The sequence below is a fragment of the Grus americana genome, chromosome 11 (assembly GCF_028858705.1).
Source record: "Grus americana isolate bGruAme1 chromosome 11, bGruAme1.mat, whole genome shotgun sequence".
NCBI classification, from domain to species: Eukaryota; Metazoa; Chordata; class Aves; order Gruiformes; family Gruidae; genus Grus; species Grus americana.
This window is the reverse complement of record NC_072862.1, coordinates 5,099,093-5,170,111: the sequence shown is the minus strand read 5'-3', so window position 1 is coordinate 5,170,111 and position 71,019 is coordinate 5,099,093. Positions and strand designations below refer to the sequence as shown.

At 45.7% G+C, this 71,019-nt stretch overlaps 3 protein-coding genes across 4 annotated transcripts; 1 reads left to right on the top strand and 2 right to left on the bottom strand.

The window, feature by feature from the left end:
* Positions 1 to 12,741: 12,741 nt before the first annotated feature.
* Positions 12,742 to 34,129, bottom strand: EIF4E3 (eukaryotic translation initiation factor 4E family member 3). 2 transcript variants are annotated; one of them, XM_054838534.1, is made up of 8 exons: positions 33,976 to 34,035; positions 32,065 to 32,124; positions 25,204 to 25,276; positions 22,604 to 22,698; positions 20,537 to 20,597; positions 17,153 to 17,219; positions 14,731 to 14,886; positions 12,742 to 14,214 (listed from the first exon to the last, which is right to left on the bottom strand). In XM_054838534.1, the coding sequence occupies exons 4-8, from the start codon at positions 22,627 to 22,629 to the stop codon at positions 14,168 to 14,170; spliced, it is 357 nt and encodes a 118-aa protein (XP_054694509.1). In that variant the 5' UTR covers positions 22,630 to 22,698; positions 25,204 to 25,276; positions 32,065 to 32,124; positions 33,976 to 34,035; the 3' UTR covers positions 12,742 to 14,167. The 2 variants fall into 2 exon arrangements, with proteins under 2 accessions (XP_054694509.1, XP_054694508.1); XM_054838533.1 differs by lacking the exon at positions 32,065 to 32,124 and having other exon boundaries at positions 33,976 to 34,129.
* A 14,691-nt stretch (positions 34,130 to 48,820) lies between these two features.
* GPR27 (G protein-coupled receptor 27) lies at positions 48,821 to 51,428 on the top strand. Its single transcript, XM_054838531.1, has one exon. It carries the CDS (start codon positions 49,256 to 49,258, stop codon positions 50,396 to 50,398), a length of 1,143 nt encoding a protein of 380 aa, XP_054694506.1. The 5' UTR covers positions 48,821 to 49,255; the 3' UTR covers positions 50,399 to 51,428.
* Positions 51,429 to 62,594: 11,166 nt separating this feature from the next.
* Positions 62,595 to 70,812, bottom strand: PROK2 (prokineticin 2). The gene is made up of 3 exons (XM_054838353.1): positions 70,650 to 70,812; positions 66,786 to 66,911; positions 62,595 to 63,429 (listed from the first exon to the last, which is right to left on the bottom strand). The coding sequence occupies exons 1-3, from the start codon at positions 70,740 to 70,742 to the stop codon at positions 63,304 to 63,306; spliced, it is 345 nt and encodes a 114-aa protein (XP_054694328.1). The 5' UTR covers positions 70,743 to 70,812; the 3' UTR covers positions 62,595 to 63,303.
* Between the last annotated feature and the right edge of the window lie 207 nt (positions 70,813 to 71,019).

Here is a 71,019-nt window from a genome sequence, read left to right as displayed (position 1 = left end):
ACTTTGGGATGCATCACACCAACCGAAGCCGGCTGTACCGCTGGCACGGCATGTAGGCAGAGACCTTGGCATCTCTTGGGCTTCCTACACACTCCTAAAAGGACCAGACAGCACGTGCACGGCCGGCCCTGTGGTGCTGGAGTCACTGGACTTGCTTTGAGCTTGCTGTGGAAGAGCTCATGCATGCTTAGTGGGCGAGGTCAGCGTCGCTGGACTTCTGGCAACTCCCAACAGACTGCCAGACATTGGGAAATCTGAGACAAACACACAAAAGCCTCCAAATCTGCCTGTACACAATGTTCAGGTGGAAAATGTCTGGGGAAACCTGCATATATGGTAACCCTCCGCTCTGCAGCCTGCTTTGCTTTATCCACAACTGAAATGCAACCACTTCTGGGATGGGCTCGGAAACTTGCGGTGCCAGGAGCTGGGCTGGGCTGTCGTGGGAGACAGTAGCCATGTAAGCTGCACGTTATGGACCGGCCAAATGCTGCTTTTGTGATACAAACCTCAGCAGCCCCCACGCTGTGCATGTCTGGCCATGCTGCTGGAGCAAAGCGAGCACAAGAGCACAGCAATGCCCGGCATTAGTACCGTACCAGTCACTGCTAGTTAGAAATGCTCCCGTCGAGTCCTGCTTCAGAGCTCGGGCTTGTCTGGGGCTTGGGTTTTTTGGAGAGAGCATCCCTGAAGAAGCTGCACAGCACATCCAGGACAAGCAGCACCTGAGACATCCCTCTGCATCACAGCTGGGTGTGATGGGATGCCCCAAGGCTTGGGGTTTTGTGGAGTCACAATTAGGACCTTTATCCCTGAACCCACTCCACGGTCAGGGTCGCTAAGGTATTTAGGCACAAGAATCTCATTGAACAATTAAATCCCATTGATTTCACTGGATCTCCGCTCACAGGGAGCAGTATCTACCCAAAAGAGCTTGCAGGTGAGGAGCAGGAATGTCAGGTAGTAAGGATTATTAAAGACCAACAGCACATACAGCAGATGATTATTAAAAACCAACAGCAGATACATGTCCTCTAGGAGAAAAGCCATTTTATCTGCCTGTTCCTAGTAAGTACAGGAAGATGTTTCATGGTCACCATAAGTATTAGGATTGAATAATGTTTGGCTATATTAATCTGAAGTGCACAGCAGGGAATAAGGTAATTTTTCCATCCTTCTGATTATATGTGAAAATTTTATATGAGCTTTTTGTGGATTTGATTGCAGCAACTTGGGATGTTTCCCAATTTGCTCCTCTCCCAGGACAGTTTTTCTGGATCAGCTGCTAGCGAGCCCTGGTGGAACACATGGTATTAAATATTTGTTGCTTTAACATTTTAAACAACCTAGAGAGAGGAGGTCACACTCTCCTGGCACGTGGCCTGTGTGCAGTGCCTTCGTTGTCTCGGAGGCCCTCCTTTAATATCTGCTGCAGCCGACCAGCAAGGAGATGGTCCTACAGCACCGTGCTGGCTTACAGGGACACGCGTGCAAATGTAAATCCATGCCCTCCTTCCCTGGTACTCTCCTGTTGACACCACCTTTCAGTTTGGTTAAGGCAATGACGTGTTTGTTAAGAACGGCCTCACTCACCCTCTAAATGGCAGCGCATGTAAGTCACTTCGTTACTGAAAGTCTGTATTTCTTTATTGGAGGGGAAGCTGCAGAGTACTTGAAAATAATGTTGGCTGCTGTGAACTGTGGTGCCCGATCAATGAGGGACATGACAGTCAATTACCCTTCCGCTTTCTGATTGTCCCCAGCAATCAGCCCGGATCAATAGCTTCAATCTCAATTGACAGCAGATATCAAATCTGAAATAATATGTTTCATTGTTTTGGAAGTACTATCATATTGTGTACAGGTGGCCACCGCATTTATTTAACCATTCATTTCACTTCCATCTGGTCCAATCTGGCCGGGCGATGTGCTGCCCAAATGGCTCGCACGCATCCTTTCGGCACGAGCGCCTGGCCACGATCAGTTCAGGCTGAGCGGAGGGGAGCAGCAGGACTGCATCCCATTGCCCTGGGGCATCTTTAGTACGGAATTAGCTACCTGAGAGAGGCTGTGCTGGAAAATAAGGAAATTTAAACAAAAAAAGGTTCAGACCACTGCAGCAGGGCAAAAGCAGGAAAATCAGGAGGGAAACTCAGTTGCTGAAGCGAGGAAGGTAAGTCATAAGGTGCTGCTCCGTGGCAGCGCTGTGACCAGGAGATGGGCTGCAGCGGGGCTACCGTAGCCCTTGGTGTTGTCCCAGGCAGGTGCCTTCTCCGTCCCCCTTGCCAACCCTCGTGTCCCCCAGGTACCGTTCAAGCAGTGCTCTCGCTGTGCGCTCACAGAGTGCTCGGCTTCACAGGAGAGAGGGCGGCAGAGGAGCGGGAGGTCGCGCCTGCCTTTGTTTCAGGAGACTTAGCAAAGCTTCCAAATATTTGAAGAAGCACCGTGCCAGCAGCTCTTTCAAAGTTTCCTTTAAAGATGCCAGTTCGCACAGGCTTTTGTAATTGAGAAGGATCATTTACATTTGTAATGGTTTAAACAAAAAAACATACACACCGATGGTGCGATGAGCCAGGGCCCTGCTGTGGTGGCGGCGGGGACGGGACTGACAGGGATGGAAACGGTCTGGAGCAGGGGAGAGCTTCTCTGAACTCCTGCCCTCCCATCCAAAAACCCTGTGGGCTTTGATTTTGGTGTCCCTCACGCATCCCTGCAACCACGGGCTCCATGACATCTGCCTGCCATTGGCACCTATGGATGCCTGGGCCCCCCACCATGGCACACACATTCTCTTGCTGGCCCTTCAACAGTTGTCCTTTGTACGGTGGTATAAGCTTCTCCATGGGATGGCTATGGTGGCCAGAAATCCCCATGCCAACTTCTGGGGTGTTGCTGCCAGGTACATGCAGGCAGCTCAGCTGCGAAGCCAAAGGTCCCTTGCGTGCAGCAACGGCTCCAACCCCACGACTTGCCACCACGGTGCCGCCAGCTCCCGCAGGCTTCACTGCAGGTAACCAGCTTCTTTAAAGCACCATGTCCTGGGGTCAGGCAGCCAAGGCTTTTGGCTTCCCCTTAAAAAGACTTGGGGAGAGGCGGTGAAAATAGGAAGAGTACCTGCTGCATCCCTGGAGTCATGAAGAAACGTCTGGAAAGCATGAACTCAGGAGCTCAGGATGTAGACAGCAAAAAACCCACTGTCTGAAAACAATTTACTATTGGGGTTGGCTGTAACAGGTCTGAGCTGTAGGTCCCCTCACACTCAGGTGACACCCTCAGCTTCCTGCAGCATCAGGTAGCCCCACCAGACATCTCAGGATGTGCTGCATGAGCAAACACCATGAGCCCAGGCCAGGACCATGGCTGGCTGCTCGTATGGAAAGGAGGGGAGAAATATTCAGTTAATCCGTTCACCAGAGGGGCTGAGCATGGTACGGCTGGGTGATGCTGCTCACAGCCGTGCAAGTAGGAGGTACTCCCTAGGCACCCTTGCCTTCTCCCACCCTGCTCGTTACAATCCCTAAATAAAAATATCCAAGGCAAGCAACCTCCCAGGGAAATTTAGATGCCCCAGGATGTTTCTTCAGCCCTTGCAACTGCAGCTCCTGTCCTTGCAGCATCCTGCCCTGCTCTTATCAGGGCGCTGGACACAGGCTACCATTTTTAGAGGACAACCTAATGAAATAGATCTTGATTAGCTGGCTGTGAGTTAGTTCGTTTCAGTGTTCACATGCAACGGAGGCAGGAGCAGAGTCGAAAGATAATGGAGATAAAGCATTAGCCCTACGATCACAGCATGGCGAGGAGCCAAGGAGCTCCCTTTTTGTTAATACACAATACTTGTTATAAGATTGAATATCCATTTGGGGGCAGAATTCACCTACTTTCCTTTGCACACTCCCCTCTGAAAGCATTGTAATGCTTTACTTATTGGCATTTTATTTTGATGAATAGGCTGCAATTGGTGCAAAAATATCCTGAATGGCATTAGGAGACTCAGCCATGTGACCGTTGGCCCATTTGCACTAAGTACCATCAGTCAAAGTTCGCATTACTTATAGGATGCTTAAGCCAGCGTATTTTCCTAACAGGCACAGTCCTCCGAGGGTAGTGCTAAGCGTGCTGGGGGCTTCTTTGAAGTAGCATAAAGGGTAATTATTCCCCAAAGTCCTATTTGAAAAACACCCTTAAAAACTGAGCTTTGTGCCTTTGGAGAAAAAAACCCAACCCAACGCTCCTGTCTATGCAATGGCTGGCTGCTCATCAGAGCAGTACCTGCAGGGCTGGGCTTGGAGCGGTGTGGGAAGGAGAAATGTCCTTTCTCTGCTCCTTGTCCAGACTGAAATGCAGGTATTGGAGGGTAAAAAAAAAGGAAGAACAAGGAGGAAGCTTGGAAAAATGTGGATCAAGTACAAGAGGCAGTTTTTATTTGTTGTATTGTATGCAATGGGCAGAGGTAACACAGGTCACAGTACCTGGGAAAAGCAGACCTCAATCAGCAGTTGCAGCAATGAAGTCTCTAAGCTCAGGTGGATTTCTGCAACCTGTTACAGCCATGAAATAGCGTCTCCGCTGACAAGCTGGCCCCAGTACTGGGTTACCCCTTACCAAAACCCTTTTCCTAGTGGGAGCCCAGGAAAATGCAGGTCCCCAAGGTAGTCTGCACAAGTATCCCTTGGCAGGTGTTTCAGGGTGTGCATCACCACACCGTGCGAGATGGAGGGATCTGCCCAGCACCCTGGAGCAGGCAACAGCCGGGGGGATCCTGAAGCTGTAATCACATTAAAAAAAAGCTCATGCAACACGGCCGGCTGCCCCCCCAACACTGCCCACGCCCTGGCACCGCTGCCACCGGGAGCACCGGTGCTGAGCGAGCACCCAGGCAGCACAGCAGTTTATCAACACCACCGGCTAACGATGGTGGTTTAACACAACAGCAGGGAAAAATCCTGCTGCAGGCCCCAGTCACCAAACCCTCCTTGTGCTGTGGGGCAGGAAAAGGGCATCACCACCCCAAGCCCACTCACGAGTAAGGGTTTCTTCCAGAATTGCTCCTCACCTTGTCAGGGCTGTAGGGAAGCTGTGGAGATGCAGCCTACACTTACTCTCTAACTGCAGAAATGCATTTGATGTGCTGATGTTTACTTTCCAAGAGTTGGACTCAGCCAAGGCTCTGTCTGAGCCCCAAAAAAGCATATTTCTAGATGGGGAGATGAGAGGGAAAAGCAGCTGTTCAGTTCAGCTCAAGACAGGGAAGAAACCACATGCAGAGGCCTCCTCCATGGTTTAGTATTTCTAATTACAATTAATTAGAAATTATAGCACGCTCCACCCCATGCTTTCTGTCTGGCTTTGGGCAAAACGGTTGGCAAAAGGTTTTTTTCAAGAGCATTTCAAGTACAGTGTCAGAGACATCACCAACGCGACGGAGCTTTGCTAGCGACGTGTTACGTGGCACTTTGTGATGAGGACACTGTTTAGCCCTGGTGTGGACACAACGCTCTTCTCCCTTACGCTACCAGGAAGGTGCCCTGTCCCATCCCCAAGGAGGAATACCAGGGCAGCACAGCCAGCCCCCTCCTTGGCTGCAAACCTGCCCAGCCACAGGAGCTTCTCCCCTGCTCCTACAGCTTGTTTTGAGCTTGCTTTGTGCTCAAAGAAAGGGAGCAACACACAAGTCTAGCAGAAAGTTATACCTTGACTATTTTTAACGCAGAGTTATGCTCAGAAACCCCCCCCTGAAATCAAAGACTTTCTGAATTTTCCAGCAACAGTTAAAGAAAATCCATTTCCTTACTGCTGTTCATAATTTAGATAGCCTCCCCCCCTCTTATTTGCACTGTTTATACATGAATTCCTACAGCATTATGCGCTTTGTGTAAGCAGGAAAAGTCCAGTCCAGACACGGCTCCGTGACAGCTCCCCCTGACTAATAGCAGAATTATCCTTACATAAGTCCTTTCTCTTCCTTGGCATTTTTTTTCCCACCAGGAAGGGTGCTCCCCTGCACACCCCGCCGGGATGAAAGCGGCTCAGCCCGGGCGCTACAGCAGAGCGCAGAGCCGCTCCATGCTTTATGTTGCAGTGCCATCTTATGGCAGCTCTGGTGCCAGCCTCTCTCAGGAGATGCATTTTCTTTCAACTCTTTGCAGGTATTTTCTTGTTCAGCTATTAAGGTTTTAAATTTATAAATCCTCAAAAAAAAAAAAAATTCCAAAGATTAAACACGTTTTTAATTACCGAAACCTCTATGTCCAAAACTTAAAAGCCTTCAAAGGAAGCTCCAGGATGGAACGCAAGCAGCAGAGGTAATTTATTTTCTTAGAAGATGATCAGCTTTCCGGTCCAGACTGCTGCTATATAAATGGTAACACTATACAAACATGTGTCTTCCATATTACAGACCATCTCTAATGGCTCCTTTATTTCAGTAGAAAGAAAAAAAAGAAGATAAAAACCTTGCTTAAATCTGGAAGCCATTGCAGGCTTCGAACAGTAAAACTATTGCAAATGTTGAACTTCCACTCCCACCTCCTCACAAGTCTGAGAAGTTTCCAGCAGTCAAAGCCGGGGGGGTACCAAACACCAAGAGCAGCCCCTGCTCCACCTGGCACCCTTGGGTGTGCAGCGGGAGCACCTCTGTCCAGGCAGCCAGGGATGGTTCCTTTGCAGAGGAGGAGAAGCAGAATGAGCACACAGCAAAATTAGATGCTGCTCCCTGTCTTGTGGCATGCTGGCAAGCTGAATAGGTGTGTTGGGAAAGCCACAGTTTCAAAAGACCTTTTCTTCAAGGCTTCAGCTCATCCTGCACTCACAGGAGGATCAGAGGGAAGCCTAATCCCAAAGATTAAGGTCTGGATGTGAGCAGCGGAGGGAAGCTTTCTGCTCCTTAGAGCAGCAGCACACACAGCACCGGCTTGGAGGGGATTCTGCTTTAGCAGGCAAAACCCAGGAAAATCAGATGTTCTTGCCCACCAGCTCAGGACTCTGTTTGCAAAGGTCAGTGCCAGGATGGGAGATGAGCTGACAGCAGCACAGAGTGTCTGCTGCCCCCCACCCCAGAGCCAGGGCAACAGGTCCCTCCTCAAAAAAACCTGGGGTCTATGTCTGATAAAAACAATTAGGGAAAATAACCACAGAGGAAGACGTGCAGCACCCTGCCCTTGGGGCTCCCCACCTGTGTCCTTGCTGTCCTTGCTGCAGAGGAAGGGATCAGACCCCAGGGTCGCATCCATGCCCCTGGTTTGGGTTTGACCCTCTCCAGACTGTGGGTCCGGTAGGAATTGGATCACCAAAAAAAGCTGAGAGGCTTCCTGGAAGCACAGCAGTGTGGCATGGTTGTCAGCAGAGGGTTTGTTGCTCCCCTGTTTTATGTGAAGAAGATGCTGCAAGTGGCAGGGGAAGAGCAGGGGCCAAGTTGCTCCCCGCAGACCTCGGGCTGACTCCAGAAACACACGGAGGAGGGAGACAAGGGTGCTCAGGGGGACGAAGGCTGTGAGAAGCTACAAGGAGTGAAAGAGGACCAGGAAGGATGGAGGCAAGGGCAACAAGGATGCTCATATCACTTTTTGTCATTGGCTTGACTCCAGAGGGACAAACATCACCCTGCTTGCCTCCAAAAACACGGAGAGGGGGCTGCCCCGGGGCCATCCGGTTGGGTGGCCCACTGGGAGAAACTCCAGAGGGAGCCACCCAGTAACCCCCTGCCACGCAGACACAGCAAGAGGGTGGGGGATCAGAGACACAGAGCCAGAAGAGTGGTGCAGCTGTGGCTGTAGGGTGTGGGGAGTGACTAACAAGCTAGTTGGGAAATACTGAAAGCAAAACAAAACAAGTCTCCCAAAAATAATCCCAAAGGAAAAAAAAAACCTAGCAAACTTTCTGTGCAGACCATGCCTGCACACACATTGCAGGATCATTTTTCATTTTACCTGGCAAGTCACCCTCTCCTTTTACAGGCAAATATCATGTTTAAAGGTTGCTAAGAGCCAGCAGTGCTAATGCATTTGGGTCAGGATTTTCCTACTCCAAAACCACTGTTTTGTGACCAAAAGACACTATGGAAAAAAATCCCTTCTACCTTAGATTGCATTTATGGTGTGATCCACCCCATGCCTTGATGGCTACAGAGCGGGGAGGCAGGGGAAGGCAGCAGGAGGCAGGGATACAGGGTGCCAGGCTAGATGCTTCCCAGGTACGATGGGAGGCCGTGTGATTGCCAGCCCAGAGAGAGCACAGCATTGCACAGGTTTACACGCACCATCCATCACTTGCTGATCATGTTGTTTTCTCTTTGCACACTTGTATGGAAATTTAACTACAAAATGTTCCTGTGAACTGCTCCCTGATGTGCAAATATAGCTTTAAATGACTTCTCTAGGAAAGAATCCTCACTATTTTATACAAATTGTCTTGCATGTTTATTACACAGAATCATGATCCAAAAAGAAGGGGATTCAACCCATGCCTATTCATAACACTGCTCTCCCTTACACATTACGAGCTGGAACATAGTCCAGGCCCCCTTGCATGATGAATGATACCTACTTTGCTCTTCGCTTCCAGCCTGCTCCGATTTGCTTATTTATGGAGCCTCAGTGCACTGATGGAAACCCCTCCGTCTCCCCGTTTCTCCATGGGCCAGAGCACATTGTGGGCACTGGACTTGCAACAAGCAGCTTGGAGGGGGAGCAGTAAGACCAGAAACTCTGCTCCGGGCCGCACCACGGTGCAAAGACAACCCGGGATTGCTGGCTCCAGAACTGCTGCGCTTCCCACTGACACTCTTCCCAACAGCGGGTAGTTTCTCCACCACATTTAAAGCCCTTTCTCCCACCCGTGTCTCAGAGCAGAGCACCAGGCTGGACACGGGGCCACGCAGGTGCACAGACACCCACCTGCCCGCCCCAGGGATGCTGCACCTGGGAGGTGCAAGCAGGACATCTCCTGCTGTATTTAGCTCGGCTGGCTCGGCCAGCCCATTCCGCTGCCTGCTCGCAGACCTGGGGAGAGTGGAAGGAAACAACGTACCGGCCAGCTGAACCAGACCCCGGGAGGTCAAGCACTGCAGCACGGCTTCTCGGAGATGACACGTGCACCTGAGGCAAGTCCACTTGTCTCCTGGCACGGGAGCATCTCGCAGAGACCTGCGCTAACGCCGCAGCCGCAGACTCCGGCTCCTGACTCCAGACTCCCTCCCAGCGGTGATGATTTTGCAGCCTGGGTGGGAGGAAGGTGCTGGGGTGGGTAGTCCTGGTGCAGAGCACAGCCCCCCCTTCTCCAGCAGCAAGGTACGTACGGCTTCGGAAATAATCCAGTCTTCATTAACTTGTCAAATTAGGAAATTGAGAGCTGTCAAAGTGTAGCAAAGATTGGAGGTGGCTTTTATAGCAAGCCATGGGATCTCCCACTGTTTGTCTAATCTAATTTCCTCGTTGTCCTAAGAGAATCATTACAAGAGAGGAAAGAGAGGGAGAAGTGAGAGATGAAGACGTGAATGGTTTCCAGCTGAAAGCACCTCCCTTTTGTGTGCGGGTGCAGGCGAGAGGGTTTGTATCAGCTGCTCAGGATCAGTAATTTTCCTCTGTCACAGTCATGTTTGTGTTTTAAGACAACTCTTAAGCTTCATCTCCTCTGGTCAATCCCGCCATAGAAAAAATACAAAAAGTGATTTCTTTCGTACTCTCATCAACTGGCAAAGGCAGAGCATTGACTGAGCCCCTTCTGACCCGTGGAGCTTTTGTGTTCCTCGCTCTGAAGTATTTAGTTAATTATTACCAAGGAGAGCGTGCCAACCTGTCCTGAACCTGCCACGCTAAAATAAAAGTGCATAGAAGACCGAGCAAAGCCCATAGCATGAAGCGGCTTTAAATCGAAGACGCTTTGATGCGCTCCTCCACAGCAATGCAGCAGCATTGCTAAGGCACATCACACCACCTAAAAGCACCTTTGCCTCTGCTTGCTCCTGCTCCCCCCCATGCTCTTTTTCAACACCACTCTCCAAAACAAAACTCCACAAGCATCTCCACGGTACAAATAAACCATGGACCAAAATAATTCACTCTGGTATGTCTCTCATTTCCAGGTCCACTTTGCAAAGGCAATTAAAAAACCCCAACAGTACCAAGTGAGAGCCCAGCAGAGAGAAGCCTTAATGTGCAACCACAGCCCGTTTCAGTGCGTGCGAATGGTGCGAGTGCCTGGTGGGGAAACCCCACGTGCTTCGTGTGATCTTTCCAACACAGGTAGCTCAGAGGGGAGGGAGATGCTGCTGTGTGCGGAGTAACCGTGGTGGAAACCCTCCTCCCTTCAGAGGAGGCACGACCGGGTTGTGCAAAGGCACGCGTGGCTGAGCCGGCAGCCCCAGCACCACCGCTGCAGCAGGAGGGCAAAGGATTTCTTCTCTGGGTGGCAAACACTCCTGTCCTCCAGCATTGGCTTTTAAGAAGGCAGCACCAGGGAGTCTTCTGAAAAAGCAAGAAGTGAAGCAGAACATCTCAAGCCTCTGCAGCTGAGATGAACCCCTAGAGCAACCAGCTGCTGCAACAGCAGAGAGAGAACAACCTGTCCAATGACAGCAGCAAAACCAAATAAGTTAAGAGTTGATACCATCTTTGGTGGAGAGTGAAAGGTTAAAACTGTATCAGCAACTGGTTGGGGATAGGCTTTTGAGGCAAAGTCCATTCCCTGCCTGCTAATTGTTATGTTTTCCAAAGATTTCATCAACTAAGTTGTGTTCAACAAACTGCTATTTAATTACCAGAGTAGAATCCCATTAATTAGCTATTCCCAGAAGACAGTCCTTCATCCCTGTTAAGTGAAATTCCCAGCTAATCCCTCCTACAGCAGCTGTCTCACAGCCTGGGGAGCCACAGAGAGCTATTAGAGATGCCCCCAAAGTTGGGAGGAATGATCAGAGCTCAGCCCGTGCCTGCTGCCAGCGGCCGTCTTCAGCCCTGGGAAGGCACAAACCAGCACAAGAAGCTCAATACTCAGAAGTAAAAAACTATTCCTCTTACCATTTCTCAGCTGTCTCTCCTGACTCCCTTTGTCCCAGCTGCTTCAGCCACAGCCCAGTGACTCCTCTCCCCCTAGGGATGGTGCTGCTGCTCCATCCTCGTGCTGCATCTGCAAAGTCCATGCAAGAGGCCAGCAGCTCTCCTCCAGCCAGCTCACCACCATCCTCCACTTACCACCACACAGCATCAAAGTCTTCCCCAGGAAGATGCTGTGAGCACTTTTACAAGGTGCTGTGAACATTTCTGAAGCCAACCCAAGATCTCCCTCTACTTCTCATCTCACCTGGCTTCCCAGGAGAGAGGCTAAAATGATCCCCACGTGCCAGTAACTCTGCACCGGCAGACCTGGGTGGCAGGACAGGTGTATCAAGGATATGAAATTCCTACAAAATTCGTAAAACCAGCCAGGCTAAAGACGACAAGTGCTGAAGCTCCATGAAAGGCTCGAGTATGACCTGCCCCAAGGGCAGTATCCCAGTGTGGGCAAGAACTGGCCAGGGCTCTTGACCTCCCTGAGGGGGAAGCAGGTTTCTTTAATTTTCCTAATACAGCAATCTGGAGTTTCTTTGCTGTCCATCACCATGGAAGTTAAATGTTTTAATTTTATGTTGAAATGCCAGCAGAAATTCATTTTAATACGAAGTTGTAGACTCTTTGATATCTATCTACACAATTTAGATAATTTTTAAGTAGGGAGGGGGGGTGAAATTCAATCAAGTTCAATAAAACAGATTTCCAGGTGAAAATAATATATATTTAAAAGACTAAAAAAATTAACTGTTCAACATCATTCGGTATAAATGCATCTGTGCTACAAAGATCAGTAAGGATGAAAGGATAGTTCAAAAATTCTACAAAGTCTTTAAATTAAGGGTAGCAAAATTCCAATATGCAATTTGTCACGTTCCTGTAAACTTGCATTACCCATTTTGATTCAAGCACAGTTTTGGATTGTGGCATACGATATGCTGAATTTTAGTCAGAAGATATCTGTCAACCCAGATTCTAATAATAACAATTATCATCAGAATTAAGCCATACAGACAAATCCCTAATTGTATAGACTAGAGATTGAGAATAATGAAAACCTGACAACAGTTCATAATGTGGACTTTGGTTATCGACATGCAGCTTTCCTATCCTATAGCTAGGATAAAGTCTCTTTCAACCTCTATCCATTGTTCAAACAGAGAGATCTTTTATATTCAAGTGCCAAGCAAGGCAACTACATAAAAATAATTTCCTTCAATAGGATGAATAAAGTAATACCTTCAATTGGCATGTTCCAGTGACATTACCAGATCGGCCGCTTCTGCCAGCGGATCCAACTTCTATTCTTCAAGCCTTAGATCTAAGTCACAGTGGTAAAAATTGATGTAAGCAAGGCTATCTGGGGTGCTTCATATACTGCCACTGCAATGTGAATTGAAAAATGTCATATAATCAAACTGGCAATAGTCTCTATGCTTTTTTATTTTGAAACCTCAATCTAACTGCAACTCAGAAAACCTCAAGTATTAACTGAATACATACAAGAGACACTACTACTAAACTTCAGAGCTCCTTTCTGACTTAATAACATGCAAAAAAAAGTTTAAAAATATTTTTAATCTATGAAGAAAACAGATAGCTTCAAAGAAAAGAAATTTTACTGAAAAATACACAAGGTTAAAAAAAGCAGGAACAGTAACATTTCATCTCAGAAAGCAATTACAGAAGCAAGACATTTGGATTTTAGAAAATTTGTTTAATTAATAATGCTCATTAACTGCACAGTTTTCATTCATAAATACAGATGAAGTCATAAAAAACTCTAATGTGCGATTCTTATTTTTAAATTTATTTTATTTTCATGGCTGCCTCTTAATATACGAAAGATGTGGAAATCAGTGCAACTTGAACAGTTGCCAAAGAAAAACCTCTTAACAATGAAGTAATGCTCAGTGGACCATACATTCATCTCTACCTTGCAACTTCTTCTTATAAAAGAAACTTTACGAATCTTTGGTAGTATATTAAAACAAACCAACACCTCAAAGAGCTAATATAGACAAATAATTAAAGATTAACACATTATGTATTCATGCTCATGCTGCAACACAAAATTGATTTCTTTTGTTTGTTTGTTTTGCTGTTTTACAAGGTCACTTAGGAAGTCATGATGGCTTGAAACTACATACGATGGGACCTCTTCCTTTGCCCTCAAGTCAACAGCAGTTCCGATACTGACCTTGGTGGGTGTAGGCGGGGGCCTGAAATACTCACAGAAATGTGAGGGGTGGATCCAGTTAGACTAATGCATTAGAAGTGATTCATGACACTTTTTCATGAATGTACAGAAAAATATCATAAGAAAGCATACAATATAAAAACATTTAAAAAAATCCATCCCCTCTTATTTAAGAGAGGTGTGGAGTTTGCAGGATTTCCTACTGAAGGACGTCTCATTCTAGTCTGAACAGGGGCTCTTGAAATCACTACAATTAAAACACTCGTTAACATCATCCCACAGAGGGTTAGTCCCAATATAAATACGTTCTCTTTAGTCGTTCGTTTAGTGAACGCTTTACTATTTACTTTTACAGCATGTGCGCCGTTGTCAGTGCAAGACCAGATTACATTGAATATTAGAATAAATGCAGTGCAATTTCTTTCTCTCTTGGGACAAAACCAGTGAGTAAATCTTAACGTGATAGGAATGTTTTAAAATGAAGATTGAAAACACGTTTCACCAAGCCAGTATTCCTCTATGTACAGCACATCTAGGAAAAGCAGCATACCATCTCTGTGCACGTTTGCGTTTAACTAAGTACAGTACAGAAGAAATGAAAGCCTTCTATCTTAATGAAACAGGAATAAATACAAACTGATTGAAAAAAAAAAACCCACAAGTGGCCAAAATATCTTTTTAAAGAAACAGTGAAAAATTTAAAAAAAAAAAAAAAAGCAAAAAACAACCACAAAAGAAACCCAACAACCAAACCAGAAGTAATGAATTGCATATTTAGCGGTCAAGGCACTTGGTTTTCCTCCTTTTCCCGGTTTGAAACCCAAACAGGCCACTGTATGTAATGATTCTACAGGGCTTCCACCATCCCTCTACTCGTCCGGACCACCTCAAAACACCAAATAACAATGAATGAACTTGGCTCTTAATGTTTTCCCCGTCGGCCTTCAAAAGCATGATGCTCTCTGTGTGCTAAGGAAGAGAGAAGAAAAGAAAGAATAAAAGAAGATGTAAACTTTGCTGAGGAGCGAAAAAGATTAAAAGAGAAAACAATATATAAGTAGTCAAGGAAAATACAACATGCCAATGAATGATATTTGGGAATACACTATTCTGATAATATATTTATATAGAGCCTAAGAGAAGAGATCCCTTAAAATCCTGACTGTAAAAAGTTCCTCTAAATGAATACTTAAATTGAACAGCAAGTAGTTTTAAGAGTTATCAAGAGATTTGTCTCACTCATTTTACAAACTGGGCATATTAAACAGGAAACCAAATATATTCTACAAATAAACTAAAAATATCTTATTTTTTGAATGGTAACTTTTACACTGAAAGGACAAAACCACATTTTTGAAGTAATAGTTTTAATGCAATGAGAGATGCTACACTTCCAAATGGTTAATGATGAATCAGGCAGGCTATTCCCTACCAGCAGCTTGTTTCCTCTAACGAAGACGGAAGTTAACAGTACACAATACTTACATTTATAGAACACCGCTTTAAAAGATGTGTGTGGCAGAAGTTTATGTATCTTTTCTAAAACTTTTGCTTCACTTGCTAAAGAGGCATTCACATTCCAGACTTGCACAACATCTTCACGGTCACGAACGCTGACGCTAACCCCTATTACTTCATCATCTGCACAGAAGAGGAAGCGTCATTAAAGAATACCTTAAAAGTGAGACATGTCTAATTTGATACTTATGTATTATGAAACAGCGCCCAAAAGCTGAACAAACTGAAGAAATGAAGACGAGCAATCTCCAGCGAGAATACCAAGGTTCAAACCAGACAAAATAGTTACCAGAAAGGAACAAACACTGTATTTATAGAAGCTATTGGAAATATTACCTCACGGTGGTTTTAATAAAGGGACATAGGATTATTCATCTTTGCTATTAGCCCTTATCCTTGATTAGGAGGGAATCACAAGACTCCCTTCAGTAAGGTTAATGATATAAACTACTAAAGGCAATTTACCTACAGTAATGGCTATAAGCAAAAATGGGGGAGTGAAGGTGAAACAACTAAAACCCCGGGAGCAGCACCTGGAGGAGATCAAACACCAGCTTTTCCACACTTAACTCTTGTTTTCCTTTACATTTTGTCAAGGCAGCAACAGGGGAGGAAAAAAAAAAAAAAAGGGTAAAAAAAAAAAAGACAATAAAGCCAGGGTCAGGCTGCTGCTGCCAGTGTTGGTAAGTCCACGCTTCGCTGACGAAGCCGGTTTTGGTGTGAAATTCTCAGGATGCAGCTTCGTGGAGCGCCCAGCCTACGGCCATGCTGCGGCTGGGAGCGCTGGCTGCCTCCAGCGGTGACCTCCACGACGCAGCCGCACCGTGCATCCTAAGGAAGGGGTCGGTAACGATAACGCAAAGGTGGTGTCAAGAGCACAGGGCCAAGGGGAAAAACTGCCTCTGCAGACAGCAGATTGTCATGCATTTGCTTAAAGCGACCCCGAGACCACGCTATCAGTATGAAGGGCAGGAACACTCCCGTCTTGACACCAACTCGATTACGCATATTAAGGATTTTGAAAAACAACTGTTCGAAATATCTCTCGCAGCTCAAAGATTTGAGGTTTGTATTCTGTATCTTCCAATTCTGAAAACTGACAAGGCAATGAGAGAAATATGTTATTTGAGAAACTCATTCAACAAAACTTTTCTAGAAAAAATAAAGCCACCAAGGTGAACGTACCAGCAGCAGCCTACTGCAGTACGCCTGCCCTACCGTGTTAGCTAGGTGGAAGAGAAACTGCTTGAAAGGTTTTTGCTGAACTGCTCTGCGAACCTGAGAAACTCAATTCTTTTCTCTGGAATGATAAAGCAGTGAAGGAACACTCCTAAAGCGATATTCCCATCACTGCAACAGCCAGTTTGATCAGATATTCATGCTTAGGAGAGAAGGAAATATGGTCAAAAGAAGTGATGGAAAAGTGTCATGTTAAACTGAAAAGTTAAGATTAATAACCAGTTCCCAGAACACCTTCCCTCTACGCCAATGGATCAGCAGGTTCATTATTCACTTCACCCAGAAGCAAGAAATAGTTCTGTAACTGAACCTTAACACATTAAACGGCCACAGACTCCTACTCGCTTTTCATGACTAAGAAGCAGCATTTGATGATCTATCCTAAGCCAGCGAGCGTTCACAGCCCCTTCCCGGAGTCCATTTCCAAATGACACGTGCAAGCTTGCAAGCCTAGAGAAGATATTTATTCTGAAAGCAACTTTGTTAAATTATTACCTCTGACCAAAATCACGTGCGAGCTTCTGGATGATTAATGCCTGTTTTCCAGTAAACCAGCAAGGTATTTTAAGAATATTTATGTAATTTCAATTGACCTAAGCAGTATTTTTAAGCAATAATGAAAATACTGCTTCTGGATAGAGTGCTACCCTGGGATTTAGGAGAGCCAGGTTTGTATTATGGCCCTGCTACGGGCTTTTAATGGCACCACAGGCAAACCACGCAGCTTCCCTCGGCTTCAGGTCTGCACTAGAGCTTCCCCTGACAACTCCTAGCCCTGTTAGGAGAACCAAGAGAGACCTTGGGGGCTAACAGCGGCATCTATCGAATTTATTGCTTCCAACACTGGTGGTACGAGCAATCTAATACGAAATTCTAATTCGGGGTTCCAGAGTCCTGGCATTGTAGAATTAACGTTAATGATTTGAATGCTGGCTAACAGATAGACATTCAACAACTAGAAACCCTGCTGGCTTCCCAGGGATGCAAGCTGCTGAGCTTGAGTCTTGTGCTAAGACAGCCAGAATACCTTGTCTTCACAATGGGTATGAATATCATTTCCAGCCCTGTGCCCCATTTTAAGCAGCGCTTCCATGTTCTCTATTCAAACTCAGTGTTTCTCATGCTAGCCTCAATCATTTTTAAAAGTTACCTGCTGCACAACAGTCTGTAAACTGCTCTCCAATAGTTGCTAACAGCAGCTCTTTCCAAACTGCAGCCTAAGGAGGGGGAAAAAAGGTTACAGTTGCATTATTCTTTTTTAATTTAAAAGTTAGGTTTGCTAGCTCACTTTTGAGTGCATTCTCTTCCTGAAGTTGTCTAGACCAAAAAAAAAAAAACCCCACATTTATTGTAAGTACACGCTGTGTTATATAATTAATTTCTTCAATACAGTTGGAGCAAAAATTTAGGCCCTGAAAATACATACCGTTACACAGAATTGTTCTAAAAAGTATTTTAAATATTTAACAATAGGTTTACCTTCGCTATATCCATGTCCATGACTCATCCCAAATGCACTAGTTAATGTAAAGCACGAAAGTAAATTTGTCCCAACAATGTCCCATGATAAAAGACCATAAGGCTCCACTTGTGATCATTTGTTTCTACAGAAAAGAATTACTAACCACTTTAAGTACCTGAAAACCCTACCAGTAAGTTAAATTGATGTAAATTTAAACATCTCTAATTTGCCTTGACTATGAAATAAGTCCATCTTTCAACAAATTCAAATGCTCACTAGAGAATTAAAACGGGGGGAGCTATCCGCCACTTTTCTTTGGCAGATTACACTTTTGGCTAATAACACTGTGGTTTGCTTTTGACACTTGTTATCACCTAAGCCCATACAAAACTTCAAATGCGTCAGGACCAAAGCAGTGCTCCAAGGTATGGGTTTACAGGGACAGAATATTTTATTTATTTATTGAAAGAACCCATTAGCATTGTTATTTGTCTATATCACCGTAATGACTTTCTCATATACTACTTGATAGGACAAGGGATAATGGTTTGAAACTAAGAGGGGAGCTTCAGGCTAGATATAAGGAAGAACTTTTATCTGATGAGGGGGGTGAAACACTGGCACAGGTTCCCCAGAGGCCGTAGATGCCCCATCCCTGGAAACATTCAAGGTCAGGTTGGACAGGGCTCTGAGAAACCTGATGTAGTTGAAGATGTCCCTGCTCATTGCAGGGAGAGTGGATTAGGTGACCTTTAAAGGTCCCTTCCAACCCAAACCATTCTGTGATTCTATGATACTTTTAAGGAATGTCTTTTCCGCTATATGAAGTTATCTTGACTTTCCGTACTATGAAAAACCTCAACATATCAAACGCACCAGGTTAAAGCAAAAAGCAAGCAGCCACAAAGATGGCAAACCAACTGTTTTAATGGTGGTTTCTGAGTACTCCTAAGCCATCTTCTAGAATAACAAGAGATTTCTGTGACTCATTATCTCGTAATCCAACCCATCATACAAAGCTGTGCTATGGGAAGGGCCATCTGATGCTCCCGAGGCAGGTTGAAGACGTCAGCATGACATCCTCTGACGCGGTGCCTTTCGCCCGCCAGCAGAACAGCTCACACCTCGATGGCGGGACTGACCAGGCACACTCATTCCCAGGCACAGCGCTCACTACTGTGAGTTGTCCCAATGGTCACAAGGGTAGGAAGCACTTCACCCAGTAGTAAGCAGTCGCAGGATCAGGCTTATGAGGGTTTAAAAAGTATTAGTTTTCATATTAAAAGTTGGCATACAGAAGCGTCACCGTACACGTGCAACAACGTTTAAGTGTCAGTATTTTGTCAGCCAGTTTTTCATACCACTTGAAAGATTTATATCTTTCGAAAAAACTACATTTTCCTCCTTCTACACCCTCACCAAGAGCTGCTATAGCGTATCATCTTTTTTGAGTTAGGTCTGTACAAGATGGCTCATCTTAGCCAAGGAGATGCTGTGTGCATGTGACAAAGAATGAATAAAAAAAAAAAAGAGAGAAACAGGCATAAAGGTATTATTTATGCTATTGACAGAGGCACTAAAAGTTGACTGAAGTTAACCTTCAATTAAACCTTTCAGAAGTGACCTGGGACATGTAGTACATAGCTTGAGAGATCCAGAAGTACCTTCATCTAAAAAAGAGTCTGTCATTCAGCCTCTGAAAAACAGGGCCTCTGAGGTCCCTAAATTCACCACCTAGTAACGCAGGCCCCCCAATCCATTTGTCACTTCTGACAAGCTTCACACCTTGGATTATAAGGGGAAAAAGAAAAATTCAGTCTTTTGTGATCCCTTGGGACTGCAGGGGAGGAAAGCTGCAATTCACATATGGGGAAAAAGCCCAAAGGCAAAAATCAATTAACTTTTGCCTGAAATTTCAAGTATCATCTTTCAGCATTTAATGCCTTCTGCAAGGCTGTCACATTTTTCTGACACTTCACTTCTTGTGTTTAAAGGCCTGATCCAGAACACACTTAACACACAAACACCACGCGTGAAGAGGTCAAATCTCCTCACCTTGACAGTTCATGGGAGAAGTTACTCACATACGTTTGATTAGGGGTGCAAAGAAAAAACCAATTGTTTCAGCAGGCCTAGAAAAACAACATGTCTGAACAGATTTTCTCTTTCACATTTTTAAATTAAAAAAAAAAAAAAAAAAAATAGAGAAAATCCTAAGCAGCACTACAGCTTCATGAGATGCACACAAGGTGATCTGACAACTCACTGTTGCCAAAGGGGATTATCCCACTCTTCTCCTTTACACCCTATATCCATCAAAAACCTCTCCTGGTCATACACTCAAATTAAAAATAAAATAAATAGGAAACTACTTCTGAGATCAGAGTGCATTAAGCTGGCTCACAATACAGTCCAATGAGCACTGAAGCTAGTGCAAGCGGTATCAGGAAAGAACGAGCAAGGTATTGCCCCTTCCAGCGGGAGCAAGCCACGCGAAGGGATTAGCTATCGGTGGAAACAACGCCTTGGTCCATGTTTGGCTACAGAAAGTCACAGCGCTACTCACAGCCACGCATAGGCGCAAACAAGGAATGCCAAGCAGAAATAGTCCTCCTGAGATTAGGAACATCTCAGTGAAACTCTGAAAGTTGTGCTGGACTGTGTGGACTTTTGAAGAGCATTACTGTGGTTCAGGCTACAGTTTAGCACATAATATTATCAGGAAAAGATTTTTATATTTTTCTCTGCATGCCTGTAAGCAGTCTTGATAACACAGGTGATTATGAAATAACTGTGTTTCCAAATGGAAATGGAGTATAACACTGCAGCCTTCATCTGCTTGATAATACAGCAACAAGGGTTATCAAGAGCGAGTGAGATGGAATTACCTAAAAAGAAACTTCCGCTCATTGTCTTAAAAAAAAAAAAAAAAGGTTACGGACATTAAAATAATGTTTGGTTGTTGTGTTGGGTGATTTCAGAACTGAAAAGCTTTACAACAGCTTTATTAGATGGAGTTTAAAGAACACCCCTTACTGAACAATGTCTAAGTACAAGGTCAATATAACGTACCGTACTTTCTTTAGGAACCTTCATTTTCCATATACCTCCTTTGGCATTGCTTTCTTCTTCCCTGGTTATGGGAAATAGATCAGTAAAATAAACATTCAAATCTAGATAAACCTATGTTTGGGGTTTAATTTTCCCAGAAAAATACCATTTGAAAGGCAATTACTAATTCCAGGTAGCATGACTCAAGCTACGACTTCTGACATCAGAGATAATTCTTTCATTGTTCATATGAAGTGTATCTCTCAACACCTAATCCTTTTCTTAAGTTTTGTGTGTTGGAAAATACCTACATTTTCCTTGACTACAGACCATCTCCGAAGTGGTTGCACACTATATGGGAACAAGCCACAAAGGAATTTTATGTTTTACTATGGTAACCTTTTATTTTGGAAAAAAACTCTGGCTTCTTTTTTTTTTTTCTCTCCACAGAAGCAGCTTATTACTCTCAAGTTTATCCAGTTTAACAAAAGAACTGTGAACACTTCATTTCAGTTTTCTGACAGCTAGAAATTAATTGCCCTTATTAAAAGAAAGGCTGAAGCTGCCCAGGGTCAGGGCAGATATAACCATTAAATTGCCTCATAATGACAAATGCACAATGTACAAACCTGTGAGCTTCAAGTTTATTCTGTCACAATTCTTTTTATAAGATTTTAAATTAGGGTTCTAGTTTCCTGTTAAAAGACTGTAATAGCAAAGTTTAAGAAATAACCTAAAATTCATCTTTGGAATATCTAAGTCCAGTATAAGATTTATAGAGATTCCCCAGGGTCAATGTTCTCCAGACAAACACTGGGGAAAGGAGGGGGGGAAACTTTGGAAGGACATCTTCAAAAGTCTGCAGTCCTCAATTCTTACTTCAGAATTTGGGTTTCCTCCTAAAAAAACCAACGCTGCAATTAGCCGGCGTGCTGTAACTGTCATCTGAGAAAAGCTTCTTGGCTGTAATTACCGAAAAGTTAGTGGGTTACTGATGAGATCAACCTCTTGCAATCCCTTTCCAAAAATACAGCATCTACGTTTACTTACAGTCTTAACACCAACGTAGTATTTTCAGACAAGAACTTTGCATTTCACACCTTTAATAGTCACTTGCCAAATCAAAGCTAAAAATAGAAAAAAACCAAACCCCAAAACGTTCTCACTCATCCTTAAAGAGATGAAGATCTGCACACAATGGCCCAGTTGTTTTACACAGACACCAACATTTCTTTCAAATCCAATTCAGCTATCCTGACCAGACACAGTATTTTTAGAACAATAATGTAGACCTTCGGATGCATTTCACTTGAGAAAGTTATTTACTTCTTCAGTAGATCAGGACAGAAACCCCCTGTCGTAAGTCACCACCCAGTTAGACATACTACAATCAAGTTAAAGAAGAACCCTAATCCAATCACAATCTATGCAAACGATGCCAAAGAGATCAAAACTCTTCAGAAAGTGCTTTGGCTATCCAATTAAGATGTGACAGAACTGCACCAGGAAGAAGGCATGCAAAATTCAATTTCTGAAAGGGAAACCTCAATAATTTACACTTTATTCCATTACTATCCTACAATCAAGTAGGAATTTGTGCAATGAATCACTTCATAATGCCTTAAGTTAGTTTTAATCCAAGGTATATATGCATTTATATGCTTTTGTACAGGTGGAGAACAGTTAAGGACCATCAGTCATTTGCATCATTATTACACTAGCTTCAGTGGAAACAAAGAGATTTGCAAGTTAAAAGTAATGCGAATAGAAGTAACATATTCTGTGTATTCTTGAATTGACATTCAGAGACAATTTATTAATTTCTATTTCATAATTTAATTTCCTTCTTACATTTATGTTCAGAGGTGGACAATTAAGTTACAGTCTGTGTTTTTAATAAAGACTCTTCAGTACAAGTCACTTTTAAGCTTAACAAGATCCTTCGGATACTTCTTTCGTAGGTCTCTGAAGTTCAGGCGTTTGCAGACAACAGAAACAAGACACTCCTGTCCCACGCCTGCCTCCTTTCACCACTTCAAGGTTTTTTCACTGCCCATTCCCAGAAACGTCTAATGATAACATACGTACCAAAGCGGCCGCCTTTCTCCGCGCATTAAATGGTAACTACATCTCAGAGGCAGATTTGTCACAGGAGGAATGTTGTTGTAGACACTCCAGAAATCCTTAAAAAGAAGAAACGCTAGCTGCATTAACACAAAAGAGTAAGTTTCATGCAGATTTACTTCCTTGTTCATTGTCTCTAAAACAATTACATGTCCTGCTCCTAGAGAACTGGCACCTTCCACAATATAATAAAATGCTCTGAAAAGAACTTGTTGAAGTTTCACTTCTACTTTTCTTTTTATTTTAGATGACAGTTCTGCATAAGGTGAAGGTAGAAAGAAGGGAAGCAGTTGAATTGTGGATTACTTTAGAATCCAAGTCCTTAGGAATATAGAGAAAAAAAAAAATCATCAAAATGAGTTATACTAAGTATATCAGAACAAACCAGTACATAAAACTGTCTTAGCATAATAAAAATCTGTGCTTATATCAAATATCCACCTTGTTTCACTTAAGACTAGTCTAAAACTTCATTATGATTATCTTGAGTTACAAAACCACCACAAACAATAATTCTGTTGAACTAAATGCCTAACCAGCAATCCAACTACTTTGTCTAAATGACAGTGAAGAGTTTCAACCAGATGCAAAGAACTTGAGATGCACATATTAACACAGGGATGGGGGAGAAATTAGAAGATCCAAGTTACCAGGAACCATCAGATTACTTCCCAGCATTTCTGCTGGTAAAAGCAGCAGTTCTCATGCATGTCTGGGGTGGACAAAGGCACCCAAAAGCAGTGGTGAGCAACAGGGAGGGATCATTGAAAGATCCCAATCCCCTTTCTTCTTTATCCAACAGCTGGGAATAAGAAAGGATTTTTAAAGACTTCTGTTGCATCAACAGACAGTGATGCAATATTAAGCATTAGTACAACTCATTAAGTATTATCTAATACTTATTCATTAGCATAACTTTAGAAACAAGGATTGCAACATTATGTGATAAAATGTTGTGGCCGTTGGCAATTCTCCCTACCAGCCATTACCCAGTCACAAGAAGAGAGAGACGACTATTAAAAATATAAAAAATTGGTGTGAAACACCCATTTCAACTTTCATCTTACTCTTACCTGACCATGTGCCAAAAGCCTAAAGCTACCTACAGAAGTAGAAGGAGAGGAGCTACGCCAGCCGTTGGCTGCGACAATATTGGAGAGCTCTTGTGTCCCGAGCCAGGGACTTTGTTTGGAAGGCTTGGGTTTTCCAACATCCTTCAGGCAGTGCAGACTGGCATTTCTCATTGACTAGCTACTGCCCATGAAGGTCAGTGATGAAGTTAATGAAGATTTTGGGTTTGCCCCCCCAAGGAAGATCATATTTTGCCTATGATAGCACAGTAAGACACATTATGGGCCACGCTGCTGGCTTCTGATAACCTCATCCAGATCATGAGTCTTCCCAGAGGGCCTGTAGGACTTTTTTGTATTTTAAACCCCAACCTGATGAGAAGAAAACCTCAAGTTTTTCAGCCAATAAAACCTAATCGTTTAAATAATGAAGGTTAGATTCAGAGTGGGAAGACAGGTAACACCAGATACTGTGTGCACCAGTCCGTGGGCTTAACCTGTCCTTTTCTCAACAGGAACCATTGCAGCAGTTCTGAAACAAATCCACTTCCGTTGTCAACTTTAAATTCAGAGCATCACTTCATTGCGTGACTGATGGGGACATTCTGCTGACAGGGAGAGGTGAGAAGGAACCTCTCCCAGGGGTCTGCAGCACACCTCCATCCTTTCTGCCCAAGTACTTTACTTCCACTGATAACCTCATCTCCAGAGATATCCAAAAGCCAATTTGTTTCAAAGGCCAATTAGCTGGGAAGAAACATCTCATGCAATGTAACAAGTTGTGCAGAGGTTAATGAGAAAGGCTTATTTAAAACTTCAGTGGATCACTACGGCTGGGTTCCTTCAAAGAGGAGGTTTTGGCATTACCCTAGAATTTCAGAGATTTAGTGAACAAGAGTCAGCTTAGCGTTAAGGAGAGACAAATACCAATCCATTATACTTCACGCTAACTGTGGTATTAAAACAGAAATGCAATTTTACCCACAAGAGATGCCCACTGCTCGACACTGGCAGGGGATACAGAGACATATACAAGTATTGCATGATTTAAAAGCACTTTAATTCAAGTTAGTTTGCTAGAATTTTTTAAAAATTCACGCTCAAGGAGAAAAAGAAAAAACCCACAAGCTGTAACTTTTAGTCTTTGTGTAATGATTTTCTGTATTAAGAAAATAAAGAAAAGACAGGAAAAATATTTAAAATACATCAAGTATAACAATCCAATGGAGGCAGAAGTAGAAACTCAGGAAAGTTTAAGAAGAGGGGGCTTGTCCAATCAATCCAATATACTTTCTCCTTTCCTGGTCTGGAAAGCCAAGTTAAATTCAAACAACGATGAAGTAATACCACACACAACCAGCAACACTCACATTTCATGCCACAGGTAAGCAAAGCTGCAACTGTGACTCATTCATATGAGGAAAAATGAAATTTAAGGTACGAAGTTACGTTAATAACATGTGGCAACTCCTATAGCAAAGCTATACACCTTACCTGTACTGTTTGCACTGTATAAATCTTCTTCAAATTTGATGCGCATTCAGCTGCTGTCGTCCCAGGAAGTGACCTTGAAAACAAAGTAGAGATTAATAAAAATATTTATTTTATCAAGGAAGTAGAAGGGAGATGGATGGGGAAGTGAATCATATGAGTGTGAAATTGAAATATTCACATGTCAAAGCTGCATAATAAGCTCCAATTACAATTACCATGAATCATTTAAAGATGGGAATTCAGAGAATCACAGGATTGTTCAGGTTGGAAAGGACCTTAAAGATCTCCTAGATCCAACCCCTCTGCCATGGGCAGGGACACCCTCCGCCAGCCCAGGTTGCTCAAAGCCCCATCCAGCCTGGATCTGAACACTTCATGTGCTTTTATACTTTTGTGTAAGTTGAGATGTTTTGTAAAATATTTCGATTAAATAGGTGAATTAGGAGTTTTAAACCAAGAATAACAGCGCTCCTTCTAATGGCCACCCCACACCCTTCTGCTGTCAGGCATCAAAAAAAAATTTCTGCAGTTCCAACGGGAAGGGCTGTCAGTGTGGGACCGCGAGCTCCGATCCTGCGCTTCTTTTTCACTGTATTTATATAACCCAGAACCCACTTTGAGCGTTTTAACATACTCTCAAGTATTTCATACCTTTTTTTTTTTTTTTTAGGAGGAAAAAAAAAAAAAAAAAGCATCCACAGAGTTTACCTAGCGAACTCTAACTACGTCCTCAGCAGCCGCCGCCGCCCGGAGCACACACCACTAGGTGGCAGAGGCGCACAGCGCAGGCAGCGGGGCAGGCAGCGGGGCAGGCAGCGGGGCAGGCAGCGGGGCAGGCAGCGGGGCAGGCAGCGGGGCAGGCAGCGGGGCAGGCAGCGGGGCAGGCAGCGGGGCAGGCAGCGGGGCAGGCAGCGGGGCAGGCAGCGGGGCAGGCAGCGGGGCAGGGTTCACAGGCCCTGGTCACGCTTAAGCCTGTGTCAGGCTCCTCAGTATCCCGCAGCGGATGGGGGACGCGTGTGTGAGCGGATGAGGAGACCAAGTCCCAAAGGACGGCTCGCTCTTCTGGTGCTGTGAGCCATATAACCCAACACGTGCAGGAAACCTCTGGAGACTTCAGGCAGCTCTTCCACCACCAGCATTTATTTCTTCAAGGCATGTCTACTGCCAGCACCTCCCATAAAGCCGAGAGGTCCTCGGGTTGGTTTCATCGCCAGAGTTCAGGGTTACACTGATGTACGCCGGGCACAGTTTAGCTTTTCTAGCTCACCCTCATACTGACTATTCCCAATCCCCACCTGGAGCTGCTCTTTAGGCACACACAGCGCCAACTGCACCCCGTCATCTCAAAGGTTTTTTCCAACCTAAATGATTCTATAATTCTGTTTATACCCTTCATCACAACTCTTCAGTGGATGCGATGCGGGACAGCGCATCCACATCCTCAGGCATCACCGGCTCCCCTCACTGTGCTGATGGCACATTATAGCACCCATCTTACAATTCCCAGCACACGCCCCCACAGGCAGTTTGGGGGGAAATGAGGTCAAAATTGCTAAGGCACACTCAGTTTGTTAGAACTGGAGACATTCACCCCCCTTCAGAAGCTGAAGTAGTATTTCTAAAGAAAAATGAAGATCAAAGACAAAGCAATCTCCCATTGCATCTCAGAAAAGGAAACAAAAATGTGTGGAATGACTAAAACTGGAAACAGAAGCAACAGAGAAGATTTAAGGAAACAGAAGGAAAAAAAGAAAAAAACCCAAAGAAAAAAAACCACAACAGTTGTTGCTCAGGTACCTGCTGAAGAAAGGATAAGGGCAAACCAGATCTCTGTAACCTTCCCATCAATGTGGCTGTATGCCCTGATACATCTCATCAGCATGAAACATGGCCAGGAAAACACTGGAGTAACTCGCAGTTGTTACAAATATGAGTCAGGCTCTGGGGCACAAACTAATATTCATGTAAAGGAAGAAATTTAATATGCAAAACTACTGAAACAGCATTACATCTTCAAAACTTTAATAATAGCTACAATGGTTTTTGAAGGCTTCTATCAAAACATACGCAAAACCAGCGGAGAAATCCCTCCCTCCCAACTTTTTCAGTATAGAACAGAAAAACTAACTTCTATTTTACTATTTGCCTGTTAATCACTAGACATAAAACTGTATTGCAATGGTGGAACTGATGAGAAAAGAGTGTTACATGTCCAAATTTCAAAAATCACTTTAACTAGAGGCTATAAAACCAAGCAAATAAAACCCCGAGAAATCGCTGTGGTACGGGTTCTAGTCCTGTGGCTCACGAACTATGAAACTTGAAAACAACAACAAACAAGAGTTTCATCAACCTGCTCAAAAGGAATTATCATAGTAAGGGGGGGTTGGGGGGGTGGCTTTGGGGTTTTTTCCACTCTACACTCAGCATTAAGGAAGGAAAAGAGAAATTCACAGTATTTAACAGAAAGAGTCAGTCAGAGGGCTTTTGAATGCACCAAAAAATAAAAGTAGTAAGTTAAGACAGACAGAAAACTTAGCAGGTGATTTAACTGTGTTTGTCAGAAGGGAGTAGTGGATTTGCAACAAACTACCACTTGTTTTTAGCTTGTTGCTGACAGAAGTAGCACCTCTCTACTAAGCTTTGCCTGAGATCACTTTGCCTGTTGGTGTCTCCCACCACTGTCCAAGATATTACTTCTCTCAGGCACTACTTCTGCCAGTTTGCTAACTTAACCAGTACATATGGGGTTAACTTTGTTGTACAACGTATAGTATCATCGCTCTCTATACTCACACTGATACTGCCACGGAGATGCTGCGATAGTAAGGCATATTCAAATAAAAGATTAAAATCTGTTCTCGAATGATAGCCTTCAAAGGTTATCTAGATAATCATGGTAGCCATTTAGCAAATTCAATGCCACTTAGAAGAGCAGCTAAGAAAGAAAGACAGAATATTCCACTCCAAGGTCATGAAATGGTTCATTTTGATAGTTTCTCTGGAAAACGTTATTTGCAACTATGTGACCAGCCAGCAGAAAACACCAACCAACCAGCAAATTATCTGTTTTAAAGTTAAGGTGAGTGACCATTTATTTCTAGTAGCCTGCCTGGCAAGTGCTCCGTGCCCACAAGATTACATGGCATTGTTTTAGCCTTTCACCCAGCTCTGGAAAGTATCAGTGATTTATGGGTATGAGCATGGACCCCCAGACTTTTTTTTGAAAAAAGAAAAAAAAGGTACCGCAAATGATAAAATGATGACATATATAAATTTAAAAGTTTCAGGATCATTTGCTGCAGAAATTACATCTGCACAAATTTGCTTTAATGGATGAGTATAAGGCAAAGACAGTATTTTAAATCACAGACAGAGGAAAAAGCCAAGAATTTCCTGCAAAATTACAGATTGCTGACAAATCTGAACCACAGCGTTCTGTGATAGCCACCCATAAACTCAGCAGATCAGCACAGGTGACAACTGAGTCATTTTTGTGCCTTGAAACCCACAAAACTGTGATTTTTAATTTTTAACTGAGTATACAGAATAAGTTTAGATTAGAGAAATGGCAGATGACTTCCAAATGAATTAACCTGTAGAAATTTCTATTTCTGTAACTCTTCCAACAAACACACTATAAGCTAGGAGTAGTAAGATGGTTGTGTACTTTACTAAAATCCTTTCTTGTGTACTTTGCTAAAATCCTCAATACACGTGCTACTACAGAACAGGAACCCCACAAATACCGACCCTTAACATGAAGCTATTACAAGATTCCTCCCTTTTGGACAATTTTACTATCATCAACAATAAAATTAATCCAATATGCCATACTGAACTGTCAATTATTGCCATGGTGAACAATTCATTTCCAAGTAACTCAACAGACACTGCAAATCCCCGCGAGCAGGCTAACGGGAGAGAACACGGGGTCACAGCACCAGCCAGGCACCGACAGTTCTTCTGGGGCTGGGCACCGTTGCTCTGTCACCACATCACCTGCAAACACACATCCGGGCTCCCCACGGAGAGTCTGCACATGAAAACAGTCACCCGTTCTCCTGCTCAGCCTGTATTGCACCCTGTGATGCAACTTTTCCACATCTTCAGAACATTTAAGGGAGAAATTTTAGCGCAATATGAGGAATAACCGAGTTGCCTCACCGCGCAGCACCTCAGCGTAAACCGCATGGGCACCAGTTAAAAGTGGAACATGGAAACAGGAATAACCTACGCGAACTGAATCCCAATGCCAGCTCGTTTTGCTACTCCGTCTTTATTCCAGTATGAATAAAGAACAAAGGATACAAAGATAAATTCCATTGTTTTATCCATGAATAAACCTCCAGGTGGTTGTGCTTATGTTAATGTCTGATGCTGAACTGTAGCTCTTCTGTTTCCCCACAAAGAATTAAGGATAGAAGTTTTTTTCATATGTGCTCACACTGGCCTTTGTTCCCCAGTGGGAATCTAATTGTGGCTTTAGTGGGAGCTTTAAAAGCTGCTGAGCACTTTAGAAAATACCACTGTAAGTGCTCAGCCACAACTGCTTTTGGTATAAATAAGCAAAATATTTACTTACAAAGCATAAACTCAAAAACATGCTGTGGCAGCTAAATAAATCTGGTAATCCATTCTGAATACAAAGACTGATTTCAAGCCAAAGCCTGTCAAAACGCATTTACCAGGTTGAATGTTCTTATAATATTAACCATCATTTTTCATTGTAAGCCACCTACACAGAAGCTTTAATAGATGAAATAGATGATCCTAGATAAATAAGATTTTGCTATAGGGTAAAAAAGGAAATTAAGTTTAATTTCAAATATCTGATGTGTTCAGTTATGAAGATTCACAGTTATCATGAAAATGGTTCAGTTATCAGAATTTATCTACTAAACTTTATTTACATAGAATTCTTCAGCATACATGCAGGGAGAAAAATCAGCACGTAAGCATATGTTTACATAAGAGTGTTTTCACTTTCCTGGAGTAGACTAATAACACCACATTACATTTGACAATGTTTATAAACATATTCTTCCTCTCAGAAAGATACAGAAGAATTAAACTATTCTTGCAACGGAAACAAAATTACCTAAAAAGCACTCTTGGAAGTCAGGCAAGAGACAAGGCAGGCAGGCCATGATCCTGCAACACGCGCTGCTGCACGCTCAGACTTCCCTGGAAGCGAGCGCATCTTTGACAAGGTTTATCTAGAAATGAGACTTCTCTACCAGGCTTTTGTGTGATCTGTGCTCAATTTCCGATAGCGCTGATTTGTACAGAAGGGCGCTGGTATTTTTCTCGCTGTTGACTGAAAGCGGTCTGTCAGCAACGCTGGCAGCTCGGCTGCAGTTAGACCTTCAAAAGATGTCTTTTTGCAAGGACATGCTACATCTTCATTATTGCACGTGCACACGTTGGACCGAAAACTGTTACCACTGACAAAGCCTCAGGCTTCTCATTGTGAGGCTGAAAAATCCGACAGCTACTAGTACTAGTGTGTTCCCTCAGTTATTTAGGTCGGGAAAGGCTTACTTGGTGTAGCATTAAGCATAAGATGGCATGCAATACCCAGGCTAAACAACAGTCATGATCTGCAAGGTTTACAAAGTAGGATATTTGCACCTTGTCCACATGCACATCAAAAAGGATAATCAGCTTCCCAGCTTTGTATTTACACAAAGATTGCACCCAGATCCACAACCCCAAATCCCATTAAGGGATGGTTTCAAGTGCCTAACATGGCTTGTTATCCAGGACATCCCAGCCATTGATGGCCATCTCACCTGACTTCTCCTTTTATACAATCCCGGTGTTAAATGCACTGCACAACATGAATATAGCAACCAGATTTGTAATCCTTGGTTTTAATTTGCTATATTCAGTGATACATATTGACCCTTTGTTGCAAAAAAAGGAAAGACTACATAGTGTAACAAAAACTAGACAGGCACTCTTTCCTTTCAAAGCCAGAGGCCACTATAAGCAGAACCCCACAGCCTCACCAAGATCAGCACAAGTGCTAAGAGCCACCAGCATGAATCAGCTTCCCAAGGTGGCACCAAAGGCATCTGCAAGACCTGCTGAAATTCCCCACGCCCCGTAATGTCACTGCATGCGAAAGTACTATGAATGAGACACGTAGGTATGAACTGGGAAACCTGCAGAACAGACAAACAAACCAGCAGATCTAAACTCCTGGTTTCAAAACTTTTAGTGCATGACCTTAAAACATTTTAACAGTTAAAAAGGAAATCTTGTCTCTCTTAAGCGAAAAACACCTGACAGCTTCTCTGAAACTGCTGACCTGCGAGCATTTGAAGATCATAGATGGGATCTTATCTGTCAGAGTGGTGAATAATATTCTCCCAAGCACTTTCATCATGCTCACTTTCCCATAGCACACAGAGGGTAAGATAGCAGAGAGCGATATCAGATGGTTACTATTTTAGACACACATACCAAGAAAGGCTTAGCACTTACGGGAAATGCAGATGCCCTGTGACACGTGTGAGATAATGGCAATGAACCAGAACACGGTCACAGGATCCCAGCCTCCAGATGTTCGGCCTGTGCCAAGGCATTCACAGAAACGAGTGCTGATGTAGATAAAACAAAGGCATTTACTTCTAAAGCAGGAGATGTACCGAGTGACACCATGATAAAAGCAAGGTCGTGAACCCCAAGGGAATCACTTGGTAGCATATCACTAGTTGCTATAGAAAGTACTGCTTTGCTGACGGATATTTATTTTAACAGTGTGACTTAATGAAAAGATACATTTTGGAGATGTTAAAGTGTATGTCATGGATCTCTCTCACAGTAGTTTAATAGAAAAAGATAACTACATACCCATCTCAACATCTGTTTTATCCATCTCAACATCTATTTATCCTTAAGCATCACTTCTTCCTGCTTTTCAGTCCAAGTACGGAGTCAAATGTAGTAGCAGTAAAAAAAAAAATCAATACCATCTCATGAGGAAACATCACTGCTCCACACTAGGTGTTACTAAAGTAAGTTAAAAAAGTGACCACAGTTATCTTCCATGGAAAGTCCATCCCATACAAGCCTAAGCAATGATCCCTCCATCAAATCCGCGTGGGTGTACCAATAAATGTGACAGCCACTTCTGTGGGGCTGTGTAGGGAGACACGAACCTCTGTACACTGCAGTAAATTAAGTTCACAGTTGCATCTCTTGTGTGCTTTTTAATGCCTTCAGTGGTTTTTAAATGTATGAAGCATGCCTTGTTTGCTGTTATTCCCTGTCATTATTCTATTGCTGCTGCTGGTAAACAAAACAGTGTTTTGAGTATATGTGGTCCCACTTTCTCCCCCTCCTTATGCATACACTCTAGGTCTTATAAGTTAAGGAACAACAATAATACCAATTAAATGAACTTTTACGTGATCAGAAAGAAGGGGAAAAAATATCACTAGAACAACTGAATTTTAAGAGTCTAAATTACAGTGGAACCAAGACTTAGGGGAAAAAAAAAAACCATGATGTATCTCAGGAACTTGAAATGGATTTTAACTTCCAATGTTGATTACAAAAGATACACATGCTTATCTCCACATGGCTTGTGTGAACAAACAGATCTGTGTGGTAGCTTGCTTCAACAGCAGTCCAAACTGTGCTTTTTAAAAACAAAGAGAAAACACAGTTCAGATCCTGACCACAACTACGTCATGAGTTCAAAAGGATTAACCAAAAATAATTTGTGGGGTTATTTATAAGATTTGATTTGAAGGACCTGAGAACATTTGTGTGCTTTCAACAGTTTTTGCCACTTCTCTGTCATGAGTTGAAAAGTTACAAAAAAAAAAAAAAAAAAAAAAAAAGAAGAGAATTTTACCAATAGTATAAGGCAGTATGTTCAGTGGCAGAAAGGCTTGGGGGGAGAAGGGGGGCGAGGGGGGAAGAAGAGGAGAAATACAACAGAAAATTGAGAAAAGGGAGACGTAGAAGATGAAAAACAAGATGCCAGAAAACACACACTAGAAAAACAATAATGAATTCTGATTTTAAACTTTCTATCCGAGTTTCGACTTTGGTACTTTTCCCCTGTGCCTAGCTGTACCCACCACGGGGCTGAGCTCCCTTCGCAGCAGCTCTCCATGACCGTTAGAGACTAAAACTTCAAGCCCAGGAAATCTAATGTGACTAGACGAACATTGCAGTTAATTCATAAGTTTTAGCTAATCCTTCAAAACAGACCACTTCAGACTTTAAGAACTGATCATCCACGGGAGTCAAACCTGACTATTAAAGTTTTAAAATCCGATGTGTCATGATCGGGTCGGTGGGACTTGGTCCATTTGGGGCAGGGACATCAGGGACAGCCCAGCCATGTACAAACACCGCAGCAGCAAAGCATAACCTTTAGCCTTCTATTTCTGGGGCTTGCAAGCGTCATGTCTAAATTTAGAATTTAAAACACCACCGACGTTGCCTGAATCAACGTACACCCGTTGAACTACAAAACCGAAAGTGTTTCCGAAACCCACTTCGCGAACTAACTCCCAGCACACGCTCCCCCTCGGCTGGGGAGAGGCATCATCCGGCCGTGGTGCCGAGCCCCGTCGCACCGGCACTTTTCCCATACGCAGCCCAACATGAATTTCCCGGTGTCCAATCTGTTCCACGAGCAAAACTGCTAAAGAGCAGAGATGCTTTCCACGGGCGGATTTGGGGGGGGTGGGGTGTGTTTCCTTTTTTTTTTTTTAGCTCCCCGCCGCCCCCCCGGCCCCCACTCACTTGTCCAGCCAGAAGGTCCAGGGCGAGTGGAGCGGCAGCCCCGCCGGCTCAGCCGCCTGCCCGCCCCGCCGGCCCCGGCCGCCCGCCGCCTCCCGCTCTCCGCCGCGGCGCTCGGGGGGGCTGAGCGCCATCTCCCTGGCCGGGGCGGGGGGGCGAGGGGCGGGCCGGGAGGCGGGGAGGGACGAGGACGGGGAGCCGGGCAAGGGGAGGGACGCTGGCGGGGGATGGAGGGGGGTGAGCGGGGACGAGGGACAGGAGAGCGGGACGCGTCCGCAGGGCCAAGGGGGCCACTGGGCCAAGGGGTGGTGGGAAGGACAGACGGGGGTGGATGGGTGAGGACAGAGCGACAGGAACGGAGCGGAGGGCACAGGCAGCTCCAGAAAGGGGCCCTGCCCCAGGCCCACCGTGCCCAGCACACGTGCTCACCACCCACATCCCTGCCCCTCCTGCGGGCACAGCGGAGGGGAAGCGTGGATCTGCTTCCTTAGATCTTTACGAGGAGTCGCGTTTGGGTGGGCAGGGTACCCGATGCCACCGTCCTGCACCGAGACCCCTGCCAGCGCCCCTCTCTGCACGTATCCCACCGCAGAGCTGATGAGGCTCTGGGGCTGCATTTCTGAAGGCAACAACCTTTGGGCTCAGTTTGGCTTGGCAGTGCTAACCAGAAAACTAAATCTCTCTAAAAACCCAAATTTTACGACACAAAACCCTTGCGTGTTCACTAAATGGAGGGATGAGTACCATGCAAACTAACCATGGATGGAGACAATAACGCAACAATGAACCTTTCCAGACTTGGGTGCAGATAATTTATGTGTCTTATCTTCTCTACAGCCTATTTAATTTACATGCTTGGTTTTACAGGGAGATGTTCCTCATAATCCAGCATGGACATGTGCTAAACCCCTCACGTTATTTTTATAATAGTATTTTTAAAGTTAAGACTCTCCCCAGTGGGACTATGCACAGTAGTAAAGTTAAACACCCACATAAGCGATAGCAGGATCGGAGACCATGAATCACATAGGTTTCCTTGCAAGCACATTTAGTAGGATGAATAATTTTATATATACTTCATCCTAAAAGAAAAATCAATAAAGACACACTCCTTTAAAGAAATAAAAATCTAACAGTAAGAAAGGGCAGAGATCACCCATAAAAAGCAGTCTGTACAGTGACAATGAAGAAACAAAAGAACTTAATGATTATGTTGTGCAGATGGAAAATGCTAACTGCTAAGCCAAATCAAATAAGATCTGGGAAACCAGTTGCACCATCTCTTGCAATTTAATTTACTCCTCTTTAAATAGAAGGCAAGATAATGACTGTTTGGGAAAGCTGGGAATCTAAAAATTCATTGGTATGCTCACTCCAAGCTTTCTCTCTATTTTAATAGTGAGCCCACCAAAAATGTTAATCCTGAAAAAACCCCACAATATATGGCTATATCTAGGCACAGATTTTCTCAGAAGTCCTGGAGAAGACAGGAGGAGAGGAGGAGAGTGCTAATTTCTTACGACCCTAAAGGGCCACATCTTGCCTCCATAACTGCCGTTGGCAGCCTCCATGCCTAACACATTTTTCGTGTCCTTCTGCTGAGGTTGCCAGTGAAGTATTAATTTTTGGATATGCAGTAGAAATAAGGAAACCCACTGGAAAAAAGGCCAAACCCACTAGAGTATATTACAAAAACTAACCGTGGATCCAGCACCTGCCTCTGATGGGAGCCACACGCTTCAGTGAAAACCTCCAGATTCCATTATCAGAGAGCTGCTCATCATTTAAAACATTATAGCTCAGGTTGAAAACAAATTATTCTGTTATAAACAATCTGAGCTGCAAGGAACAACACAGAAGTACAACCCCCACACCTCCAAGATATGGAGTGGGTACCAGGCAGCAAAGCCTGTATCATTATTCCAAATGAGACATGTAAAGCCTCCGTTTATTTCTTGTTTACATCAGTAAATACCAGGCTTCACAGTGGCACAAGGTACGTTGTGGGAATCTCAACTAACAGTAAATTAATCTGGTTGTGGAGGAAGGGCAATCACAGGATGCATTGAATTAGCACATCCTTTGCCTACAGAGATTTCTAAGAAGTCGTGACACAGAGGCAAAAAACAAGCCTCCTGAGATGGATCTCACAAGGAAAAATGATCGTGAGTGCGGCATCCTGATTCTACTTAGCTGCCTTGCGCTGCCAGCACACCTTGAATAAAATCAGTTCAGAGATTAAAAAGTCCCAGGAAATTATTAGCACTTTTAGAGAGGTATTTATAGAGCTTTAATTAATAATGTATTTCATTGATATTTGCCATAAATCTAGAAGGTTCCTTTTTAAGGAAACCCTGGTGATACCACATCCTGTGCTTTTGTACCTTCCCAGGCAGATTTACAATAAACAAACTGTGTTATGGCGCAATCCTGTGCTATAAGATAGTGCAAAGGTGAGATGAGTTGCTTAAAGCTCACCGCCATGGAAGGGGCTCCTGGCTCCCCTCCTTATGCCTTTTCCCAGCCACATCCTCCTTTGGTTTGCAGAATTCTCCAGGTAAACAGGTCATTTTCTGCTAAGGTCTTATCAAGCAGGACTGTGTGGCCAAGAGCAGCAGTCAGCCAGTATTTAGCTCAGCTGATCTGATGGGGAACAGCTGAAATTTTCCCAGGTAACAACTGCAGAGAGAAAAAAAAAGTGGAGTAGGAAATACTGTTCTGCCCCATTGTGTGTGCTCCTAGCACTGCTTTCCTGCACCCAGTTTCAGGCACCTGAACCTCTTTGCCACAGCAAAGGCCTGAGTTACTCCATGCTGGGGCTAACTAGAGCTGAAGAAGGCACATTATAGCCAGAAGAAACAATGAATACTTCATAACTCTTTCCATGGTTTTACTTGAGATTTAAATCCCTACTCTTATAATCCTTGCTGATCCCAAAATCGTGACAGTAATGGGTACAACACATGTGCTTGAAACATCATTTGCCTGTTCTGGTAGCTTTTCCCATAGCCCCCATGGGGAATCCCTGCGATATAAAGGTTCAAAGGGGCAGACTGTTGCTTAAAACTATCAGGACCATCTTTTCTCCTGCTGACAGTTGTATACCATCACTGTGGCGACTGCAATGCCTGTGTCCATGAGAAATATTAGGAAAGCATTAGGCTTATTTTAGCTATATTCTAATGCAATGTAGCACCTGGAAGGAAGGGAATAAGTACCATATGATAATTCATATTTATTTCCACTCTAGAAGTGTTCCTCAGCTATTTCCGAGGCGATAGGTACGACACCTTAGGAAACATCCAATAGATAACTGGGTTTTGTTTGTTCAGTGCTCCCGATACAAAATGAACTGCGGGAAATGTTGGACTAGCCCTCTCTCCGGCCGAAGCTCCTCTTTTTTACTCCGAGGCGGAGCTAGTTGGAGCATAAACCTTCATGGGCTTGAGGGATGGCTCGAGCGCAAGCCTTGGCTGCTGTGCCCAGCTGCTGCCACTGCTGTCCTGCTGCTTCGCAGGCTGAGCCAACGGCCATGAAATGTAATTTCTCTACCAAATGCTGGTGTCACGATCACTTGCTCTTGAAACACTGCCTGGGACTTCAGAAGCATATTAAGTAACACAAGAGCTGCTTCCGAGAGGTTCCCAGGAAGATAAACTGATCAACCGAGAGCCGAAGCAGAGGTGAGGATGAAGGGATTTTATTTGATATTTGCTTGCAGAGGCTTAAATAAATGTTTTTTAAAAACTAATACATGATATTAAAGTGTTGAATCCCAATGCTTTTGGCAAAAGCTCCCTCATCTAGGAATGATTTCATATCAGCCAAGCTGTTAAGCAGAGGTTGTCATGGAAACAAGTTATATTCAAATGATATGACCAGAGATATACTGTATTTAGTGAGTTCTTCATTTGCTGCATATTGGGAACATGTCAGAGCTAAATGATATTGCATAACTTTGTTTTGTTAAAACCAAACTGGCTGGCTGCCCCTGTTTTTCTGGCAGGCCTGCATCCAGTCCTGCCTGGGACAGAAGGTTTCCCGCACAGTACTGAGCACTGCTCCACGGGAGAGGCTCCTCACGCAGCTGGTTCCTCACACAGCTGGTTCCTGCAAGCTCCCGTTCGCAGAAGTCTTCCTTCAAATGCATGAACCTACCAAAGTCAAACAAGCAGAAGAACCTTTCCTTAGCTTGTACAATTGACATAGCCATTCACCGGTCCAGAAGGAAGTGCAGTTCAACTAGACCCTTTCCTTCTTTACTAAAAAAGGTCCCACATATGCATTGTGCAAGTCTATAAAAAAAAAATCTATACAATTACATAAAAGTAAAGCCAGTTCAGGCTTTAATGGGTGTCCCAGAAGCGTCCATGACCTCTTTGTAAACACAGGACTCTTATTAAGGTATCATCTGTGAGTGAAGCTAGAACAAATCTCAGAGAAGACCTGTGCATGCTAAATTTGTACGTCGGCATTTTTAGCTGTGGAGCTGTTAAAAAGTGCAAGAAATTTGTTCCATGTGCTAGGAATAAATGCATATTCTTTATATAAACAAAATTAATGGAATAGTTCTTGCTCAAGTTATCAACTAAAATCAAATCAGCTTTGGCCAGGACACTGTGTGGAAACTTCAGCCTGAAAAGTGAAAACAAAAATGAAAAACAAAATTGGCTCCAAAATCACTATCATGGGAACCACTCTGCAGCTTTTATGGAGCAGCATCCAAAGGAAAGTGTTCTAAGCAGTGTCCCAAGGAATTCCTGATTGCCCAATAGAACCTGAGCATTAAGTAAAAGTCAAACAAAAGTAAAACCTTACCCTTAAAGTTGTTACATAACTGAACACGCCGCAAAATGCTTCACGGGGTGGCGATGGCATCTCATAACCTCTGGGTCCAAGGGCCTGTGAAAACAGAAGGGGAACTTGCTCGCTTCTGGGGCAGGTAATCCTAAATTTCTCCCAGCTTTCTCTCTAGTACAGTTTATAAAGGAAAAACCTAGGCCAGAGAGCTCCTCTGGAATATGAAAAAGCAAATCACAGGATGGCCTTCTGCCAGATGTGAACATGAAGAAGGCAGTACCAGTCCTCTACCTGCCTCTGATTAGTGTGCTAGCTGAAAAGTCTTTCCAGGATCCTTGATGCACTGCAGAATCACAGCTCTGGTTGCCATTGCTTGTGAAGGAAGGCTGAGCCTCATCCAAAGCCCTTTATGGTTAAGTAAAGGCATGCATTGACTTCAACATGCTTTAGATTAGATCTTTATTCTTTACCCAGCCATCTTCAGGGAGATGAAATCACTTAACTCAGTATCCAGTTCATGCTTCAGGTATTAGGAGACTTGAATTTCTTACTTGGGCTTCTGCTTTCATCCTTCCACCTTCCCATTCCCCGTGCTTGTAAGGCACTGGAGCTAGCTAGGTGCTAAAGAAAGAGATGCCCGGCAAAGCTGAGATCAGAGACATAAATGCAAGAAACCTGATGGACCTCAAATCTAAGTTATTTGTTAGAAACAAACTCCAAACAGTTTTCTTTTACTTATTTCCCAGTAAAATATCTGCAGAGTGTTTCCCTTAGATATTGTTTCCCCAAACATAAGGATCCCAAAATAGCAGCATCCACAATGCTATTTGTATTCCATTAAAACAAAAAGAATGTTACTGGCACCACATCTGGCATTGGCTTTGATGCAGAACATGAGCTTAAATACTGATCTTTTTTTTTTACAGGCATCCCAGTATAAAGCTGAAGAAAACAATATGCAGGACTCATATCCTACACACTGAGCAAACCGTGTTAGCCTGTACTGCAGAGCAAGCCTGGGATGGAAAACCTCATCTGCTATTGATATTGTAAAAAGTAAACATATTCTAAAATATAAAAAACCACAGAAAATAATATTTGTATAGGTTTTATGCTCACCTCTTGCAAATTACGAGTTCGACGCTGCTCTACGGTTCAGCTCATAGGGGTCATTCAGCTTTCTGCATCACACTATCAAATTTGGTACCCGGCCAGTAAAGCCAAGGGCCCCTCTGGAAATAAACCACTAGAGGGAGACTGACTTCAGCAATGTAACACCCACGGGGAGAAATCCCTGCACATCACTTAAAAAAATCAAGATTCAGATAAAATGTGCTCCCTATAGCTGAGGCCAAAATCACTCCTCGTGTTTCTCCTTCACAAATAAGTGTCTGAAACTAATGGGTCAAGTTTGGCTTCGTTACTGTAAATTGAGGAAGCATCATGTGAATGGGATCAGGCAGTCACATATTCTTCTACTGTTTGTAAGAGAGGTTAGGTTGACTCTATTAAAAAAAACCACACCAAAAAAATACCCCAGCCACTGAAAATACTAATAGCTGTATCCTAGCAACATCACGGATTCCATGTGGACTTTGTTCTGGAGTCTACAGCCTTATTTCATCAAAATTATTGACTTTCTCAAAGTCTCTAAACGACCATCAAAAACCAGTTAGCGCTTAAAAAATACAAACATTTAATTAGTCACATTAATAGGAAAAAAAGAAAAGCAGCATTGCATGCTAGCGCTCCCTTTTCATGGAGCTCAGTTTAGCTTCCTTTGAAATCAATGTCAAAATTCCCACTTTATTTATTTATTGGTAGCAGAGCCGGGTCCCTCCTTCGAGAAGAAAAGCTGCCCTTGCAGAACTTGCAGATGAGTTTTGCTTCCCTGGCTGGACTCACACATTGCATGGATGAAATTCATACAGCTCTCCACGGTCCTCCCAATCATCGTGTCCTTATTGTAAAGGTAATTCAATTGGCATTCAAATTATATACAGAGGGTTTCTATAAGGCTTTTGTACCATGCACATAAGCAATGTCTTTTTTTCCCTAAGCTTTGTTTTTATTTAACCACGACAATTTTTTTCAAGACCACAAAACACGTGAAATCCTGTTGGATCTTCCCAAAAGCCCATAGCCTGCTCCTCTCAGGTATGAAGACTTCAGGTTTAACGCAGCTCCGGGAGAATTTTCGCTCAGCAGCCCTGTTATCAGTGAAGTTAACTTCATTAAACAAAATACGAGTGCAAAAGGCCAAATAAATAAAGAATTAAACCACTCAATCCTCCCGAAGAAAAACCCTTTGCACAAAAGGAACAACCAAGGGAAAAAAAACCCAACCCAACCCCAAACAAATAAGCTGTTTGTTATCCTTAACAGCTTGCGTGACAATCCGAGGAATCCTGGGGCATTTTGGTATTTAACTCAGGGTTTGGGTAGGCTCAGATTTTGGTCACAATTTTCGCTCAGCTCCAAACTACATCCCAGCCTTTCTGACAGTTTTTAATCTGTTATTTCAAGCTCTGCTTCAGTAAGTCAGCAAGACCTTTTACCAGAGAGAAAGTGCTATTAAAATAATAGATTCCTCTTCATCAGTCTGCCTTAAAAGCTCAGTTGATAGGGTAGCATGGTAAAAAATGTTTCGCACGCTTTACTTAGCCCATGAAGTTGGTTGAGACCCACGAGCACTTCTAAACTGCAAAACCTTTTTACGTGCTATTTCTCTAGTTCAAAATTAAATAACGAGAGAACGCCCTTGTTGAAGAAGTAATTTAAATACAGAAGGGTTAGTTAGTGACTTTCAGCCCTGGAACATGAAGCCGGTGATGGGTTGATTTGAATTTGAGACGTAACGCTGAAGTGTCTGTACTGCTTCAGCAGCAGTGGTGGAGAGCGTTGAGCTGACCTCCGAACGGCTGCTCTCGGTCATGGGAATACACTGCTGGATTATCATCCCGCTCCAACACCCCGGCAAGGGCTTTATCCGAACAGACAACACCCCTTCGATGAAGAATTCAGCATTCAACTAGCGTTCATGGACTCTCTGATATTGTTAAATCTCCCAGTTTTAGTCACATTGAAGGTTTTTGCATTGCTCATCCTCTCATTTCAACCAGCTGTGGAGGGGGGGAGGAGCCACAGGCAAGGAGGGCATATCCATTGGCACAGAGTGCCGAAATGAGAGGGTAGTTCTGGCTTCAGTCTAAGCTGTGCACAGGTATAAACCAACACCAAAGGTAATATATAAGGACAATAGACCAGCAAAGAAATCAGCTTTCAGATTTTATTTACTCAAGTTGAAAGATGGTATCAGAAGGTACTTCCAGCACCTCAAATAACTCTTCCCGATGATTAGATTAATTCCAAAATGGCTCCAAGGAGAGCAACTAAACAAAAAATTGAGAATTGCATACCAAATTATGTTCCTAGTTATACCTTGAAAGAGTGCTGTTGGGCTAATTTATACCAGGGTAGTATGTAAATGGGGAGGAAAAAGTAAAATATACAATAAAGACGAAGATCTTTTGACTAGCCAAGCAGATTATATTTGAAGGCTCTCTTTATAGTAAGAGTAGCAACTGCAGCCTGTTGACCATTTGCAGCAGGATTGCTTTTGATAGCAGACACTGTAGACAGTGAGTGGAGAACAGCAAGAGCTAAGTTCATACTAATGAAGTAAAAACCTGCTTTCACGGTGACTTTGAAAATGAATTTTCAGTCGTGTATTACCTCTTTTTTTTTTTTTTTTACCCAGTGATTTTTCTAGGCAGCCGCTCATAGGTGGTCTATCCAAAAGCAGAGCAAGGAAAGCAGTGGAAATAAGTTGTTTCATAATCAAAAGAGTCACCTTTTGTTCTGCAGCTGCCCATGCTGAATTTGCTGTTGGGTGCCAAAGGCCATTTCACCATGACGAAGGTGATGGATTCATCCTGTACCAACGAGACGGCACAGCCCCTGTGCAGGGAAGGCAGTTTGCAAGCGTTGAAGTCAGTCATGCAGGGAGACGCAACAACACAGGGTGTAAAGCCTGCTGTTGCTTGTTTGTCCTGCTGCCAGGTTTTACCTCAGCCCGTGGAGATGGCTGCAACACGCGTGTGTATGCATGTAATTAGCTATACACTTATTTATTGCAAGACATTATAACCCTTCCTGCTAACGAAGAACTTGGGGCCTGAGAAGCACCACAGCAGCAGAGCCAAGGGCTGGCAGTGCTCCTAAAGGCAATAAGCTGCTTATCTCTGGCCTAAGGAGTTTATAGCACCAATGTATCTCCAAAAGCTCATTAGCTCCTCAGTAAGCAGCTGAGACATTAGATGCACAAGCAGAACAGCAGTAGCTGGAGTTTGCTACAGCGCAGATAAAACTTACGGGGTTGGCTAGTCTGCAGCAGGCTGGTTCAGTAGCCTGAAGCAATCCTACTTACGTATAAACTGGAGAAAGCCTGATCTTGTGAAATGCCCCTTAGTATCCGGCTTTGCTAGTAGGAGAGCAGGTAGCTAAAACTCAGCCCTGAGGAAGGGCTGCACCCACCTCCCTGGGTGCCGGAACCGACAGGGCATGGCGTCTCGCAGCATCACCTGCCACGGCAGTGGAGGAAGCCACGTGCCCTGACATGGCCTCACACTGCATCTGCTTCTCCCTTGTCCTGCGCTCTGCCGGCCACTCACTGCCTCCAGGGCAGAGGGGTGGGAATGCAACCCAAGCAGCTGGTCTATAGCCCATGAGAGGGAACTGCGGTGAGAGGGAGAGAAGAAACGGGAAAATCTGTGCCTGGGGAGGTTTCCCTGGAGATGTTAGGGGAATGGCTTTTCCTAACTTTCTCAGCGTGCCCGTGGGACTGGAATTGCAGCTACAAGCTCCTGCAGAAAGCCAGCATGTCAGCAATATTTCCTGTCTCACTGTGGCTATTCCCCATGTCACAGAGGAGCTCTTGCACAAAAGACCCGCTTCTGAAGAACAGCGTGTCACCAACAATTTAGCAGGTTAAGTTTAGCAGAGCCAGTGATAGAAGTGAGCAGGAAGGAGCTATTCTTCCCCTCTGCTTTTCTTCCCTCTCCATTGAGCAAAGTCTTTAAAGACCAGCTCCCTTTGCAGAAGGCTACAGAACTTTTAGCAAGTGGCTTGCATGGAGGCATTCATAGCCATGATACCTGTGTCTGGTTATTTCCAGTCAAAATAATCTCCTACTCAATTATGGAGAAGAATAGAGAAGCTCAGCCTGACTCACAATCACATGGGGGAAAAATGAGAGGAGTTGTTCAAGTTCAAAACGTTCAGCTCGCTGTGGAGGAGGATTAGTACCGCTGTGGAAGGAGGCTTTCTCTCCCTCTGCAACAGCACAGCACTAAGGGATGGAAAAGACCCGAGTCCACTTCCCTGCTGTGCCAAAAATACTCCTCCGTTCTTCTCTCCTCCCTCCCCAAGAGAGCACATGAAGTATTAAACAGTTAGGAATAAGCCCTTGAAAAATGTGATCGCTAGCTGTCAGATACCTCTCTGCCAGATAGATGCAGCTATGCGACTGTTCGCCTGCAGATCCTCTGCTGCCATCCAGGAAATTGGGATTCAACAGTGACATTAATGCTCTCATCCGCTTTGGTGTCATCTGTACCTTTTGCACGACTGTGCTAATACTTCTGTGAAGAAAACCACATCCAAAATGCTTCATTAGTGTTTTGCTGACCACGGATCCGACCTCTGCTTGCCCGTGCTCTTCCCAGCCTGACGGCAGTCCCCAGTCCCCCATCCCTGACTTGACATCTGGACCCTCTGCAAGCGAGAGGTAGGGTGGGGGTTTTCCAGCACTGGAAAATCTGTCTTCGTTTCGCTGGCATGTACCATGGCTGCACCCCGGTTACAGAGGGCAAGCATGCCTCCTGTGCAATGCAGTTACTTTGGGTAGCAGTGTAAATTCTGCAGACTTAAAACTTCTCACAGTTTTCATGTTAGCTGGTGCCCAAACATTACCTTAATGTGTCATCTTCTGTTCTGCTGTGTCACAAAGTATTATCATGATCCTTGTAAACACCCACAAACCTACCTCATTATCTTCCTGCACTCTCTCCCCCCTTTGCAGGGATGAGTGATGGCCACGGTTACGCCGATGCCATTCCCTAGGCTGCAGCCTCGCTGTTCGCTCGTCCTCCCCCTTCTCTAGGGTTCTTCTCTCCCATCTCACAGTTGGATTTTAAGTTCCCTTGGAAAAGGGACAGCTTTTTGTTTTGCTTATGTAGCACCCTGATCCCTGACTCACTCCGTTAGGTGCAAAGATAACATAAATAATGAATGTCATCCGGAGAGCTGTCTGGGAATTACAGGAAGCTGGGAAGGAAGATCCAAATCTTTCTTGTGCCAGCATCCTACTCAAGCCTCCGTTATCCCTTTCTGCTCCAGACTGACCTTTCCGTCTTCTTGATTACTAAGCCTGAAAACTTTTCTTTGCCTGAATTATCTGTGACAGCAAAATTGTTTTGGCTGACTGCTCTCACCTGTCCTGCTTCCCGATGGCATCTCTGCCATGGAGGGGCTCTGGGTTTGTCCTTCAGGCATGTCCAGACATTTCCTACTTCTTCCCTTATGTCACACTAGAGACAACACTGATTTCTGCTACAGTAGAACCAAGGACAACAGGACACTTCTCTTTCCAGAAACATCATGCAGAGCTCCCAGACACAAGATCACAAATAATACCACCAATAATAAATAGCTAAGGCTTCAGGAAGAATACCGGTGACTGGTGGAAAGAAGGCACTATGCCACAGTATTTTCTGTAAGAGTTGGTATTTCAGCTGTCTTTCCTGTTCGAGGCAGCGAGCGGAGAACATGAAGAGGCAGCCGATGCAAGTAAAGCACATTGAAAGGTCAGAGGAATCCATCTAGCTTGTGCAGCACCATTTTGTAAGCAGAGAATAGCTCTTCATTAAACTCGTTTTGTGAAAGTGATTGAAGTGAGAAAGGGAAATAGCTTAACATCCCCATTACAATCTCTGGAAATTAGCTGTTCGCCACAACCGCCGCGATGGATCTGCCTTTTGTCTGGCTATGCTCAAATCAATATAGACCCAGTGTTTGCAGCCCCTGCCTGGGCACCGGAGGTAGGAGCCTGGCGTGTCAGTGCCGTGCCATGTCCAGGGGTGCAAAGATGCTCCTGCTCAGCACGGGGCTGGACGCCCGGCAGCACAAAAGGTAAAGGATTTGCCGTGGGGATGTCGAGGCAGTCCCTGCTGCTCATTTTGACTCTTAATGGTGGACACCTCCCTGGGCACCACAGTCCCTGCAGGCTGGAAGAGCTCCTCGAGCAGCTCTGCAACAGCAGAGGGATTACTAAATACATTATTTCTCATTTTTTAGTCAAATACTGTAAACGTGGCACTGTCCTAATGTCCAAACTGAGACTGGGTGAGAAACTGGGTTGAACCTGATGGGACTGATGCAAAGAGGAGGTGAAGCACCCTGAGGTGCAGGCATGGACCTGCATGGGGGCACTCAGCTGGGGCAGGGAGGGCTCTTCCCCTGGCAGGGAGCAGGCAGGGAGATGAGAACAAGGGCTGGGGTGTAACTAACAGGCAGAGTTATCCTGGAGGGTCTAACCCCATGTTAGTCCCTTTGGGAGGCGAGGATCCCGCTCATACAAAGACTGTTAACCCCCACCTGTCCCTTATTTTCCCCATTCCTTTCGGCTGGTCCTTTAGCATTGCACCTCTCAGCCAGCCCCGCCAGGAAGCTGGCCCCAAACTCCTGGCTCACACTGCCTACAGCACTATATAGCAGCCCCATCAGGGGAACAGGCCTGGGAAGATGGATGAAACACCATTCCCTGCCGGCTCTCCCCTCACTACAGGTGGGAGAAAGATGAGCTAGCAATTTGCTGCTGGCCTGGCAAGATAGCAGTGAATTACGGCAGCTCCTGAGCCAGCTCAGCTGTGCTGGCGAGCGTTCAGGGAGAGGAAAAAAAACCTACCCGCAGGCACGGAGGAGGGAAGCAGGTGCGTTTTCCCTTTTGCTCACTTGATGGCAGAGATCAGAGAGCTAACATGAGCCATAAGGTCTCCTCTGCTCCTCCAGAAAGCCACGTGCCTTCAAGTACAACCGATCCTCATACTTGTGGTTGGCAAAGCACTTTGGCTGCTGGCACCCTGCCGTGGGAGAGCCCGTTCACGTGGTGCCGTGTTGCACTGGGGGCAAGCGAGGCACGCGGCGTCGCCGGCTCCTCCAGAAAGGCACCACTCCTGACGCCGGTGCCGCCGAGGGGGCACCGTGCACCCAGTGCTCAAGTCACTGCACGAAATGTGAGAAATGCCTTGAAAATTGCACAAAACACTGAACAACCCGTGGGCAATTCTCTGTCACAGTAAAACTTCAGCGCAAATGAGAAACCTAACAACTGAAAACAGCTCAGATGTACTGGTAGGAAGCAAAAAGCAGCCTCAATTATCTGCCACTTTTATTTTTTTCCCTCTCTGGATTTCTTTGCTTTCCTAATGCTAGCAATAAATAAAAGATACAAACCAGACCCATGAGCAAATAAAGTCCTGATTGCCCTCAACGTACCTTTGGGCCAAAGTCTGTTTTTGGTTCTACCATTGTTTAAATGCCAGGAGTTCAGCAGAGATGCTCTGGATGGCTGGTGGCTCGATCGAGGTCAGTACCTGGCCCCCCGTCAGATGCAGGGAGACTTTCTGAAACCAGCCAGAAAGATCCGCTTAAAAGCTGCTCCACCGACATCTGCTTTTGGGGCTGATGCAGACGATTTAATTGATATCGTTTCTGGAATAACGCTGAATTTACTGATGGCTTTTAATAGAATGCTCAAAAAGGATTTCAGACATGTCCTTCACAAGAGGCCATGAAGGAAACTCAGTAATAGTACGATAATTGCATTAGCATCTCCAGCGAGCCCAGGGCCGCGGGGTGGTGCGTGCCTTACAAGGCGCACAGAGAGGCCTTGCCCTACATTCACAAGGATGGTAAAGTGGGAAAGAGAGGACAAGGATGTGCATCTCGTTAGCCTACATTAATTAAACTGCCCGTTAAAAACCCGCACCAACAGTTCGAGTGCATCAGCAGAAGCTCTGTGCTAATTAGACCAAAGGTGTTTTACCCAGCTCACAGACACCTGCCCAGCCCTCCACGGGCTCCATGTGACTGAGCCTGGGAGCTGGTAAGCCCTCGGACAACACAGAAACACAGAAAGCATCAACGTGGACATTTTGCCATGTCCTCTCCCCTTCTGCCACCTTAGGCACCCCAGTCAGACCCCAAGTGTCGGGCTCCTGACTTGCAGAAGCAGTTGTGCCTTGATGTTCACACTGAAACGTTTGCCATGTGAGCTTGCTGCAAACCGTGTCACCCTGCAAACCTCCCTGCCCAGCAAGGGACAGGGCGCCCGGATGCTCCGTTGCAACAGGCGCTACTGGACTCGCCTCCCCTGCCTGCAGAGAGAGTTAAATGACTATTTAGTATGGCTAAATCTAGCAAAAGCACATTGGTGAACGTGACACAGGTATGAGACTAATGTATGGGTGTACTGGATCAATATGTATGCGCAGTAGGTATCAATACGTGTGTAGACAGGCATATACACACCTGGGTCACGCACACAGACACATCGGCTGCATAGGCTTCGCCACTCCGCCCCAGACGAGGACGTGGGGGCTCTCGGTGGCCACACCGCAGCGGGACAGCAGCAGTGGCCGGACATCCCACCCCGCCCCGCCGCAGGGATGCCCGCGCTACCCCCGGATGCCTCCGACCCCCACCTCGGCGCCCAGCCCCGCCGCTGCGTCCCCCCCGCTCCGCCCCGCGGCGCCGGCGGGGTCCCCCGCTGCGGGCGGCTCCGCTCCGCTCCCAGCCCCGCTGCGGCAGCGGGACCTCCGCGCCGCTCCCAGCCCAGCCCCGCTGCGGCAGCGGGACCTCCGCGCCGCTCCGCGCCGCTGCGCGGGTGACTCAGCCCCGCGCTCCGCAGGGGCCGGGCTGCGCGGGGGGCGGAGGCAGGGCGGAGGGAAGGAGGAGGGAAGGGAAGAAGGAGGGAAGGAGGGAGGGGGATTTACCCCATTGTCCTCGGCGGGAGCTGGGCAGAGCCGCTGCCGCTGTGCGCAGGCTCGGCCGGCCCCTCGCCCGGCGCGGAGGAGCAGCTCGCCGGCGGTAAGGGGGTGGCTCCGCGCCGCTCCGCGCCTCGCCCCCCCCCCCCCCCGCAGCGTATCCCCCATCCCCATGGGGCGGCGGCGGCGCCGGGCGCGGCCCTAGCGCGGCCGCGGGGCGGGGGAGCCGCATGGCCCGCGGGGAGCGTGGCGGCAGCGCCCCGCGTCGCCGGAGCGGCCGGGGTGGCGGCGGCGGCGTTGGCGGCGGCGGCAGGACGGCGGCGGCGGGCATGGGGGCGCCGGGCGGCGCGGCCCTCGGCCCCGGCGCGCTGCCGCGACGCTGAGACCCCGGCCCTGCCTGCGCGGCGCCGCCGAGGAGGAGGAGGAGGAAGGATCCGATGGCGAACAGCAGCGAGCTGGGGAGCAGCAGCAGCCCGCACCTGCCCAGCGCCGGCGGCCTGCTGAGCGCCTCCGGGCTGAAGCTGGCCACCCTGGGCTTGATCCTCTGCGTGAGCCTGGCGGGCAACGTGCTCTTCGCCTGGCTCATCCTCAAGGACCGGCACCTGCACCGTGCCCCGTACTACCTGCTGCTGGACCTCTGCCTGGCCGACGGGCTCCGCTCGCTGGCCTGCTTCCCCTTCGTCATGCTGTCGGTGCGCAGCGGGGCCGCCTGGCCCCACGGGCCCCTCAGCTGCAAGGTGCTGGCCTTCCTGGCTGTGCTCTTCTGCTTCCACGCTGCCTTCCTGCTCTTCTGCGTGGGGGTCACACGCTACATGGCCATTGCCCACCACCGCTTCTACGCCAAGCGCATGACGGGCTGGACCTGCCTGGCTGTGGTGTGCATGGTGTGGACCCTCTCCATGGCCATGGCCTTCCCCCCCGTGTTCGACGTGGGCACCTACAAGTTCATCCGGGAGGAGGAGCAGTGCATCTTTGAGCACCGCTATGTCAAGGCCAACGACACGCTGGGCTTCATGCTCATGCTGGCAGCCGTCATTGCCGCCACCCACCTGGTCTACATCAAGCTGCTCTTCTTCATCCACGGCCACCGCAAGATGAAGCCGGCCCAGCTGGTACCGGCCATCAGCCAGAACTGGACCTTCCATGGGCCGGGAGCCACCGGCCAAGCAGCTGCGAACTGGACGGCTGGCTTTGGCAGGGGGCCCACGCCACCCACCCTCGTGGGCATAAGGCAGGCCACCCACAGCCAGATCAAGAGGCTGCTGGTGCTGGAGGAGTTTAAGATGGAGAAAAGGCTCTGCAAGATGTTCTACATGATCACCTTGCTCTTCCTGCTCCTCTGGTCCCCCTACATTGTGGCCTGCTACCTGCGGGTCTTCATTAAGGCCAGCTCCATCCCCCAGGTCTACCTGACCACCTCTGTCTGGATGACGTTTGCCCAGGCAGGGGTCAACCCCATCCTCTGCTTCATCTTCAACAAGGAGCTCAGGGTCTGTCTCCGAGCCCACTTCCCATGCTGCCAAAGCATCCAGAGCACCCAGGGCACCATCCTTTGCGATCTCAAGAGCTTTGGGATGTAGGGGGGCTTTTCTCTTTCTAAAAAAGAAAGATGGATATAATTTTCCATGTTTCTGCATATGATCTCAAGAGTGTGTGACCTGTGGGGGACATACTAAACCATCACCCAGCACCCAAACCTTAGGCTGTAAGAAGCTATTTTATTTATTTTTCTATATTTTGCGTATGCTCTCTTCAGAACATAAAAGGTTGCTGTCTATGGAACAGGTACTTGAGCAGAACACACCCAAACCTTAGGCAGTAAGAAGCTGTTTTTCTTTGTGATTGTGTGGTTTTTAAAAACAAAACAGGGCTCCAAGTTTCTGGTCTCGCTTCTAACGTTTCTAGATATGATTCCAACAGATATGGATTAAGGCCATGACATTTTTTTTTGTTTTCCTATTCCTGTCTGTTTTGATAAAGGCTTAACAATTTTACTCATGTAATATTTGATAAGGGCCAAGACAATTTTATACTAAAGTTATTTTTGATGACCTCAAGAGGTGTTGTTTTATTATTATTTGATTTTAAGTGAAGAACAAGAAGAGGACATTCCTAATGTGGTCGGAAGTCAGTTCTTGGTGGGAGCTGTTGGGTTCATTCATTCTCAAATGGTTTGAGTATTTGAAGCAGTTACTTATAACTTTTGCTTGACATGCAAACAGTGTAGAACTAATTTCAATTTTCTTGTTGCACTATTCATTTGGTAATATTTCAGAACTATTTGTGAAATGTGATTTTAAAATATCAACTTTAAAAATAATCAACTATAGCAGTTTTTAAAGCCTAGATTGAAATTCATATTTTACTGCCTTTATAGGAAGTTATCTACAAACCTGGGTAATACTTGTACATTTTGACTGTTTTCTTTAATAAAATATTGAAAACCTTTACTGTATGTAATTGTTTCAGAATGGCAGCATTCTGCTTTGCTGACAAATAACTTGTGTATGTGGAAGGTTGTATGTCTTGTGTCCAAACAGATTTCACAGCTGAGGTTATTATGGACAAGCACAATCCTTATTTGCTGTTAGATCTCAATTTAGGTGTTTATACCAATAAAAGTGACTAAAGCTATTTTTAAGGAGACTTAAGTTCATGATGGGCAACAGGTTTAAATAGCACAATTCTGTGTGTCTACTGAAACTAAATTTCTGCTTTAGCTAATCACCTCTCCATTAATGACAGAAAAGAGTGCATAATTGTAGATTGCTAATTTTAGTTGGCAAAACCGGTTTTTAACATGGTGGTTTGGTTAATACTGTACTCATTTGTAAACTATATTCTTAATGGGTAATTTACACTTACTAAGCCTGGCATTTTAACCTGCTTTATTGTTCTACAAAAACTTACTCTCTTAACCGGCAGGCTGATGGCAGGATTCTGACACAACGTTTTAGCCATCTCAGAGGTGGCTGTCCCTGACACGCACACTTTCTGATCTATCACATAACTTTTAACAAACATTGATCATTGCAGCGCTGGAGCAAGTCGCACACAAAATGATAGAGATAAGCTCCATTTCCATGAAGAAATCTGCATCTTTGAGAGTGTTTCTGCAGGGAGTAGTCCGAAGTTGTTAGACATCAACTGAGAAATAGTTGTCCTGACTGTGAAGTGAGCGCAGAAGAGAGACCTGTGACAGATCAGAAGAGGGCTAAGGTGGCAGCTCCAGATTTAGGCAGAGAATGAAACTAGGGGAGGGTTCTGGTTTGGTTTTATGTCTTGCTTTCCACCCCAACTCAGATTTGAACACCAGAGAGGCAACATTTCTCAAAGTGCGTGCTGAGAGGTTTGCAGTTTGAGCTTTCGGTATAGCTGCAGAGAAGGTAGGCAGGAGGAAGATGGAGCTGTCTTCATGCTGCCAGAGCTGGGCTAAGAAATATAACTGTGGATGGAGTATCTGGAAAACAAAATGAGACTTAATGATCATTTCCAAAGCTGTTTGAAAATGCATCTGGGTACAGAAGGAAAGCTGTCGAGAACTTCAGATCACAGCAGAAGTTGGTTATCTGTGCTAATTAGATTTTCATCCTGGAATATCAGATTATTGGTAGTGAATCTTGGTGACTAATTGGGTAGAGTCGTGTTAGAAAGACTTGGGGGCAAGGTATCGATGCTGTTACTGGGAGTTCTATTCCAAGTATACCTTATATGACTGTTTTAGGTCTTTTCAGTGGGGTCCCAACTTTTACAGAATCATGTTTCCTTAAAACTTAAGAAACTTCCTCTGTAGGGACCTAGAACTTTGATCTCTAACTCAAATCTTGCCTTCTTTTTCCTGCTCCTGCTGCTACCAAAGCCAATGTTTTCTTTCTCTTACTGTATTAAAAATGCCTGATATTTTGGCATCCTAGCTCTCCTCTAGGCTATAAGTAGTATGGTTATGATTCTATTTAAACCACAGAGATGGGCGAATAGTTATTTTAAAACCTCCTTAAAAGCTGCAAGGACCAGATTTTTCACTTCTAGAAAAATTAAGCACAAGTTGTATAGTCAATCGTATATGCAGGGGATGAAAAATCACCTTTGGGTGACCTGATGGTTTCATTTAAACTTCGCTTATCAAGCTGCACTGCTGTATTGAATGCCTATCTCTGTGCATGGGCACCCCCCATCTCAGAGATGCCCTCGTTAGATGGGCGAGTCTGGTTCTTACCCACTGAAGATAACGGATGCTTTGCTGTCACCCATCAGTGGCCACCAGACAGGACCTTGCTACAGCAAAAGGACACAAAAAAGTTTAAAAGGGTTATCTGTATACCATGCCTTTTGCTTGCACGTAGCTTCCAGGGCTGTCTCAGAACTTCTGACGTACTCTGAGGGCACTGTTTGAAGTTAATTTTATATTTTAGGTTCTTGTAATATCAGGCAGATTATGATACTGGCCACACTGGTACAAAAGAGAAGGAACTCCAGTAGCTTTAATTTGTGGTTTAGATGGGTGTTGTACAACAGGGCTTCATTCCAGAAAATGTCAAACTAAATATCAAGGACAGACACATGGCAGAAAATGAAACAGTACTCGGTGCCGGCCCACCAACAAACACCACTTTGCAAGTCTGTCCTGCTGGCTGAGAGTGTCCCAAGAAAGTATGAAAAAACAGAAAGGGCTGGAGAGACACCAGAGGATAAATATTCCTTCTGAAAACTGAGAAAAGATAAGAAAGTTGCAAAAAAATAGCATGTCCAAAGCACAGTATTAACACGTTCTCACAGCATCCTTTAGTCCGCATATGGGGAAAGTGGGTCACGGAGATTAAATGCTTTGACCAAGATCAGAGAAGGGGTGTCAGAGAGGATGAAAACCTGCTCTGGATAACAAAAGTAGACAAATAATGTTAAGAGAATGGGCTGAGCACAGGGAGCCATCCCTGATGCTGTTGGGACCTGTGAGGAGCGGCTGTAAGCCTCTGTGCCCCCAGCTGCCCATCCAACAACCAGAGTGCTGCTGGTCTCGCTCAGAAGTGCTAATGGCTGAGACTCGGTGGGAGCTGGGTGTCAAGAATTACCTCCCACGTCCACGTGAGAAGCTATTGCAGCTTGTTGTGCAAGTCCTGGGCTCGCTTGTGAAAACTCAGCTGGTCTGAACCCCTCTCCCCATCGCCACTGACCAAAAGGCAAAGTACTTGGAGGGTTCGGTGAGCTGCACGGCAGTGGGGCTCTCCCAGCTCTTCCATCTACCTGTACTTGACCAGAATATAGATTGAGTCTTCTCTATACTCCTCCAGGCAGATGTATGATAGTTTTCCATATTCTGGGCAGCACGAGTGCTGAGTATCACAGGAAATACCAACATCATCTCTCCCAGAGATTCTCCGCAGTCTGGCTCAGAGGTCACACCGCGCTTGCCTTTGCATATCTGTGGTGAAGAATTGCAGTTGCACTGAGAGCAGCTCTGGAAAAATCTTGATTGCTGCTGGCATCTTCACTCACTCACCAGGTATTTAACACATTCCTTGCAAACATTCCCAGTCAAAATCTTGAAGTCAATGGAGGTTTTTTAGCATAAACTTAAATACCAGGCCAGCCTGAAAAATGACACTGGTTTGAAATTTCAACAAGTAGTGGCTGTGGCGATCTCTGATTTACCACACTCAACGCCTGGAGTACTGTGGGGTGCTTCTAGCTCTGCTGTTAGATTTGGAAAGAGTTTGATAGAAAGACGCTGAAATATTTGGCCCCAGCCAAATTATCTTGTTGGGTAAAGGTCTCATGCAGTGGTCATGCTAGAGGTGGAGGATGAGCGGGGGGATTGCATAGCCTGCAAGCTGTCATCATTTGCTTTTCCAGTAACAGGTCTGCACCAGGGGAGACAAAGCAGCCTTCCAGAATAGCGCAAAGCCAGTAGCCTTGAGGAAAGGGCAGGAATTTGGCTTAGTCTGATAGCAACAATTCTTTCCTGGGGCTCTACCTGGATGCGATACAGCTACACCTCCAGAAGGCTGCTCTGCCATATGCTGTGGGACTGCCCTGGGACATGTTGTGCTGAGCTCAGAGGAGAGCAAAGCTGGCATTTTCCTTCCCTTCCCAGCAAAGGATGCCTGGAGTTTGGCTGGACCTCTGCCACTTGCCCCACATGGTTAAGCACAGTTGCCTTGCTCCTTTGTAGCACCTGCACTTGCTCAGAATTGCCAACAAACCACCCCGAGAGAAGTGGCTCCGGACAGAGTAACAGCCACATAGTGGCAGAATGCAACCTTAAGTATCTCAAGGCACTTCATTAACTTAGGCTGCAGATTAGATGATTCTGTGCAGTATTGGAATACCCCAGAAACCTTATTAGATAGTTATGCTGCAAATCAAAAAATTATTAGAAAGATGGCAGGGGGGCTGTTTTCTAATAGAGGTCCCCTGTAATCCTTAATTTTAGCACAGCTTCCTTTATAGTTGCTCGAAACACTGCACAGGCTACAATTAACTCTATTGTGATATGAAGCAGGAGGCATCTCCCATGCTATGGTGTTCTTAAGCTTCAGAATATTATAAAATATACGACATCTCGAAGAAATGGAGCCGTCAGAGAAACACCGTCAGTGAAGATAGTCTCTTAAAAGCTGGTACAGAGTCGTGCTGGGCTGGGGCTGTGCCAATGGAAGTCTTACCCCAAACCTCCTTTTATGCTGGTGACTTCTGATGCCCTGCTATTCATGAAGGACCTTGTGTGGGGTAAATCATTACTCATCCATCGGTTGTAGAACTGGTGACCAAGAGCGGAATTTCCAACAGGCCTGATGTCTGCGGCGCTCTGATTTTCCCTAAAGCTGATGATGCTGGGCATCTCTGAGCCCGTTTTCACTTTAACTGCCCCACACCTCGGTACTTTGTCAGAAAAATGATTAATTATTCTTACTCACCTTTGTAAAGCACAGAACTACTGATGGCAAGAGCAGAGCATTATCACGGGTGAACAATTGCTGACTACATAAGCTTTCATCACTTAACTTTAAAGTCAAGCTAAGCCTTTAATGCAAGCTGTTGCATTTCTATATTTCTATTCATGTTTAATGACCTCAGTACTTGCACTCTGTCTTTGATCTTGTGAGTCATGCATGGTTGTACTGTGGATGTATTTATCAGAAAGCCACTTTCTTCAGTCCCATATTTTTCACCTCTGCCGTGACCAGGTTGATAGCGCAGAGCACTTTGTGTAGGAGGCTTTCAAGTTCAAAGCTAGTCTTGCAAGGGCAAGAGGAAGCTGTGAAGTCCTGGTTAATTTTAGGCAGTCATCACAACTCTAATAGAGTAGGCAGAAATCAAGAGACTGCCCGGTGAACAGAAAGCCTGTCCTAAAGTTTCTGAATGTTATTTACTGGTGTGTCATTAAAAAAAAAAATAAAATCCGGTGTTTGTGTGAGGATGATTAACCATTGGAACAAATCATCCAGGGAAAAAATGGATCCTCCATCTGTGAGACGAGCAGCGTGAGCCTGCGCGCCTGCCCACGGCACACCTGCCCGGGAGCCTGCTGCCTGCCCAGCCGGGGTCCCTGCACCGGGGTCTGGGTCTCAGCCCGAGCACGCAGGGCAAGAAAGCAATCAGAAACACCACTAAACAGCACCAGAACCCTTTCTGTCTCACAATGATTCACTCTTTCCTTTTGCTAACTGTTTTACAACACCCATTTTATCATACCTTATAAATACCAGTGCTTGCTTCTCAGAAATTTTAGCAGAGGTAGAGCTAAAATGGCTTTGTTATTAAAAAAAATCCACAGAAGGAAACACAGGAAGATTCAGAATGAAGGGCTGAAGTCTGGGTGCTTTCTGACAGTGAGAGAAAGAGGAATGATTTAGCAGAATATTACCTCACTCCATCGAACCACTCAATCTGTCCCCATCTGTCAGCGAGTGCTTGCAGGAGGGTGATGGAAAGGAAGCAGTTGAGTAGCTTGATAGTCGAGTAAATCAACTGGGCTTTTTCCTTTTCTTTCCCCCCCTCATTAGGCCTTGCACACGCACCGTACACGGCAGGTCCCCCAGCACACTGCGCCGAGGAAGAAGGCAGAGGGGTGTCGGTACCTTAGGTGCCAAGGGGCTGCAGCAGCCCCCGGGCAGAGGGACCAGCTCTAGGTGCCCGCGGGGCCGAGCTGCCCCAGGGAGTGAGCTCCAGCAGAGCTGCAGAAGACATCTGGGTGTGGAGGAAGGCGGATGAACGTGCAATATGTTCAGCCAAGCTGCAGTGTGACTAAAGGGGGAGAACGTGGGCACCCGAGCCAAGGAGCCAGCAGAATCGCGGGCAGAGGTATAGCTTGGAGCCACGGTGTGAAAGCAAGGAGGGACACGTTTAGGCTGAGCATCACCAGAGTGCTTCCCAGCAGGGCGATGAAGGATGCTGCAGAAACCAGGCTCTGCAGGACCTGCCCGCAGTACTGCTGGTGGGGATGGACATCTCAACACTATTTTTGCCCCCTCCCAAGATCCTAAACTCTCAGCCAGACAGAATTTTTCTTACTCTCCGTTTGTGCAATATCTGTCTGAGCATAAGTGCTGATGTAAAGCAAATCCAAACAGTTGAAGGCTCTGTTGCAACGTGTCAAAGGTTTGTTAGTGACTTTGGGGAGTTTAATGAAACCAGGGTGGGGAGGGAGGTGAAATTATGACGCCACTACAGTCAGGAAGTTTTGCCATTGAATTTGAAGGGGTGGGGGACCTTCCTATCAAGCTTTCACCCATGTGAGAAAAGAAACTGGGGAGGAAAAAAGAAAAATCTACTAATTTGACAGGATGAGGTGAAATTTTTGGAAAGAGCGAGCATGCTTGCAGCTGCCTCGCCAGCGCCTCTCCCTGAGCTGGCCGTTCTGGCAGGTCCCATGAAAGCGGTTAGAGATGTGCTCTGCTGCCTGGGCTGTAGCATAGCCCAGAGGAGTAAGTAAAGGGTGGGCCCAGCTTTGCACTCCCTGGAATTAATAGCAGCTTTGTTGGTTTGTGAACCCTTTGCAGCAAGAGCTGTGGCTGCCCATTCGCGCTGAAAGAGCCAGCAAACGTCTGCATGAAGTGACATGAGTGCGCTCACATGTACAAGAGAAAAAGTAAATAAAGAAGGCCCAGCCTGACTCACTTGGCTGGAAACAGGCCATATTTTCAGTCTGCTTCTGAACTGTGTTACAGCCTTGGGATTTACAAAGCCGCATTACATTTAAAACCAGATTTAATCCCTTCCACGTGTTGCGATGCTGCGGCGGAGGCACGGTGCTGGGTTTCTGGAGGCCTGGATGGGATTCCCGGCCTGGGAAGAGACACGCTGCCCACGCAGTGCAGCACAGAGCCCCACGGAGCCCCTGCGCTTGCATCTGCGGGGCGCTGGCAGGGACACAGCTGGGGTCCCTCCTTCCCACACCGCCGGGGCAGTTACGCATCCCAGGATAGCTCAGGCTGCAGCAGTGTGGGTACAGCGCAGACACGTGCTTTTTCTGGTCTGTGAGACTTCTAACCTCCTGGGGACAGAGACGTGCCAGTAGCACACTGGTATCTGGTGTCTTAACACATACCCAGCTTTCCAGGCAAATTGGGGTTTGCAGAGAATACTCACTATCATTTTTACGTGGTGCATGCATTCTTTTTTTGCCCTGTACTAAGCTGTCTTATGCACAGACCTTTGGGAAACCCCTGTCATGAGGGTGTTTACAAGTGTGCTATATGGTTATACTGCTCATCCCTCCTTTCCTGCACACTTTGCTGTTACCCTGTGCTGTATTCCTTGCCATGAAACACGCTCCCATCTGCCCTCCCTTCAGTGCACAAGGCTTACTCAGCTTCAGCCCTTCACGTTCAGCCTTTCCCAGCCCTAATGACCAGGCAGAGCGGCCCAAAGGCTACCACCATCCTCTGAGGTGGATGGATTATACTGGGGAACGTGCCCTGCTAAGTCATTGCATTGTGTCCTACTGCATTGGGCTGAGTCTGCACGCACTCAGGACTCTCCTTGAAAAATGATAAGTGATTTGCTGTACGTTTGATGTGCATTAAACTCATCTCCATTCCTGTGCTCAGAATTATTGATTAGTCTAACAGCTGTACCCCCACTGGTTTGGCATTTCATATCTATGTAATAGAGAAAGGCACATTGATTTTGTTATTATTAAAATCCTCTTGTATTTGCACAGTCTCTTCTCTTCCTGCAATTTTTTAATTCCTTCTGGAAAACATGTTACACATTGTCAAGATCAAATTCCTGAGACATCTTGTTTAAATCAAGGGATTCTTAGCACCTTCTGTTTCTTTGGAATATCCATCTGTGCAGTAATAACAAATCAGAGAGCTACTGGGGGGGGGGGGGAAGGCATGAGTGAGGACCTCAATCTGTGGTCATACTTGCTGTTATCATATATAATTATGGTGCATTATACCATTAATGCAAATTAGCAAAGTTCCTCCTGACAAGGTATGCTAGAAGATCTTTAACACACCAGAACTTTAGGATAACAAGACTAAAGTTTCCAGCCCACCTACAAAGGAATAAAAGCAACTCTAATTTTGTCTCTTACCTTAAAACCTTTCTATACAGGTACACATTGCTCCATACTGTTCTCTCAACCACCAAGACACTCTTCAGCCTTGTAGCAACCAGCCTCACTTCAGCTACTCCTCCTAGAAAACCAGGGTTGTGGTTAGGGTGACCTGTCTCTCAGGTCAGCACCCGCACAGATCTGAGTCCCATTTGCCACACAACCAGGAGAATTTATTTTCTGTCAGCCCCCTCACTCAAAGACTTTGTAACTTTTTTTTTTTGTTTGTTAATGACAAAATTTCTTAAGGGGAATTGTGGGCAAGAGGATGCAGATGAGGCTGAGTTTCAGCTGGGTTTTCTCCTGCTCAGCAGCAGAGCTTTCCCTCCAGCCCTCCCCAGGCTTATGTATGTGTGCTTGCTCAGCCAGCTGTGCACCTGCAAACCCAAAACACCTTGCCTCACCTTTCCTGATAAGCATGTAATCAAATCAAGGTAGCAACTCATTATATGTGGTGCTGCCCTTTCCTGAAATAACTCTCTGTTAACCCAAAATCTGGTAATAAACATGGAAATGCCTAAACTTTGGTGTGATATCATCATTATTCTATAGCATATCTGTAATATCAATATTAATATATTAAAAATTAATGCACTCATCTCTATTAATAATTAATAATATTTCTTCAATATTAATAAAATTAAAGCAAATATTGGCACAGCACTCCTAAGTGGAGTGAATAAAAGAAAGTGTTTAAAGCAGGCTGTCTCTCAACAAGTTATGTGTACCGGAGAATGAGACTTCTCCCTTTCAGCAAGGTGTTTCCTGGGCTGCGTGGGTTTTGTTCTCCTTTCTTGTCTGACTTCTCCTACAAGCACCTGCCCCTTCCCTTCCTCCCAGGCAGGTGAGGAGGCTGTTGCTGGCCCGGGATTATTGCCAGCGTGATGCTGAGTGGGGGGGAACTGTAGAAAACCTTTCATGGCAGAGTTGGCTCGAGGCTGGCCACCGTTTCCATCAGTCATGTTGAGTCAGGTTTGCTGTGCCCCTCAAGTCAAAGGCTGGTTCAAGGGAAAAGCAGAGGAGTATGCATGGCCATTGACGTTTGGAAATACTTCTTTCGGTCACCGGTTTACCTGTTATCACTGTAAAGCAAAGGTAAAGGGTTTCCCCTCCACCCCTTCCACTGCAGAAAGAAATTAAAGGGACTTTGCAGGTTTGCCTGGGTTAGGACATCTCCCCTGGGATGGGAGAAAAGATAATTGATTAGGACAGAGTTGCGGGAAGAATTGGGATGCAAAAGCTTAATCATCCTTCCAAAATGATCTCTCAAATCAACTAACCTTTATTGTGAGCATCAATTACTGAGAATTAAATTACTAAAGGGGGAACCATAATAATGATTACCAAGTGAATACAGTGGGGATGTGGGACAGTGAGGTTTTGCCTTTAAGCTCTTCTACACCAGCAGCCGCACTCTGGCAGCAGGCAGACTGGCTGCGGCAGGGAAGGTGAGGACAAGTACAGGATAACGTCTCTCTCAAAGCAGCACCTTCCTAATGCCCTGTCCAGGAGCATCTGCAGGACATGAGTACTGCGACCTTCTATAGATGGTGTGAACTTTGAACTCATTTAATTGGGGCTGTTCTCATTACCCAGATAAATGCCTAGTCCCACAAGTTAATTGGCACAAATTACAACTACAAAGTTGCTCTGCTCTTGTCTGATAAACTCTCCTAGCAGTTCAGTTTGGCAGGTCTAAGTCAGTCATCAGATATAATTGTCCACTCACTTACCATGATATAAACCAGGATGATTACCTTCAGTGGAGTCATTAGTGATTTATGCCAGTGGGAGATGAGAAGCAGGACTGGCGTTTCCTGCTATGTATGGTTCATCGTTTTGAGCCCCATAACAATGTGCTTTGGCAAAAATGAATGGAGCAAGAGATGGGACACATACACATTTGGGCTGCTTCTATTTTCCTTCTTGATTTTCCCTTTGAGTGTAAATTGAAGTCCATGGTATTGAGCTAATTTTATATTGATAGACATGGACAGAAAAGCAACCCCCAGGCTCCCAGTGCATTCCCCCTCTGCAGACTCACACTGTATGGGTGCACGGGGTTCTTAAGTAACAGTGGCAGCATCAGGTTTGGGGTTCGTTTTTAAATCCAGATTATGGGAATTTCTGCGGTGCTCACAGGTCACTGCATTAGCACTGGAATGAGCTGGTCTTTCACCAGCACAATCCAGCCCTTTGGGTTAGCGATGAGCCCTTCTAAGACTTCCGATCTAATACAGGCACTTTGTATCTGATCACATTAATGCAAGTCACATATAAAATTACCATTTGGTGGCAGCTCAGACTTCCTTTTTTTTTTTTCCTACATGACCTGAGTCTGTTGCCACTTGCACAGCTGCTGTATCACCAGTGCAAAGGGTGAAGTGAAATGTATAGACATTGGAGCAAGAGCCCTGGGGTTGGGCTGATCAGAGTTGGGAGGAAGCAATCCCATCTCTCAAGACACTTATTTTTCTAATGTGTGCAGGATCCACAGGGATCTGGTAAAATAACAAGCCCGTTTGTTCTTTCTGTCTCCTCAGGAAGGCTGTGGGGCCCATGGAAGGTAACTGGTAAACTCGCTGGGACATTTCTCATCTTCTATACGTAATACAGGTGTTTGCCTTAATACAAGCGTGCTAACTTCTCTCAAACCCCTCATCGTCATTACCAGCAAAGCACTGATTGTTGAAAGATGAATGACTTCACTTTCCCAGTTCCAGCATATGTTTGCATGTCTGAGAGCAAGAAATGTGTGAAACTCACACAAACTATTGGAATTCCAGCTCCAGGGACTGACAAGTAAATATGAAGTTACACGGTATTTCATAGAAAACCCACAAATTATATCTTTGCTGCGTTAAAGTTGATCCTTTGAGGCATGTGCCAAGAAAAACCTCTCATATTAGCTACACCAAGAGTTCTCCATTGTCTAAGACTACAGCTTGGTTAAGGAGTTCATACCTTGTAAACTGCTGAGTTTCCCTAAAAGCAGCCAGAAGCATATAATCTTTGCTAAGCTATCCGTAAGGAGCTCTGCTAGCTTGGGTGAATCGAGTATGTGGTAACAGATTACACTGAATAAAAATGGAAAACCACAATGACAAAATAATGTTATAATATTAAAATAAATCAAATCATATACTGCCATTATTCTGATACAGAATTTTTACACAGCAAATTTGATACATATACAAGAAGTCAGGCAGCCCATTACAATAAACTTCAGGGTTCCTTTTTTAATATAAACTACATCCTAATACATAGTTTGAGATGATCAGGTAGTTTTACACCAACTCAAGTAACAACAACTTCTTCTCATCTTAGAATACTAAAATAACAAAATCTTTTAATGCTTTGAATATTGAAATGCTTTGGTTCCACCTGCCACTTTTAAAAAGTGTAAAAACTACATCTATTGGTTAAACTTTTACCCTAGAGATGCGCCTAACTTACAAATACAGTTATATTAATAAAGTTACACGTAAATACAGTTTTCAGCAATCATCATATGCTTCACACTATGCAATTATTCAACTCTCAGTTCAATTCAGGCATTCCAAAGTGTAAAAACATGGCCAAAATTTTCCAAAATTGGCAATAATCTTGGATGTTTTCATTCTGGGGTTAACTCGGAACCATGAAGACCACGAGACGGTTCAGAAATCGTTAAGCTCCTGCCCTCAGAAAGCAGTGCTGCTTTAGCAAATCTCATTTCGCTCACCCCAAAATGAAAACATCTGCCACCACGAGTCCCTCCTGAAAACCTTGGCCACGACAGCACAGTATCTCATCTTCAGTTTTAATGTTGGTGAGGCAGGAAGGTATGGTAAAGGGTTTCCCCTGGCAAGTACCTTGTTCGTCACAATAACAAGAAAAACAACACATCGAGGGGCTCTTTCTAGCGCAGAATAGCTCCTGCTAAAAAAAGACATCTTCTTTTCTGAAGTCCGGTAAACATTTGAATTTGCTGGGAGAAGTCCGTACACAGGCCAGGCTGGGGAGACACGGGCAGGTGTGGTGCATCCGCCGCCCGGAGAAGGGAACCTGGGGACAAAGAGCACAGACATCAGGGACAGGGAGCACAGCGGCGATGGTGCTTGGGATGGATGGATTCGGATGAACAGCGGGGATACGGGGAACGCTGCCCGCCTCCCTCCATGGCAGGAGATCTCCGGGAGCTGCAGCGCAGGGGCCGGATAGCAGGTGGCAAAGCCATTGCATTTCCCAGTCAAGCCGCAGTTAAGAGCAAAACTTAACAGTCCATGTTGCTGTGTAAATCTACATCTGTGACACATGTTCTCCATTTACTGCCGTTTCATAAAGGAGTCTGTTGTGAAACTACACTGGCCTTTAGCATCACGTTTTGCGGTGTTTACTGTGCAGGGGTTTCTGCTTGCCGCGATTCCTGCATTGTCATACGGCACAGCACAGCCTGGCAGCCGCATAACGGGACCCAGGAACTGCAGGATCCCGTGGTAATTCAGGCTGGAAGGGATGTCTGGAGTCATCTCGCCTGACCTCCCTTTGAGCAGGATCCTTTTCGCCACAGGGCAGAGGCTTCTCATTTCATCCCACCCTCCTCCAGCCACGCTGTGTTGCGGGGAGCACACATACGGACTGCATTACGTTGAATTGCGCCACGACGTGCACATGCACTAACACTCTTTAACAACTTGATTGCAAGCTCTGTCTTTTACAGGAGCCGTGCCTCCACCAGCACATGAGCCGAGCCGAGGAGGACAGCGCGGTGGGACAGCATGGCCAGGAGCTGTAGTGCTGCCGGCCGGCAGCGTGCACCAACCATCCGGTGGGATGCACCGAGGGAAGCACAGAGGTACAAAGCCACTGCTGCCAGCAGGGCAGGCAGCCCTAATTCCCTCATTTCCAGATTTCTGGGTGTTTTGAGCCTGCAATTTCAATATTCCAAGTGCAAATTTTCTCTTTAAGAATGTTGAAGAGACAAAGTCCCACACGTTTCCCCGTGCATCACCCCAAGGGCCTGCCTGACTCCAGTGACACTGCATTGGGTGCAGGGGGGGGCGAGGAGGGGGGCTCACATCGCCTGTGGTGCCCTGGGCACCCGCTGAAGAGCAGCCCCAGAGCGAGAGATGCTGTGGGCTTCCCCACGCCATCCACCATGGCCCTGCTGTCCTGGCGTGAGCACAGCGGCCACCGACTGCGGGTGCTGGGGACTCCCTGCGGGAATCACACCTCTTGGGTGCCCACGCACAGCGCTGCAGAAAAACCCAAAATCTGAGCTCCTTGAGCTGGTAAGGCTGACTCAGAGGTACCTCTCAACCCTCCGACAGCTCAAGTGATTTATTCAAAACGTTACATTTGCTGCAAGGAAACGTTCCTTTCAGCGGGACTCCCACGCTGAAGACGTGGCTTAATAATGCACCCAGCTGGGGACAGGCAGCAGGTGACAGCTCTGCAGGATGGATGCTCTGCTGGGGTGTGCAGCTTCTGCCTGCGCAGGCAGAGCCCACGTGCCCAGCGCTGCTGGCTGAGCCAGTGTGTGCTCTGCCACGCCGTGTGCCCAGCGCCAGGTTTTAATGAGCATGAGGCAATGGGAGTTTGTAGGTGAAAAGAAAACAAGGAAGCTCCCAGGAGAGACGTGGGGGTTATGCACAAGGTGCACAGCGGCTCCAAAGCCACCCCTGTGGTGCCAGCTCGCTCTGCTGACCTGCCAAACCTCACCTGCCTGGCCCTGCCTGCAAACCCTGCCTTCCTGCCTGCAAACCCTGCCTCTGCAGTGCCACCTGAGATTGTTAACCGCATCAAGCCAACGCCATCTAGTTGCTGAGAAGGAAACTAGAAGGTGGAAACCCAACTGCCAGCCATCTCCTCCAGGCTATCTCCAGGCTCCTCTGGAGGTCCCCAAGGCGGTGGCACGGCCATGGTGTTGCCTGCTTTGTACCTGACCTACAGCCAGATGAAAGGTTTTGGTGCCGAGGGCAATTGGTTTCCCAGGTGCCCCTTACCCTCGTATTTAGGGGAGAGGAACCATTGAGCAAACTCCTCATCCTTAAAAATACCTAATTTCACATACTACAGTAAATCAGTTTGCTTTGTGCTTGTCATGAAGAGCAGTGGGGTGAGGAATCTAAATCTAAAATTAACCTCATAAAGCTTATAAACATCAGTGACTGTGTCTGTAAGTCTGTGGTGCACAGGCATCTTTTCTGTTTGTAATTATGTGAGCAATTAGCTTAAAATATATCAGACAGTATAAATTATTGCCCAATAGCAATTTCTCTTATCCTGAGACTCCTGTTAATGTAAGAGCTCTTACAAGAAAACTCTGCTACCTTACATAGTAAAAAAGAGAATTTGGTCCCCAGTATCACAGCAAAAGATTTAAAAATTTAACTGTAATAGAACAGAGCCTTGAGATTCCTAAACCTGAGGAAATAAACTGTAGATACAGAGCTCAGAAGCCACGCAGGCATCAGATAAGGCAGTGAGAGAGGCAGCTAACTAGCTCCATATTTACATACTAAATTTATTGCCTTGGTATTTTTCACAAGTGACAACTCCTGGGCCATACTCTTCCCTGAGGCTGGCTCTGAAGACCACCAGGTTCTCAAGCTCCTTAGTAAAATCCCATTCAGTCTTTTGTGATAATTTATTTATAAACAACCTTTTTCATACTACTTAATTACATATCCTTAAATAAATGTATTTGTTACTATCATTATATTAATGATATAATGTATCATATAATAATGCACTAATATGTAACTAGTGTTATGTATACGTGTGTGTCTGTATGTATACATACATATAGATTTGAAAGGAATAGGTAGAATAGAAGTGAAGAGAGCCCGTGGTGAGTTTTCTCAAGTACAAGTGTGTGCCAACACCTTTCCAATGGCTTTTGAAGGCACCAGCGGCTCTCAGCCTCTGGAGCGCAACGGGATATTGCTGTTTGATGGCAGGGACTGTGCTGCAGTGAGGCACCGGGTGTCCCAGCACCGGCTGGTGACGTTTTTATGCTTGTGATGGGATCTTGTTCGGTTCCACTGAGGTCAGTGGCATTCGCTATGCTCCTGCTCACACGGGTAGGCATTGGCAGGGTTGGGCTTGGGAACTGTTTCAGATCATGTAATGAAGCAAAACAGCAACACCAAACTAATAAGACAACAATCTGGAAAGTGTGTAGTACTTTAATCCTCAGATTCTCTTCAGCATAATTCTGACAGTAATGTATTTCCTTACGTAGGTACCTCAGTGCTATTTCCATACAGATGCAAATAGCTGGGTATTGTAATGCACAGGATGTTTCCCCGTCTTCACCACGTATAGATTTTATGCAATGTGACATACAGCACAGTATATTCCCCTTTTTTTCTGCCCTGCCAGCTCTGGTCCCACAACCGCCCCGGTGACGTACTCACTCGGTGACTCAAAGGATGGCACTCCTCTCCCAAATTTCCCATCGGTGTGCACATTCGCAGGCTGCGGATCCAGAGGCTAACCGCACAGCACATCCCTCCTCCGCACTGCTGGTCTCGGTCGCAGGCCTGGAGTTGAATACAGCATAAGGCAAATAAAATGAATAATAAATCTATTCCAGAAATAGGGCAGATCAGGTGCTCAAGAGCTGCCTCTGACACCCCACAAGTTACCACGGCTCATTAAGGCTGAATAACAAGATTTAAGGCTGTTTTGCAATACTTATGTCTCCCATGGATCTGAACACACAGGCTCCTGGCACGTTTCAGAGTTGAGCCCAGGATGTTTAAAGCCACGACCACATTTGGAGCTGCTCAGGGCTGAATCCAGGACTGCCAGCGATTTACAGTCCCAATGTCTGAGCACTGATGGACCATGGCATGTGCCACTCTGCTTTCCCAGGCACTCAACAGTCAGGAATCCTGTCTTATGGATAAGCTAAGATAGGAAATTATCCATTAATTTAAAGACTTATAAGTAACTATTCCTTCTAGTTTACGATAATATCTTATGGTTGAGTACCTTTGCAAATGCCAGACTGCATGATAGTTTTATTAGAGAAGTCCAAGTGGAAATAGCTAAAATAGAAGTTTAAATATGGATGCTGTGGTGGTTATCTAGAATTACATGTAACTAAAAGATATGTTAAACATGTAATAGAAAAAGCTTTGCATAAGTGTCCACATCTAAGAAAATGCTACTGTGGTAGCATTCCCCCCGCAAGGTGGGGGGGAAATATTTCAGCCACTTACCCAATACAGCTTAGATGAGCACAAACCACAATGCAAACTATTGGGTATGTTTTAAAAACCAGAAACCATGAAGAGCAATTGACATATTAGGGTTTGGAAACCGGTTACTGCACATCTTTTGCCTATTTTGTAACCAGAAGCTTATCAGACTGTTTATTATATGAATTTAATGCAAAAGCCAACCTCCTTTCTCCGATGAAAAATTCCATTGGTTAAAGGTTCTGATTACACCCCAAAGGTAAGCTTAATTAACTCACTTCTCTTTTAATGTCTGACAGCAGGAATGATAGACCAAAATCACTGGTCAGCAGTACATAAACAGGCAACTTGTAAAAATATACGTAAAAGATTATAACGGCTCTGGGGAAGACTGTGTATCGGAACAAACATTTGCTTGAAGGAAAAAGCTTACAGATCTTACCTTGGGATTTACATGATAAATGTTATTAGACTATACTCTACTGGGTAAATACTACACAACCAGCAGAAGCCAGATCAAAATACATATTTACAGATCAGCCAGTAATTTAGGAAAAAGCTGTGCATTAGGGTCAAGCCACTAAATAGTGTAACCCAAACGGCTAGCACTCCTAAACACATATTTAATGAAGCAGACAGTTCTATGCTACAGGTGAGCCCAAACACACAGACTATTTACTTATAAGACTAATATGGCCGTAAAACTACCACTACAGCCTTCAGGTAGATACTGTTTACTTTCTAACCTCTGTCTCTCTCTCAAAAAAAAAAAAAAAAAAAAAAAAAGTGCTCCAATGGTCTAATAATTTTGCCCTAGTCACAAAAAACTGCAGATCTGGTGATTTTGGCTGTCACCAGCACCTGCTGCTCAGCTGGAGTCACAGGCTCTGCTATTCCTCACCAGTCGGCTCCTGACCCCCTTTTTATCTCGGTTGTATCTCAAACCCCATCCATCTCCATGGGACTGGTCCTGGAGTGAAGTACCACTCAGCAAAAAACAGGTCTGAGTACATCCTAGCCAGCAAGGGTATCTAAAACACTGCACTGAACAATTTCTTTTAAAAACTCACACACACATATATACATCTGGCAGAACTTTTAAGGCTTCCCTTCCAAAAATGTATAACAAGTTTTGAAAATATTCAACCCAAATGCTCCTGCCAACACCTTATCCCCGATGTGTAATTCATACTGCTACTTCTAATGTTCACAGCACACAATATGAAGGACGTTTCTCTTCAGCACCCCGTTTAAACACAGTTCTGTGGAAAATTCAGCTCGAGCAAAAAGTCCCAGGTGAAATGCCAGCTCCAAAGCCAACTGAAGTCAGCACATGAACCACCACTGAAGTGAAGAACGTTTGAATCAAGTCCTTAAATTGCAAAGCAAACACACCTTTCGGGAGCAGAGGCTGAGGATGAGAACACCTACGTCAGCTCTTGCCTGAGATTTACCCGTTCATCAGAAGCAAAAAATGTATCAAAGTGGTTTATGCAGAAAGGCACTGCAATAGTTAATAAAGTATTTTCTAGTTCTAATCTATTTTTACTTTTTGAATCTGCTTTGTCCTTGATCTATTATTCACTGCTTCACAATTACTTTATTTAATGGACTAATTACGCTTTAAAGGTGCGGCCACAACTTTTATAAACTGGTCCTCCATTACTGGAAGTATTTCTACTTAAAAGGAACTTGAACTTCTCAAATATTAAAAAATTCCTTCACACTCCCTGCTCTGAAAATAAATCAGTCCTGGGACCTGATCTGACATCCAGAGAAATACCTATGAGCTATTTCATGGACTTCAGTGGAGTCCGGATGGGGAGCCTGGACAGCCACGGAGTAATCCGCTGCTGTGAGTACAACTTCTGATGGTTACAAAAGACATGTAAGCTCTCGAAGGAATGCAAGCGCTGGGTTATTAATCCAAAGCAAACACTAAAAAAAAAAAAAAAATCATTTTACTTAAGAGTGATGCAACGCTTTGGGTTAAATAACGTCTTTGGAAAAAAAATATTTTCACAACCAAAGTAAATCTCAAGCCTAAAAACAACAACAACAACAGAGGACTCATTTGCAATGGGTGGCTATTGAGGAAAAAAAGCAGCACAGTCATACTCAAAAAAAAAAGCAGCGTTTTGTGATGATTGCAATACCGGTGCCTGCCCTGTAAGCAGTAGGACTGGAGGAACTCGGGGTGCACAAGCGGGCAGTGTGGTGCCCTGAGCCGGGCCCTCCTGGGGCAGGTTTGGGGGCAGCCCGGGGCTGGGGGCAGCTGGGGGCTGCATGGAGGCAGGGGGGATGAGGGGACAGCCTCCAGCCCTGGAGAAGCAGCTGGAGTCTCTGCACACTCACAGACCAGCCTGGAGACATCTCTCCCCCGCTGAGTCCAGGCATCCCTCACCCCAGAGGGACAGACCCCACACCGTGGCATCCCTCATCCCAAAGACCCGCAAGTCCTGGTATCACCCACCGCAGAGAGCCCCCCCATATCCTGGCATCACTCACCCGAGAGAGCCCCCCACGTCCTGGCACCAGTCCAGAGAGACCTTCAGCTCCGGGCATCCCTCACCCCAGAGAGACCCCCACGTCCTGGTATCACTTATCCCAGGCAGATCCCCAAGCCCCGGCATCTCTCATCCCCTGGCACAGCCCTCCCTTCCCCGTCCTGGTTATCACTTATTCCAGAAAGACCCCCAGCTCCGGGCATCCCTAACCCCACGCGAGACCCCTCTGTCCTGGCATCACTTAACCCGGACAGACCCCCGAGCCCCGGCAGCACTCACCCCAGAGGGGTCCCCAGCTCCGGGCATCCCTCACCCCAGAGAGACCTCCCCTATATCCTGGCATCACTTATCCCGGGCGGCCCCGCACGTCCCGCTACCACTCACCGCAGACAGACCCCAAGACAGTCCCGTCCCCGCTCCCCCGGTGGAAGCCCCCAGCCCCCGCCGCGGCACGCTTTCCCGCCGCGCCCCCGCCCGGCTCCAGCCCGGCTGCCGGTGCCGGCGCGGCGGGTCCCGTCGGTGCCGTCGGTCCCGGCCGGCCCGCGCGGTGCCGTGCGGCGGCGCTCACCCCGGTGATGACGGCGCCGTGCCCCGGGGCCAGCAGCAGCGCCAGCAGCAGCAGCAGCACCGGCGGCGGCGGAGCGCCGCGCAAGCTCCGCATGGTGCCGTCCCGCGGCCGCGGCCCCTGCGCTCCCCCGCGGGCGCAACGCGGCGCAGCGGAGCCGGGTGCGGCGGCCGCCCCAGCCGTTATAAAGCCGGGGGCTGCCGTCGGCGGCAGCGTGAGTCACCCCCGCCCTGGCAGCGCCGCGGCCGCGGACCGTCGCGCGCACCACACCGCGCCCAGGTGCGCGGCCGCGGGACGAGCCTCTGCGGCTGCGGGGCGGGGGGGGGGGGAGCAGCAACCGGCGGATGGCTGGGGGGCAGCCCACGGCGGTGGG

What these genes read in the sequence shown, in the direction of transcription:
- EIF4E3 (XM_054838533.1), bottom strand. Translation starts at nt 34,106, where the DNA reads ATGGCGCTCAGCCCCCCCGAGCGCCGCGGCGGAGAGCGGGAGGCGGCG. An exon ending in AGGTTCCTAAAGAAAGTACG is followed by an intron (nt 17,220 to 20,536) that starts GTACGTTATATT and finishes CCCCCTCCTTAG; the next exon opens with GCTGCAGTTTGGAAAGAGCT. An exon ending in TAAAGCGGTGTTCTATAAAT is followed by an intron (nt 14,215 to 14,730) that starts GTAAGTATTGTG and finishes TCTCTTCCTTAG; the next exon opens with CACACAGAGAGCATCATGCT.
- GPR27 (XM_054838531.1), top strand. Translation starts at nt 49,256, where the DNA reads ATGGCGAACAGCAGCGAGCTGGGGAGCAGCAGCAGCCCGCACCTGCCC.
- PROK2 (XM_054838353.1), bottom strand. Translation starts at nt 70,742, where the DNA reads ATGCGGAGCTTGCGCGGCGCTCCGCCGCCGCCGGTGCTGCTGCTGCTG. An exon ending in ACGGCGCCGTCATCACCGGG is followed by an intron (nt 66,912 to 70,649) that starts GTGAGCGCCGCC and finishes ATTCAACTCCAG; the next exon opens with GCCTGCGACCGAGACCAGCA. An exon ending in GCCATCCTTTGAGTCACCGA is followed by an intron (nt 63,430 to 66,785) that starts GTGAGTACGTCA and finishes CTTTGTCCCCAG; the next exon opens with GTTCCCTTCTCCGGGCGGCG.